Source organism: Phascolarctos cinereus, unplaced genomic scaffold (assembly GCF_003287225.1).
Source record: "Phascolarctos cinereus isolate Bilbo 61053 unplaced genomic scaffold, phaCin_HiC Scaffold_1;HRSCAF=81, whole genome shotgun sequence".
In the NCBI taxonomy this organism is placed as follows: Eukaryota; Metazoa; Chordata; class Mammalia; order Diprotodontia; family Phascolarctidae; genus Phascolarctos; species Phascolarctos cinereus.
The window spans coordinates 32,777,322-32,849,410 of record NW_027555514.1 but is presented as its reverse complement, the minus strand read 5'-3'; positions in this window follow the sequence as shown (position 1 = coordinate 32,849,410).

The window sequence follows — 72,089 nt, the reverse complement described above, 5'->3', positions numbered from 1 at the left end:
AGAGCAGAGCTGATGTACAAGGACATGCTCTTTATCATCTTTTCAGAAAGGATTTTAAATCTCCAAAAGATTGGCTACAAGTTGCGTCTTGGCCTCATTATGTCCTAATTTTGGGTTTCTTTTCGAAAGCCTATTTATCGAGGATTCTGAAATGCCTGTTACAGTACCAAGTATGGACGTCATCTGACTATAGAATAATCAAAAGAATATGGGGAACATTTGGAGTGAAATATGTGGCATGCTTTGACTTCAGGCAAATAGGAAAAGAGAAGTGGGGCAAATGGAAAAGCTCAATCTTACACATTGCATTTCTGGATGTCAGCAACATTGAAATATGTTGCACCAAGTCAAGCATGTAGTAGCAAGGGACAAAAAATAGCAGTAATGCTATATTTACTAAGAGATTCTCTAGAGGGGCCTCCATATATATATATATGTGTGTGTGTGTGTGTGTGTGTGTGTGTGTGTGTGTATGTGTATGTGTGCATGTATGTATATGTATATATACACATGTGTATGTACATGTCTATATGTATATATTCATGTGTGTATTTGTATGTATGTATATGTGTATATGTGTATGTGTTTATGTATTTGTATTTATATTGCTTTGCACACCCACTTCCTACTCTGATTATAAACATAAAAATTGTATAATTCAGTTTTAACATAAATCAAGGGAAAGGGGAAGAGGTTCCGTTCATCTAAAATTCATCTCGTACTACTCAATTGGCTGGGTCAAGCTTTTGACCCTTTGGCCCTATGGTTATGCAGAGAAGGACTCTGGGCAATGGTTTCTGGGTTGAGTCAGAAAGTTTATCTCATATTGTTGCACAAGCTAAATTTTCTTTTGGAATAATGAATATTCTAAGAGTATCACTGAGCTCCAGCAAAGCTAAGCCCTGTTCTTCTTGGCTCACCCAGTGAGAAGTTTTCCATTCTGCTCATTTGGCAGAGTACCTGCCCATGAAGCTGTTGGGTCTTATCCTGGTCAGAGTTTCAGTGGCTTAAAGTGGTCTGTATGGCATCCAGAAAGGGAAAGTTAAACATTGGCCTAGAGTCTTTGGGTAGGAGGTTAAGTCAGATTGGAGTGTGTGTCCACCAGTTGTGTCTACCAGTTGTGTGCCAGAGAGAGGGAAGCCAAAATCCATATTGTGGTGGTGAACAGATGCAGATATTTGTTCCCTTAGCTGGGATTTGGAAATCATATACCTTCAATTTAAAATACAATTCATTCATTCATTGATTCAACAAGCATAAGTTTAGTGCCAGCTACGTGCTGGGCATTGTGCTAAGCACTGAGTGTACAACGACAAAATGCAAAAGTCCTAGGCCATACGGAGTATAAATTCTGTTGGGGGATAAAGGTGTGTGTGAATGCAACACAAGGAAGGAAGGAAGGAAGGAAGGAAGGAAGGAAGGAAGGAAGGAAGGAAGGAAGGAAGGAAGGAAGGAAGATTAATTAAATGCCTACTATGTGCAGCTAGGTGTCACAGAGGTTGGAGTGCCAGGCCTAGAGTCAGGAAAATTCATCTTCCTGACTTCAAATCTGCCCTCAGACATTTGACACTAGCTGTGTGATACTGGGCAAGTCACTTAACCCCAATTGCTTTGCCAAAAAAAAAAAGAAGAAAAATATTATCTTATTTGATTATCACAAAAGCCCTGGGAAGTAGGTTCTAGTGTTGTCCCCATTTTACAATTGAGGAAACTGAGGCAAAAAGATGTTAAGTGATTTGCCTGGAGTCACATGGCTAGTAAGTGCTTGAGGATGGATTTGAACTCAGGAAGTTAGTAAAGTCAGGAAAACTTCAGGCCCAAGGCTCTCTCACCAAAGTACCTAGCATATGAGCACAGAAAAGCAAATACAAAGTTATACACAAAGGTTGTTGTGTTTGTCATTTTTGTTGTTTTCAGTTGTTACATGGGTGGAGAAGGAAGATGCTAGCAACTTGTGGAAGATGGCACTTGACCTGAGCTTTTGAAAGAAGCTAGAGATTCTTTGAGACAGATGTGTGGGTAAATGTACTCTTGGCACAAGGGACAACTTGTGTGAAGTCATGAAAGTAGTAGATGGGATGTCTACTATATACAAGGAAAAAAACAGGCAAGCCAATTTGGCTGGAACATTCAGTGCATGAAGGATAGTAATGTACAATGCAGTAATAGTAGGGATACAGAGTAAGACTGCAAAAGATCTTAAGTTACCTAACAGAGAAGTCTGCATTTTATTGCATGCTGGACTGGAAGCCTGAAAGACCTTAGATCAAATCCCACGCCAGACTATTACTAGCCATGTGAACCTGTACTTAGCTTCTCTGTCTCTCAATTTTCTCATCTGGAAAATGGGACAGGTGTACTTGGTTTCTGAGGTCTCTCTCTTCCATATTCTCCTCATCCTTTGCTCTTTTCTTGGGCAAAGGAGTGGCAGGGTCAGACAGGGTGCTTCAGGAATAGCATTCCAATGGCTTCCATCTTCAGTTTTCTTTTACATAATTTATTATGATTTTTCTATTTCTTTAGGCATGTAATTGCTTCACATCAAGCAATGTGTTCCAGCTGTCTTCTTACAACGCTGGTATTGGAATTAACTGCCATAAGCTTCTCAGATTGTTCTGTTCTCTACTTACCCAGCTTAATTTCTCCATCCCTACAGGTCTCCACAGTTTATCTCAGCAAACTACTCAGCAATCCAATGGGTCCCTGCTGCCCTTTGGCCTCATAAACAAGAAATGGGTATTACAGACAAATCGATCTTACATTGTACCTGCAAAGCTATTCTCTGCGCACACATAGAATTTTAAAATTTCATCCTGAAAGAGGGAAATAAGGATGATGGGGAAAGCAATAGAGCTAAGTGATGCCCAGGTAGAAATAAATTAAAATGGAATGTAATTGTATTAGTTATGGTCTGTTGAGATCAAACAATATAATGCTAAAGAAAATGACTTCATAGCTAGAGTGTGTCATAGATGTATAGCAGCCTTGTTGGCTATAGTAAGTGCTTTTATTTTTAATGAAATGTGCTTAGAATTTGAAGAATGAGGGCAAGGTTCAAATTCAAACTTTTCCCCTTGTTATGTCTGTGATCAGAAGTCACTTCAATTCTCTAGGACTCAGTTACCTCAAATATAAATTAGGCAAGTTGGGCTGCTGACCTTCAAAGTTTCTTTCAGTCATGTGACTGAATCTGAGTTCAAAGGATGTATTCTTTTAGTTTTCTGCCTTTGTTTGCTCGCCCTTGAGCATAGGCTCTACTGGGATCATGTCTGAGATCTTGTGTCTCCAAATTAGCTTCTTCCTAGGTAAGCTTGCATCTTCAAATGTCAAGCTGAAAATATACTGTCACTTAATGAATGATTGCTAACTGGCTGACTGATTGCCTGAAAATATGCCAGATACTGGGGAAACAAAGACATAAATAAAAGTGCTCCTACCCTCAAGGAGTTTACACTTTAGAAGGAGAAACAACACATACACATATAAGGAAATTCAAGGTATATACAAGATCAATAAAAGTAATTCACCAAAAATAAAAACAAAGGCAACTTTTGTCATCCTCAAGGAGTTTCCATGTTATCTGCCCTAGCACTTTTACCTGTCACACTTCCCTTAGTCTTCCAAGACCTCTGAGTGCCAATTTGAGGATTATTCCTTCTAGACATTTCTGGCCCCTGACACGCAGGACTCCCTGGCTTTAGATTGTGATTTCACATCCTTCCCAAATGTCTTTGCCTCTTTTTCTGTAACCTCTGTTTTCCAGCATGTTCCAGACTCAATATGTCCCAAACAACTTGATATCTCCCCATCCCCCAAAAGACCCTACTTCCCAGCTTCTTTATTTGTATGAACAGCACTAGCATCATTCCAGTCCCCCAGAGACACAATCACAGAGTTATCCTTGTGTCTTCCCTCTTCTTCATCCTCCCCAGTCACTTGTCAATTTATGTCAATTATTCTTCCACAACATTTGTTTGCATAAATTAGAGATTATCTCAGAGGGGAGGCACCAATGCTAAGGACTTGGAAATTCTTCTTGTAGATGGTGAGACTTCAGCTGAGACTTAAATGAAGCCAGGAAGCAGAGATGAGAAAGGTGTAAGGGGCAGTCAATGAAAATTCCCTGAGTCTGGAGATAGAGGTTTTGTTTTGTTTTCTAGTAAGAAAGGAGGTTAGTATCAGTAGATCTCAGAGTGTTTCAAGGGAAGGAGAGTGTAAGAAGACTTGAAAGTTATGAAGGTCTTTAAAAGGCAAATAAAAGGTTCTCTATTGATCCTGGAGAAAAGAGAGAGCCCCTTGAGTTTATTGATTAAGAAGGTGACATGGTCAGACATGTGCTTTAACAGAGGAGATGCTGGACTGATTTGGGGAGAGATTTGTGGCAGGGAGAACAAACAAAGGCTTATTGAAATGACCTAATTTTGAGGTGATATACCAGGCTATAAACCATGGTACTGTCAGTATCAGAAGAGAAGAGGAAGTATAGAAGAGTATGAGAAATGTTGCGAAGGCAGAGTTGATAGGACTTGGCTACAAATTGGATTTGGTGGAGAGAGGGCATGGGGGGTATACAGTGAGTAGTAAGGGATGAGACATAAATTGCAAGTCTAGGGGGCTAGAACAATAGTTACTGCTGGTATCCTCAGCAGTAACAGGGAATTTATGAAGTGAGGAGGGTTTTAGAGGAAAGATAGTGACTTCTGTTTTGGATATGACAAATTTAAGATATGTACAAACTCCCAGTGTGAAGAGTTCAATAAATGGTGATGTGAGTGAAGGTCAGAAGAGAAGTTAGAGTTGAATACAGAGATCTGAGAACCATCTTCTTAGAGATGATAACTGAATCTATGGAAGCTGATGAAATCACCATGCAAAATAATATAGTGACAGAATAGAAGAGGACTTAGAGCAGAGCCTTATAGGATACTCATGGTTAGTGGTCATAGCTTGGGTAAAAATCTGGCAAAAGATGCCTTATAGGTAGGCAGGTCGCCAAGATAGAGTAATGTCATAGAAAACTAGAGAGAGGAGAACATGAAGGAGAAGAGGGTGTTTGAGTATCAAAAGGTACAGAGAGATCCAGAAGGATAAGAACCGAGAAAAAGATATTAGATTTGGCAATTAAGAGATTATCAGAAATTTTGAAGACAGAATGTTCAATTTAAGAATGAGGCTTTAACCCGAATTGCAAAGAGGTAAGAGAACGAGAGGAAAAGAAGCTGAGGCACTGATTGTAGGCAATCTTCTCAAGGAAGTTAGCTAAGAAAGGGAGAAATATAAAGAGATAGCTAGCATAGATGCATGGAGGAAACAGGGACATGTTTGTAGATTTCAGGGAAGCAGCGAGTTGACAAAAAGAGATGGAAGATTAAGAAGAGAATAGTCACAATAGAGGGAGGGGGAAAACAGCTATAGAAGATGAAATGAAATAGGGTTATTTGTACATGTATAGTAGTTTGCTTTGGTAAGGAGAAAGGGTATTTCTTCATATGAAATGGGGGGGGATATCTGAATGTATATTGAGGTAGAAGGGATAAGAGAGAGCTCTTGCCAAATAGCTTTATTTTTTTTTTCAGTGAAACATGAGGAAAAGGTCTCAGTTGAGAGGTTTAGGGTAGAGAGAGTTATGGGAAGTTTGAGGAAGAATGAAAAGTTTTGGAAAGGCCCCTCTGGTGAGTTGGATAATGAATCAATCAGGAATGTATAAAAAGATTGCCTTGTGGGGAAGCTATGTGGCACAGTGGATACAGAATCAACACTGAAGCCAGGAGGACCTGAGTTCAACTCTGGCCTCATACCAAACACTTGACACTTACTAGCTGTGTGACCCTGCACAAGTCATTTAACCCCAATTGCCCCCCCAAAAAAAAGATTGCCTTGCCACAGTGAGGACCCAGTTGAGATTATCTCACATTAATTTGTAGTAGATCCATTTACCTTGGGTTTCTGATTTTTTCCAGCTTCATTCATCAACATATGTTTAAAAGCAAAGGTTGTTGGGGTAATCCAATGTTAGAGCTTGACAGGATGTTTTAAGCATGACAATTAATAAATGTTTGTTTAGCAGGCAGAATTGGACCTTAAGCCAAAAGACTTGGTTTGGCATTTCACCTCTTACACTTAATATGTATGTCACCAAGAGCAATTCATTTAATCCCTTACAGCTTCAATTCCATTTTTCTAAATTGGGGGTAAAGTACATCTGGCTGATAGCAGAGAAAACAAAACAAAACAAAACAAACAAACAGAAAAAAAAAAAAACTACAGACCCAGGACCCAAAGAAATCAGATTGAACCTGAAAAGGAATCTAAGGGGCCATGTTTTAATTTAAAATTGGAAGGAGGAAAAAATCTACCTCTCAGAGCTTTTGTCAGACTCAAATGGTATACTGTTCAGAGAGCATGTAACAATGACAGCAATGATAATAGTAATAAGCTCTTATTAGGGGAAGCTGGATGGCACAATGGATAGAGCACCGGCCCTGAAGTCGGGAGGACCTGAGTTCAAATCCAGCATCAGACCAAACACTTGACACTTACTAGCTGTGTGTGACCCTGGGCAAGTCACTTAACCTCAATTGCCTAAAATAAAATAAGCTGTTATTAATTTTGCTTTTCTTGCTATTTGTCCATTTCCCATTAAAATGAAACTGACAGCTTGGTATCTTCCCAAAAGCACCATAATGAAGCAATGATGGTAAGTTATAACCCAGTATGTGTCAAGTACTGCTGCAAGCACCTGCATTCACGGCCGTTGTCTAATGCTGGCAGAGTGTGAAGAGAGAAAGAATCACGGGCCAGGTGGGAGCAGCGAAGAACAAACTCCGTTTATTGATCTGAGGGCTCAGGCTTGTATAGTACTGCATCAGGCAATAGTAACATTATTTTCTAAGAAAAGCATAAACCTAATAAAGTGATTTCCTTATTTCCATCTACCTTGTCTGTTACTTTCTTTCCTGCATCCTGTCCCATGCCCTATCCGTTTCCTCCCTTCCTGCATCTGTTCTCAAGAGATGGAACAGGGGGGTGGTGAGCCCACATCCTGAGTTTCACAGCTGTAGGGCTTAGTACAAACTACAGGTAAGACCCAGGATAGCCTAAGCCCTCCAACTTCCCAGAGCCGGCCCTCTACAAAGTACAAAAGGCAACAGTGAATAATGGAGAGTGGGCCTGGTCTTGGCACCAACCTGTGTTCAAGTCAAGCCACTGACATTGACAGTCATTGACTAACAGCAAATCATTTAATCTTTGAGGGCTCCAATCAACTCTCAAAGACTATAAGATGCAAAAGAGGTCTAGATTCTCGTTGATGGAGCAAGTTTCCACATTGAAACTTGTTTCAGATATGAAGGCAAAAATGAATCTACCCACCATCAATGTGGTTATCATATTCTATTGAAATGATCCTATATTTCAGAGATCTTTAGTTTTTTTCTAGATAGGATTCCTTTTCTCTCCCCCTCCACCTTGAGCCTATCTGGAGATAGATGTGTTGACAGTGCTAACATAAAATAGTTGTAGACCACCTCCTGCAATTACACATAGATATAGTTATAAACATATATGCATATGCCTATATTTATGTAGTCATATACACACAGTCACACATATATATATATATATATATATATATATATATACATATATCCATGTTTACATGCACATCTGTATATGTATACATGCACATCTATATTTATATATCTATTACCATCTCTACCTCTATCTATCTCTATCTATCTATTCATAAATCTATCTATCTAGCATGTGTGTGTGTGTGTGTGTGTGTGTGTGTGTGTGTGTGTGTGTATGTGTGTGCATCCATTCCTGTTTGGCAATGAAAATAAAACAAAAGACAAATGTGAAAATCATATACTTGTCTGTTGCCTTTAGCAAGCCTTTGTGCCCCTCTGGTATATTGTCTATGTCTGTTTATTCATTCATTCATTCATTCATTCATTTATGTATTTATGTATTTACTTATTTATTTGTTTATTTGTTTATTTATTATCTAGGCATCTTAGACCTTCATGACTTTCTGGGAGTTTTAAAAACCAATTTGAAGAGTAATGTTTAGGCTGCAAATCCATTGCTATATCACACACAATATCTCTATATTCACAGAGAAGGCTACTGCAAGTTTCAGAAACTCATAGCAGTTATGAACATAGTTTTGAGCTTATCTTCAGGTTTGATGAGCAAGTCATTTAAAGTCCCAAGCTTATCAGCTTTCTAATCAATATAGACCATTCAGGTTACCAAATTTTTTCCTTCCTTCCTTGCTTTAAATTGCATTCAAATGGATTTGTTTCCTACTTTAGAACCTTCTGTTTCTGAGCTGCCTTCTGATTTTTCATCTATCTGGTAAGGATTTCTTCTAAAGGGCTGATGGCCAGGAGATGGGAGAGCTATGACCCACTGATCCTCTTACTAGAGATCTAGTGAAGCAACCCTTCTCTACCCATATAAAATCTTGTTTTCCTGGGTGGGATATCTTCCAAAGGGCTACTTCATTTTTTGTGCAATTTGGCAGCAAACTAGAACATGGAAAACTAAGAATCAACATATTTAATAATTCACATAAAATTAATGACATGGTCTGTTTTCTTATTTCATTTTTTTTAAATGCTGACAATTCAGTATCTATTAATGAAGCACTTACAGAATTGACATTTGATACTTGCCTGGGAGACAAACTAAATTTGGTAATGTAATTAAATCAAAATTAAATAGAGGAAAATGCATAATCACATTCTTATTAATATGTTAACTTTAGGGAGATTATTTGGGTATTGCAGGCATTGAGCAAGATAACTAGGGCAACTTAATTAGATTTCAAGTGAATTGCTAATCATGTTCATTTAGATTTTTATAAGAATAGTAATTACACTCCAACATGTTATAGCTACAATATAGTATTTTATTATATTACTTACCAACATTTCCTTACAAGTACATTTACAATACCAGCTTTAATGGATTAGTGAAAGTGTAAGAGTCATTTATTGCTAATAGAATCAAGATTAGGAAGTGAAATTTCAGTATTCTAAAAGTCATTCACATCATAATTTTAATGATATGACGCTTATATTTCATTGAGGTTTTTTTTGCAGTCACTTTGCTCAGCAAATTACTTTTTATATACTGATTTAAATAAATATGTGTTTTATATCCAGTTCTATGATCTTAATTTATTTACAAGAGGAAATAGGATTAACTTGTAGGTTGGCCTTGAATACTAAACATTACCTGGGTAGGAAAAAAAAAGGAATTATGGTGTTTGTTGGCCATGCCTCTGGGCTGCTGAAGGCTGAAGTGAGAATGTAGGAGGAAATACCCATATGCCCCCTAAGATAGCACAGGAGATTTAAAAGACACAAGGGCTATATAAACTTTCAGTTGATAGGCATGCCAGATTACTTTAGCCTGCTACTGTTTGGAGAAGCACAGCATGCTGCATCCTGTTATGCAGAAGAGCATAGAACTCTGACTTTTGGTTAAGAACTCATGTCAATAACTGGGCACTTGAAACTAGCAGGAAAGAAAGTAAATCATTTCTTACTGAACACAACTTGGGAAGCTAGGTGGTGCAGACCAGGCCTGGAGTCAAGCAGATGAGTTCACATTCAACCTCAGATATTTACTAACTGTGTGACCCCGGGCAAGTCACTTAACCCTATTTGCCTCAGTTTCCTTATTCTAAAATGAAGTGGAGAAGGAAATGGCAAACAATTCCAAGAAAACCCCAAATGGGGTCACACAGAGTCAGATATAAATGACCCAATTTGGTAGTTGTTGCCATTGACCTGATAATCAATCAGCAATATTTTATTAAATCCCTACAATGTGCTAGACAGCCTACTAAGCACTAGAGATACAAAGATCCAAATGAAATTATCCCTATTATCAAACAACTCATTTGTTTGGAATGATGCTCTGCTTCAGAAGTCTCTAGCCTTTTCGTGTGGTAGAATACCCTTTTTTTCTTTTCTCTCACAGCCTTGGCTATAGTGATGGTAGAGGGGAGAATAGTTCATCTCTACCAGTAGGGCTCTCCCTCCACTTCACTGAGAACTCCATCAAACTCCAGATAAGGGAATTGAACATATAATATAATCATAGATCTATTGCTGGAGGGTACTACGCATGTTTTCAAGTCTGACCTAGATTTATAGCTGAGAAACCAGGGCATAGATTTGCTAAGTGACCTATCTATCTATCTATCTATCTATCTATCTATCTATCTATCTATGTCTATATCTATATCTATCTATCTATCTGTCTATCTATCTATGTCTATATCTATATCTATATCTATTCTATCTATCTATCTATCTATCTATCTATCTATCTATATCTATGGCATATATCATAGAAGGAATTGTTTAATCTCATCTAGCTTGGTGCTATAGTTATAGGGCCTCTTTTATTGGTGAAGGATCTCTGGTCTATTATTATTCATGAAGCTTCATTCAATAAAACTTGGAACTTTTAATGCTTATCTTTTGTTAGTTTACTTTTATCTCACATACTCTAAACTTACTCTGCCAAACACGGTTCATTGCAAGCTGCATGCCCAAATGGAACCTCTATGTCCCCTAAAGGCTCTGGGGTTAATCTTGAGGACATGAGGAGAAGGAGCCTCTGTAATACTGGAGCTCATGAGCTCCCAGTGCTTCCTCTCTGGTTATCAGTTAATATCAATTAATCAGCAAGATAATTAGCTGTTTGCCAGAGAGTATTTACTAAGTTGTATAGTAAGAACAGTTGATATAAAACATTCTCCCAAAAGTCTTCTACTAATACATACAAAGTGAGCCTCCTTACATTAAAAGATCCATCCAGCCCTATATCCTTCTTACAATAGAATATCCTATCACCAATTCCAGCTGCCTTTTCCTACTGGTAAGTTTTTCCTGGGGTAATTAATTTTGGGGAAGAATCCCAGCTTTTTTTTTTTTTAACATTTATTGCCTTCCTGGTTTAATTTCCGAAATCCTACATTTCACCACCATGTCTCATCTGTAGCCTCACTCTGGAACCTCCTTCAGTGCCTGCCTTCTCTCTATCTGGAATAACTCTCCATTTAACTATGTGGTCTTCTTATGGTGGAATATTTCTTCACTATGTTGGTTCTCTTCTCCCAAGAGTGAATTCCTCTCTGGACCAACATTTTGGGGAGGAAGAGGTCATCTTCATCTGATTCCCTCCTCCCTTTCTACCTTTCATGATTTGTCTACCCTTGTGATAATTTGAGTTCCAGGAATGCAGAGGCTATCTTTCTTTTTCTTTATATTTGTATACTAATGTGTAGCATATTGTCTGGCAAATAGGAAGCAGTTAACTAATCTTGTTGCCTTGCTTACATATGGAGTCCATGAGAAAGTGGGTCAAGTTTAGAAAGCACATGCACCCAAGGGTAACTCATAGCTCCTAATTTCTGGAATTTCTTTTCCTCCTTTACAGGATACTCATTCTGCTTGGCTTCCTCTATAAAGCCCCAAAGCTGTCTCTCCTCTGTGTCTTTTGTTTGTCTTTCATTGCTGATATAGGCATTATGTCAAGCTGTTCCACTGATGTTGCTTAGACTTTGACACCAATGAGAAGTCCAAAATCCCTCAACCCTTTGTAGTTCACAAGGTCTTCCTCTGGACAATGTGAGGGAGGTGGGTGTGGGGAGAAGAGAGTAATATGACCCCGAGATCAGGATTACTACCATAAGTGTTTCTTTCTCATTAGCCTGGCTGGGAGATTTCTGCCACTTATCTGCCAAACGCTCCCAGGCTTGGATCCTGAATTGGCTTGTGGTTTTATATCAAAATCCATAGGGGGCAACCTAGTCTCCTCAATCAATGTGAATATACTTCCTATGCGCAGTCATTCCAATTTACCCAATGGCTTTTAAAGGACTTGTGAACTGATCGATTGACTTTTCACATTTAATCTAAAGTCATTGATGGATGGATTGATTCACCAGAGATGTTTAGGCCTAGTTATCATCTCTGATTGTTTCAAGTGAGTAGTCTGTGCTCTCTGTGATGATTGTGGGAAAGACACTCTTAAAATGATGAAGAAGTGTGTTATAGTGGATAGAGGATTAGAATAGAAGTTAGAAATATGCGAATTTTGATTTCACCTTTGATGCATGCTCGCTTTGTGGCCATAACAAGGGGGCCTAACTTTTCTGAGACTCAAGTAACTCTCTAATATTATCTACTAAGTTGTAGACAGGTAGGATCTGGGTTGATGGCATTAGTCCCCACAATGATGAAATTGTTATCACTGACATACACTTATTCATTCATTTAACATGTACTAATTAAGTCCCTGCTGTCTTCCAGGCTTTATGTCAAGAGAAAAATGAAACAATATTTGCCTTCAATGAGCTTATATTCCATCAACGTGTGAAGATACGGACATGTGTACAGATAATCAAATACGAAAATAGTTACAAAGTAATAGTAATAATTTTTGATGATAGAGACACTAACAAAACTCACAGATGAGGGGTGTTGTCAGGAAAGCTTTCAGAGAGTGGCACAAGCTCTTTTCAAAACACAGTCATTAGCAATTTTAGGTGATGTTGTATATTTTGATATTTTTGTTGTGACTTAATTTACGTAGAATTGTGTTTTCTCTCTAGTTTTGCAGTTAATAGTTGACAATGTGGGTTAATTCAGTGTCACAGCCTTACAGCTAGAAATGCCATCCCACCCAATTATGAAACAGATGAGGAAACTGAGACCCAGAGAGGTATATAATTCTTTCCCTGGGGTGGGTGGGGGATTTATTTCTGTTAGGGATTATAGCTTCATGGACCTTTTAAAGCTGGCTAAAGACTTTCTGCTTTGGAAAGTCCAGTAGAAAAGTCTCTGGAGAGCTATGCGTGCACGTGTGTGTGTGTGTGTGTGTGTGTGTGTGTGTGTGTGTGTGTGTGTGTGCCTGAGCAAATAGGAGTAGAGGGTCAGCTACAAAGGATATAAATTAACAGAATCTGGCAGCTGCCCATATAGTTCTAAAAAGAGAAAAGACTAAAGGTGGCAGCAGCAACTGGGTTGTAAGTCAAGGCTATTTATAAATGGCAGAACTGGAAGGTCCAAGAATAATAACAGTATTGGAGGAAAACTTCTCCAGACCAAAGTCTTAGTCAATATTAATCAATAAGCATTTATTAATTGCTTATTATGTGCCAGGCATCATAATAAACGCTAGGAATATAAAAGGCAGAACACAGTCGTGGCCATAGTGGATCTTACAAAAAGTCCAAGTCCTGAAGGACTAATGGATTTAGGGTTCAGGAATCTAGGTAATCCACAAATAACAGGATATTGAGCTAGACAGAAAATTTTGATTGGCTGTGCTCTTCATCCGCCAATGCAAACATGTTTTGTAGCTTTTTCTTGGGTAGCTGGGCCTGCCCTCCTACTTTTCCTGATCTCCTTAGTGTAGCTGCTGTCAGTTTCATTATCTTCCATGGCAACTATGCACTCTTCAAAGATACTGTCATGGCCTCACCATTTTGAAATCACACTCCCTGAAGGGCTTGAGAAAACTTAGCACAACAATTACATTATAGTGACAGGATCAGCTGAAGGGTTTGAAGTCAATGAATTGGAATGGTAATACAGTTTTAGAAACACATTTGATAAAATGTCTGAATCTCAATCCTGGTGAAAGTTAATCAAACTTGAATATTTTTAAAAGTTAATTAGAACTCAGGGATAATGGTTTCACTGACCGAAAAGTAGGAAGGAAATTAAAAAAAAAATCTTCCCTATGCAATTTTAGGTGTTTGGTAATTAGGTTGGGGTTGGGGATGATGTCTCATTTTGCCTTTGAAGCATCAATCACCAGAAAACTGCAGGAGAAAAGACACCTAGCACACTGTTGAATAAGAGTTCTTATCTAATGCAGAAATGTCTCTGGTTGATGCTGACAATTTAGTACACTCAAGCTCATTACCCATTCTCTATAATGAAGTCATTCATTGAAACTTGTAAGTGCCCCTTGGCCAAATACATTCTGAAAACTTAGTGTGGAGCCAAGAAGGGGGAAAAAAATTCTTTCATATTAATAACACTTTTGGAAACCATCCACTGAGTGCCTTCAAATATGTTTAAAATCCCACAATGGAATTTCCCAAAGAATTGTATTTTCACTTCCACTTATTTTTTAGGCTATTTCCAAAGTGGGACCATTCTTTGCTCTCCCAGGTGGATTGGTGAGTTTCCACAGCCCCATTTAGTATAAGAGCCATGTTCTTTGAACAGATTCATCAGAAAACTCTGAAATGTTTATGTCTGGAACTCTCCAGGGCCATATTTCTAATTTTCTTTTGGCCACATTCTCTTGATCTCATCAAACACCCAGAAATCACTAAGACCTTTTTTTTGATGTGTTAGCTTCTGTCAATAATACTTTCATGGTTAGACTATGTGCTGCATTCTCCACATTCACCCCTCCTCCGATGTGACTCATAAAATTTGAATACAGTCTATAATCCTGGTATTATAGAGCCAGGAGTAGTAGTGGTAGGTGCTGAGAGGAAAACAGTAGTTCATTCTGGAAGGAAATCACCCTCAAAATATTTGTTCTTTGTTCCACTGCTGAAGTTCAACTTACTCAGGAAAGGCTATGTAATTGTAACTTAATGTCATTCAGAAGATAGATAGAGTAGGAATCAGATATGGTAGATTTCATAGGACAGTTTCCAAGCAACTGCACCAAGGTTGGATAGCCTAGAACACTGATTCTTGTGATGTGGTAATATTTCATCATCTACATCCAGATACCTCCTGTAGGGTGTGTGTGTGTGTGTGTGTGTGTGTGTGTGTATTGTTCATGCAGGTTATATGTATATCCATATGGGTCTATCTAAATGCAGTTCCCAGGAAAAGATGAATAGAAGATATCTCTGGAATCTTCTTCAAGGGAGACTTGGATTTCTACCTGTAGAAGAACAGGAAATTAGAATGATAAGACTGGCCAGTTCTGGTCTTTTCAGAGAGGACACTGAATAAGAATTATTTCCACACTGGATAAGAATCATTTCTATCTTTCCTTAAACTTTGTTAGTATACGAGAAATACTTTTTAAGTTCAAGCTGCTTTTTTGGTCATTATCTTTTAATGAGCAAGGAATATTCCAACCTAAGTTTGAAGACTCATAGAAAGTCAGAGTTTGAAGTAACCTTAGAAATATATGTATTTGTTGGGAAGGAATACTAGTTCTCTTATTTTTATTGTTAATGTGGCCTTGGATACATCTCTTGACCTCTCTGGTGCTCCAAAGGCTTGACTCCCTTCCCAACAAATATTAATTAGACAAAGATAATTATACATATTAACATTGAGGACATTTGAGTCATTTAAAGGAATGCATAATTCTCCACATGCAACTCAATTCAATCGCCTCCTCAGATTACATGTCATGAATACATACATATACCTGTGTATAGATGTATGTATCTATACATATGTACATACTAATGGAACAGTGGTCTGGTGTTGCATTGAGTAAATGCTGAGTTTAAAGATAGAAAAATGTGAGTTGAGATCCTGTCTTTGATATTTAGGAGCTATACAAGCCTAGACAGTCACTTAGGCTTTCTGTGCTTCTTGCCAATTCAAAGATAAGTCAACATTTTGGTTAGTATAGGAAATTTCCCATATTGATGAATCACATAGAATGACAAACAATAGTATAGTCAGAAGGGCCTCACTGATCATCTAACCCAAACCATATGTGAAATTTGTTTCCCATTGGTAATGGTAATCCACCATTGGCATCACTCTGATTGTTAGGAAGGGGTTCCTCATGTTATACCTAAGTCTACACCTTTACAACTTTCCCTTATTACTCCTTGTTCTACCTACAACAACCAAATAGAATAAGTCTAATTCCTTTTTCATTTGAAAAACCTTCAAATTTCATTGTTGTTTAGTCACATTTCAGTTGTGTTCAACTCTCTGTGACTCCATTTGGAATTTTCTTGCAAACAATACTAGAGTGGTTTGTCATTTTCTTCTTTGGATCATTTTACCATGAGTAAACAGTGGCAAACAGGGTTAAGTGACGTCTCCTGGTTTACACAGCTAGTAAGTGTCTGAGGCAAGATTTGATCTCAGGAAGATAAGTCTTCCTGACTTCAGCCTGGCACTTTATCCATTGCTCCATCTACCAGAGTGGGCTAAACCACCCCCTAGGAGGTGCTGGAATGATCTGGGAGGGGGGGAAGTAGTAGCCTCTAGTGCAATGGGGTGGGGGGAGACATAGAATAAAAATAAGGAGGTTGGGGGAAGCATCAGGAAAGAAGAAAAAAGAACAAAAATTTAAAAAAAAATAATGTTCCTACATGTTTCATCTCTTGGGTAATAGAGTTAAAGTCATAAAGTAATAAAATAATTACATTATTTTCCAAATAAACACAAAATAAAAGAAAGAAAGAAGAGAAGGAAGGAAGGAAGAAAGAAATGAGAGAATGAAAGAACAAAAGAGGTAAGGAAGGAAGGAAGCAACAAAGGAAGGAAAGAGGGAAGAAAGGAAGAAAGGAGGAAACTGTGTTGCCAAACTGTCCAGCTGGATCTCCAGTGGGCAGCTCCTTTTACTACTCACAGAAGTTGTTGCTTGTCCTACATTCTTGTAGAGAACTATGACATCAGGGATATATGATGCCATAGCATGCAATTGAATTGGATTTAAGTGAGGGAGGGCTGTACAAAGTCACCAGCCTCACTTTCTCCTCCAGGGCCATCCAAGTCTGGTAGCAAGATATAGATTAGCACTCACTGTGTTATACTTAAGGCTGAAAGCATACTTTTAAAAAGTGGTACTTTTAAATGATACTTAAAAGGATTGAAGACCAACAATCACACAGAGAAAGTAGGGAAGAAGGACCACTGAATAGCTGAAGAAAAAACAATCTTGACACTATTTTTGAACTGGTACTATTCTGTATTTTATTTTAAGTGGCAGTCCCTTAAATAGGCATATAAAAACACATCCAAGGAAATTTTCTCTGTTGTCCCTTCTTACTGATAATTTGCATTTTTTATCTGCTCTTTACTCATTCCTTCTTGTCCTTGTTCTCCCTTTCAATACCTTTACTTGTCTGTATCTTTATCATCCGTAGCCTCTTTTAATAATTCCTTAAATATTTTATAACCACACTCAACTTCCTTTCCTTCTCTTACTAAATTCTTACCTATTCAACAATTGGCTTTTCTCAGAAGAATGAAGAAAATAGTAAACACAATCATGACCACAATGGAAATGGAAAGAACAATTACAACAATATAATAAAAACTGATTGCTGCAAAATTACGCTGATGAAATGTGGCCACAAAGAATAGAGATGAGAAGAACTCCTCCCTCAGGTACTTTGCAGAAATGGGAGTGCACTGGTATGGAACATTGTACACTTGTTTAATTTGATGGGTATTTTTGCTGACCCTTTTTTTCTTCTTTATTATTATTATAAGGTATGACTCTCTGGGAAAGGTGTGGGGGAGGAAGACATTGGGCAGCTCAAAGGATATAAAATAAGATATATGGATAACATTTATTTTTAAAATGGTTTACTTACTTTTTCTTACTTACCTTTCCTTAACAACTAACATTTATTTCTCCTAGAGTTTTTCTGCACTTTGGGTCTATTTCCTCAACTCTTTTCTGCTTTCAGATTGACTTTTACTCTTCTTTTATCTTGTCAGTCTCACCTTTTCTCTAAATTCTTTCAAGTTTTCCTTTCCCAAAGAAAATCTCTAGGCTTTTCCCACAAATCCAAAACTTCCATCTTTCTATTTTCCTTATCCTTTTTGCTTAAACCGAGGCCTTCTGTCTTTTCCTGCTGCTTCTCTCACAACCTTCTTCCACATAATCCAAATGCTTTAAAATTATGGTTCTCTTTCATATTTGTATACACATTTGATAGAATATCTCAAAGAGCAGCTGTCAAGTATACTGCAATGGACACCATATACATTTTTTCACACATCGTATTTTTTTCCATGATTAATAGTTAGCTTGATCATCTATTTAATTTCCTTTCATTGAGAAGCTTTGAAAGTATTCCAGAGCTTGGTGTAATTATACTGTTACCTGGTAATAACAGTATTTGTAAGCAGGCAACATCAATAAGACAACTTTCTTTTATTTGGGCTTTGTACCACACATTATTCAAGATGAGTACCTTACGTGAGAATATGTATATGTATACATGCACACATGCACACATACACACACATGTATTTCAACAAACTTATTACTTGGTCATATCTCTCATAGAATCTTGCATAATTTTAAAATCTGTGTTTAAAAAGGGTGTGGTGGAGCTTGCAGTGTCTGTGGAGAGAAAATCCTCACAGTTCCAAGAGAGAAAAGAGTGCTTATGGTCACTCATAGACCAGACCATAGGCCAGGAAAGGAGTAAACACCTCGCCCTTGATCATAGCACCTTGGAAGAACTGAAAATTTACAGGTCCCTAGAAGTATCTCTGAAAACAGCTGCATAAAACCCCAGAAGCTTGCGATAGTACATTCTCCACACTGGAAACAGACTCCGACCTTAACAAAGACTTTATAACTCAAGTAATTGGCCAGGATCATGAGCAAGCAGCACAAAAAGAGTAAGACTATATTATCTTACTTTGGTTACAAAGAAGATCAAAACATACAACCAGAAGAAGATAATGAAGCCAAAGCACTTACATCCAAAGCCTCCAAGAAAAATATGAATTGGTCCCAGGCCATAGAAGAGCTCAAAAAGGATTTTGAGAAGCAAGTAAGAGAAGTAAATTAAAAACTGAGAGTGATGCTAAAGGAGACCCAAACAAATACTGACGAACATAACACCTTAAAAAAATTGCTTAATCCAAATGGCAAAAGAGGTCTGAAAAGCCAATGAGGAAAAGAATGCCGTGTAAAGCAAAATTGGTCAAATAGAAAAGGAAGTCAAAAAGCTTACTGAGGAAAATACTTCCTTACAAATTAAAAGAGAGAAATTGGAAGCTAGTGACAATTTGAGAAATCAAGGTACTGTAACACTAATCCAAAAGAATGAAAAAATAGAAGAGAATATGAAATCTCTCAGTGGAAAAACAACTGACCTGGAAAATAGATCCAGGAGAGAAAACTTAAAAATTATTGGACTATCTGAAAGCTATGATCAAAAAAAGAGCCTAGACGTCATCTTTCAAGAAATTATCAAGGAAAACTGCCCTGATATTTTAGAACCAGAGGGCAAAATAGAAATTGAAAGAATCCACCAATCACCTCCTGAAAGAGATCCCCAAAGGAAAACTCCTAGGAATATTGTAGCCAAATTCCAGAATTCCCAGGTCAAGGAGAAAATATTGCAAGCAGCCAGAAAGAAACAATTCAAGTATTGTGGAAACACAACCAGGATAACACAAGATTTAGCAGCTTCTACATTAAGGGTCCAGAGGGCATGGAGTATGATATTCTGGAGGGCAAAGGAGAGAGGAGTACAACCAAGAATCACCTACCCAGCAAAACTGAGTATAATCCTTCAGGGTAAAAAATGGTCATTCAATGAAATAGGGGACTTTCAAGCATTCCTGAGGAAAAGACCAGAGCTGAATAGAAAATTTGACTTTCAAATACAAGACTCAAGTGAAACATGGAAGAGGTAAACAGGAAAGAGAAATCATAAGAGACTTATTAAGGTTGAACTGTTTACATTCCTGCAGGGAAAGAGGATATTTTTAACTCATGAGTCCTTTGTCAGTATTAGGGTAGTGGGAGGGAAAAAATTATATGTATGTATAGATAGAGGGCACAGGGTGAGCTGAAGATGAAGGGGTGATATCTGGAAAATAAAATTAAGGGGTGATAGAGGATTATACTGGGAGAAGGAGAAAGGGAGAAATAGAATGGGGTAAATTATCTCACATGAAACAGACAAGAAAAGGCTTTTACAATGGAGTGGAAAAGGGGGAAAGTGAAAGGGAATGAGTGAATCTTATTCTCATAGGATTTGGCTTAAGGAGGGAATAACATACACAATAGGGTATGGAAATCTATCTTACCCTACAGGAAAATAAGGGGGGAAGGTGACAAGAGAGCAGGGGGTTGATAGAGGGGAGGGCAGATTGGGGGAGGGGATAATCAAAAGCAAACACTTCTGAGGAAGGACAGCATCAAAAGAGAGAATAGAATAAATGGGGGGTAGGATAGGATGAAGGGAAATATACTTAGTTTTTCACAACATGACTATTATGGAAGTGTTTTGCATGATTAGACATCTATAACCTGTATTGAGATGCTTGCCTTTTCAATGAGGGTGGGTGGGGAGGGAGGAAGGGAGAAACTTTGTAACCCAAAGTTTTAGAAACACATGTTAAAAAAAATTAATATTAAAATTTTTAAAAAAAGAATTTTTGTGAGGCGAATTCGTAGGGCTGCTTTTTGTTATCCTGAGTCAAATACTTTTTTGAAGTCAACAAAAAATAGACACAGTGAGATCTTATATTCTTTTAAATTCTCAGTTATGTGATTATGAAGACGTAATCTACCTTAAAAACTCATTTGCAGAAGCCTTCCTGTTTATGCAACATTCTCTCTCTCTCTCTCTCTCCCCTCTCTCTCTCACTCATATTGTAGGTATATGTAAAGAATATAAGAATATTCTCATAAATATTTTACAGAGAAGGGAAAAGAGACATATGGAGCAACCAGTTGCCAATGTCCTTCAAGTCACTTTTAAAATTGTGCTTATTTTGGTAAAAGTACTGCCCATGTTTTTTGTTTCCTCTTGTTAGGAATCCTTCTCCTCTTTGAGATATCTTCAAAATCAGTCCACAAAGAAGAAAAGAGAAAAGACAAAGCAAGAAAGGAAAAGAAGGGAAAGGAAGGGAAAAGATGAAAAAGAAAATAAGAGAACAGAAGAGAAAAGACAATTAAGCATCAATGAAACATTAAAAAAAACACACAGAAGATATAAGAAGGTCAATTCAAAGGGCAGGAGAGGCAAGTGAGGAAGCTATGGAACCAATTTGTTGAGTTTAGTATATACTTATGCACATAATTACTGCAAGATGAGATGAGATGACCAAGTGCCCCAGAAATAATATTTCCCTGTCCTTGCAAGCAAGGACTGTCTCATTTTTTTCTTTGTATCCCCTGTACTTAGACAAGGGTGGAATTTATTCACCAACTTATTCATTTGTTTCAAGGGCAGACTATGAAGCATCTTTCCATATGTCTACAATTTCTTTGTTTCTTGTGGTTTCATTTATGCTGAAATTTCCAAAAAGCTTATAGTTAAGTCTAATAGATCATCAATTGTTGATGTCTGGACAAATTTCACATACTAAAATATCTAGAGTTAGCTTAATATTTGTAAATAATCTATAAATTCCATGATTTGTAGAACTCTCAACTTCCTTTTCCACTACTCTACTACCTACTGAGGACTGAGGAATGTTTTCTATTCTTCACCATAGCTAAAAAAGTCATCAGCTACTGTTGAACTTTAAAGTATTCTTCTCTCTACTTAGATAAGCAAATCATTACAGAATTAAGAGAGTTTTTCACCCGATGTGACATTAAGCAAGTCACAACTTCTCTTGGCCTCAGTTTCTTCTTCTTTCATATGAGGGGTTCAGACTAGTAGGCCCTTAACCTTCTTCCTAGCTCTAGACTGATGATAGTATGTTGAAAGCATTTCCAACTTGGTAGAACCAATCATCTGGCTTATCCTTTGATAATCAAGGCTTCCTGTATTTTCATAGTTGGGAAGGAAGGGAATATTTCCATATAGTAGCAATGGTATATCACATCTAACTCCTGTGGTTTGTCTCCTTTTATGCCAATTATTTGGAAAGGTTAACCAAAAGAAAGAATCTACCATGTCTCAGATCTCTAGATGAACTACAACTAGTTGATTAGAAAGTCTCTTTCCCCTCCCCAAGGCTAGTAGCTGCCTAGATGGGGATCAGGCATTGATATGTCTTTTCCGTATATTGTAAGTACCTATGAAAAATAGGGCATATTCAGAAGCCTACTTGCTTTTCTCTCAATAGTTGTTTCTACTTGCCAGGACTTGTAGAAAAGGTATGGAATAAAACCTTTTACCGATATATTCTAAATTTTAATAGAATGGGTCTTCTTGCCACAACATTCCTAAAATATTACCAAAACTAAAAACAATCTTTGAGTTCCCAAATTTTCACAGCAACATTATATGTAACTCCAAATATCTAGAACCAAACTAAATGGTTAAATTAATTGAATTTTATCAGTTTAATTTTACTAATTTCCATAGTATGGATAGATTATGACATTAACCCTAATTAAAGAAAAAGTGAATGAGAATGAATAGACAAACAATATGACTATTGGAGACATAGTGAATAAACAATTGTTACTATAATTTATATATTGAAGTTAACTGACAGTTACTTTGCAAATCTATTTGTCATTATTGATATTTGGTATTATTTTTAATAAGGGTAGGAACTCGACCTGTGATTTCATTGGTACTGGGAATTCCCAGGTGACACAACTAACTACCTCTATCTACTCAGGTCACCAACTTCTCTACTGTTCATTCTTAACAACTTTTTTTTTTTTGCTTTTAGGCAATAGGGGTTAAGTGACTTGCCCAGGGTCACACAGCTAGTAAGTGTCAAGTATTTGGTCTGAGGCTGGATTTGAACTCAGGTTCTCCTGACTTCAGGGCTGGTACTCTATCCACTGTGCCACCTAGCTGCCCCCTTAACAACTTCTTAAACTGTAGGTTGGGACCCCACGTGGGGTCATGCAAAATTTGGCAATGGTAAAAGGTTCCTGAATGTGCAACGACCAAAAATTAATTAAAAATCAAACACATAATGAATCTGAGGTGTTTCTGGCAGTGCTTGACCACGTTGCATCGGACATCTTCATTGTAACCTCGGTTCTAAATGCAAAGCATTTGCACTTTGCATTGCACATGCTCTTATACCACATAATACCAGTGAATGCTGCCAAAACACTAAAAGGAGTCATGATTAAAAATGTTTAAGAAGCCCTAGGCTAGATCACTGAAAAAGTAACTGATTTAGGCTGGATCATATAGCCAGTAAGTGTGAAAGGTGCATCTTGAGCCTAGCTTTCCTGGGATTCAAAGTTGACTCTGTACCCACCACTCCATGTTGCATTTTAGTAAAACATTTTAAATATTTTTAAAAGGAAAAAAAATACAGGGTCATCTTTGTATGTGGCTAAGATATGGCAATAGAACTTCTAAGGAAATATAGGTCTAAAATGCATTCTTTTATGGAGCATCTGATTGCTTCAAGTTTACCCATGAAAAATTACTCTTTCTAGTGGCATTCTACTAAGAATTTTGAGATAGCAGTTTTTCTTCTTTTTTTATAGGGAAATACATATTCTATTAGAAATGAAGGAACCTCTTTGGAACAGCCACTTTCCCTGGAAGCCAACTATTTTTTGTATAAATGTCAACCATAGAGGAAAGAGAAAGAGGGCCACAAATTTATTTCAGGTATGAAAGCCTGAAGGCCTGAAAATGTGTGGATAGAAGAGGATGAAAAATGCAGACTTCACTTCCTGGGTATTGAATGTCAGACAATAAAAACTCTCAGAGGTGGCAATGCTAAACTTCCCTTTCACAAAGAAGAGATTGTGAGCATAGAATGCCTCAACAAAAAAAGGGGGCCATTTTAATACAAACTATTTAGGTAATTAAAATTTTTGGTACGGAAGGGCTTTGTTATTGAGATTCACAAGTAGGATCAGATTTAACCAATGAAATGGAGTGCTGTAGGTATCCTCAAAATTCTTTGGTATTTTCTGAATTCCCACTGTCCTATAAGGGAAATATCCACATTGAACAGTATCTCAACTAGAAAGAAGCTCCCCCCCAACAAAAATGGTGCAGGGAAAATGTTTTTGATTAGTGATTGGTTGATGAAAAAAATGTTTAGTACAATGGGTGAAGAACCAACGTTTTGGACAGAAGAACCTGGTTTTAAGATCTACATCTAACTGATTAGCCCTAAGATCAAAGTCATGTTAGTGAAGTAAGGAAACTCTCTGTAAGCTACAGATGATGATTTGCTGATCGGCTTTGTTGGAAAGAGTTTGCGTACTAGGATTTCTCTATACTAATAAACTCATAAGTCTAAACAAGAAAAAGAAACGGCTTGGCAGGATACTTGATGCATGAGCTTTGCAATTAAGTCTTACACTTTGTCATTAATTGTATGCTTAATCAGAGTTGTGGGATGCATGGATGTTCAAAGATCTATACCTCTGATGTGAGGGCTGCTGAGTCCTGAGCACCTTTGGTGTCCACTTGCTACCCAACTCTTACCCATGGCTCCATGAAGCTGTATAATGCTTAGTGGCCATATCTTGATAAACTATTTTGGCAGGTGGGCTAAACCAGGTTGAGGGTAACCAATGGGCCTCAAACCCTTTGGTGGGTTAGGGTGGTGGCTATGCCATGCATGTGAAGACTTCCTTGAAAGAATAGGTGATTTGAATAATTTGTTCCAATTGGCAATGAAAGCAGCCAAAGAAAGCACTGTGGAGTGCTTAGAGCTTGGTTAAACAGCAAAGACATTAAAGTCATCTACTGCATCTTGAGGCATTGCCAGTCCACTTGACTTTTATCTGGAGATTGGACTCTGATGACTCTGGAAGAGATAATGAGGCCGATGACTTCATGCAACTCTGTTTATGTGTGGGTCAAAAGACATCAATCACAGCATTTTACTATTTTACTCTTCAAAAATGTTATTATTTCATTATTTTGCTACTCAATTATTTTACCATTGGATGATTTTACTATTCAGCTATTTTACTATTTTACCTACCTCAAAGTCCTGTGTCAATGGGCTAATAAAGTGGAGGAGGTGGGTACACTGGGAGGATAGCCATAACCCTACACACAGAGTACTTTGCATCTCTCTAAAATTCTCTTGCAATTTACTCTTGATGGAGTTAAATACTGTCTTCTTGGAGACAGACAAACTATCCTCCTGGTAAACCCTGTGGGGTTCTCATTTTTTATTTGGTAGCTTCTAAATTTCCCCATCATTTTCATCAAATCAATTTTGATATCTGTGACTATCCTGGCCTAGATGAATAAATGTGATGCTATACAGCAAAAAACCTCTGAAAGCTTCCCACTCCTTTTCTGCTCCACTATTGCCAATCATGTCTTGGCTCAGCTTTCACTCCAAGTCAGCAACAAGCTGTTCACACGTGGAGAAATACTCTGATTTGCTGACATTGACACCACTTTTATTTAATGTGAATGTTTACCTTGGAGAGGATAAGTCTATGATCAGTCCAGCACTCTGTGCCACACATTGTGATTCTCTCTTCTCCTTATAATGACATAGTCTATTAAATGTCAATGCTGCCAGAATGTATACATAAACTTTTACTGTGTTTAGATAAACAGAAGACAGTGTTGGTGATGAAGTCATGAGCTGCACAAGTCTTAAGTAGTAAGTGACCAGCTATTGCTGTTTCTGATTCCATTCCTCCCAACGACATCCTGCCATATCTGATAGTCTATGCCTACTCTGGCATTAAAGTCACTCAGAATTACAAGCTTGTCCTCTTTAGGTATATTGATAAGGAAGGTCTCTAGGTCTTCATAAAGTTTTCCTTTGACGTCATCAGGGTTTGTCATGGTGGGAGCATATGCACTGATGATAGTGGCATGGCACTTTCTTACAAGTGGCATTTGTATAATTATAAGCCTGCTATTCACTCTTTTTGGCAGGCATACAAGCTTGTTGCCTAAATTAGTTTTGATTGCAAAACCTATGTCAACTTCACGGCACTTCTCATCATGACAAATTCTCCAGAAAAAAAAATACATGTATTAAGTTCACACTGTAAACTGCTCTTCACTTTTCACACTTGTTTCACTCAAGTCTGCTACTTGGATGCAATACCTGCTGAGTTCTCTCACAACAACAGGAATTGTCTTTTAGGTGTCCTGGAATTCATGTTGGCCATAAATGTGCATACACTCCAAGTACCTACGGTGAGTAGAATCATCTTCACAAAGATTTTTGTGCACTTTTTTCAGGTGTATTTAAATTGCAGAGTGGGATCCCCACCTGCTATAGTAAGCAGGACAGGGTTGGGTGAAACAGACATTTATTTATTTGTTTATTTTTAGTTTTCAACATTCTCTTTTATAAGATTTTGAGTTCTAAATTTTTCCACCTCCCTCGCCTACCCTGTCCCCAATGTGACATAAGGTATGACATATGACCTTGGAGAGGATAAGACTATGATCAGTCCAGCACTCTGTGCCATACATTGTCATTCTCACATCCTGTCTGTCTCTTCTCCTTATAATAACATAGTCTATTAAATGTCAATGCTGCAAGAATGTATACATAAACTTTTACTGTGTTTAGATAAACAGAAGACAGTGTTGGTGGTCAAGTCATGAGCTGATATAAGGTAAACATGTACTATCATATTAAACATATTTCACATTAGTCACGTTCTGAAAGAAGAATCAGAATCAAAGGGGAAAACACAAAAAAAGAAAAAAAAAAGAGAGAGTGAGAGAAAATAGTATTCTTTGATCTGCATTCAGACTCCATAGTCTTTTATCTGGATGTGGATAGCATTTTCCATTATGAGTCTGTTGGTGTTGTCTTAGATTATTACATTGCTGAGAAGAGCTAAGTCTATCAAAGTTGGTCATCACACAATGTTGCTGTTACTATGTATAAATTTCTCCTGATTCTGCCCACTTCACTCAGCATCAGTTGATGTAAGTCTTTCCAGGTTTTTCTGAAATCCACGAAAGAGACAGTTTTAGGACCAATTTTTTAACCCCTTTGTCACCTCAGGAGGTGAGCAATGTGGTTCTTAAAAGAATTGCTCAAACATCCAGGAGACTGCTGAATCTTACTTCTGCTTCAGTCAAGTAAGAAAGTACTCTGTGTGTAGGGTTATGGCTATCGCTCCCAGTGTACCCACCTCCGCCACTTTATTAGCCCATTGACACAGGACTTTGAGGTAGGTAAAATAGTAAAATAGCTGAATAGTAAAATCATCCAATGGTAAAATAATTGAGTAGCAAAATAATGAAATAATAACATTTTTGAAGAGTAAAATAGTAAAATGCTGTGATTGATGTCTTTTGACCCACACATAAACAGAGTTGCATGAAGTCATCGGCCTCATTATCTCTTCCAGAGTCATCAGAGTCCAATCTCCAGATAAAAGTCAAGTGGACTGGCAATGCCTCAAGATGCAGTAGATGACTTTAATGTCTTTGCTGTTTAACCAAGCTCTAAGCACTCCACAGTGCTTTCTTTGGCTGCTTTCATTGCCAATTGGAACAAATTATTCAAATCACCTATTCTTTCAAGGAAGTCTTCACATGCATGGCATAGCCACCACCCTAACCCACCAAAGGGTTTGAGGCCCATTGGTTACCCTCAACCTGGTTTAGCCCACCTGCCAAAATAGTTTATCAAGACATGGCCACTAAGCATTATACAGCTTCATGGAGCCATGGGTAAGAGTTGGGTAGCAAGTGGACACCAAAGGTGCTCAAGACTCAGCAGCCCTCACATCAGAGGTATAGATCTTTGAACATCCATGCATCCCACAACTCTGATTAAGCATACAATTAATGACAAAGTATAAGACTTAATTGCAAAGCTCATGCATCAAGTATCCTGCCAAGCCGTTTCTTTTTCTTGTTTAGACTTATGAGTTTATTAGTATAGAGAAATCCTAGTACGCAAACTCTTTCCAACAAAGCCGATCAGCAAATCATCATCTGTAGCTTACAGAGAGTTTCCTTACTTCACTAACATGACTTTGATCTTAGGGCTAATCAGTTAGATGTAGATCTTAAAACCAGGTTCTTCTGTCTAAAACGTTGGTTCTTCACCCATTGTACTAAACATTTTTTTCATCAACCTATCACTAATCAATTTTTTCATTACTTTGTTGAGAAAGATTTTGCAGATCTACAAGGTAATTAGAAATTCTCTCATCAGGTTTTTTGGACTGAATATGAAATTGAAATCTGAATCATTACTGATGGTTTTGGTGAGAGGTTTGTTTTCAATAATTCCAAGAGTTCATCAAATATCTCAGTCATAAGTTAAATGCAGGCCCTGATAGACTTTATGTGGTATGTGTTTGGGATTCTGACTCAGTCTCACAGTTTTCTTGTGATCAGAGCCTTTTATCTTTGTTTCAGAATAGTGGAGTGTCTTCATGTAAAATCCCAGGACTTTGACTTCACACCAAACTCCCCAAATATTTTTAAATGTACCTGTTATTATTATTAGTGGTTTTGTGGACTGTTGGACCAAATGGTCCAAATGTCTACATTACAGCTTCAAACCTATGTTGTAGGTCTATTGAGGTTCCAGAAAAGAGGAAATATTCACTTAGTTTATGGAAGTTCTTGAGCATGTAGTTACATTTTTTTTTTAGGTATTCTAGCTTTAATAGTAATACCAGCGTAGGAATGATATGAGAATAAGTAACCACCAATGGATAAACCAATCCCTATTGGTATCTCCTTACACCTGAAGGATGAGTAAGCTTTCAACATAATTAAATGTCGCTGCTATGAAAATAACCATCGCCATCATTTGCTATCTCAACTTTGAAAACTCTCACTTTTCCTGTGGATTCATAATTACATCAATATGGATACTCTCCACCGCCATATACAACAGATTATATGTTTTTGTTGTATGTGATTCATGTCTACGTTTTTGTTTAAAGCATTGCAGGAAATTTGCCCAAAGGATTGAAGATGTTGTTCCCTCGGCTCCTTTAATATATCGATGTACACAGTATAACACCCATGCAGCAGTCAGGCTCTCAACCTTCTTCCCTCTTGCCAAATGACTGGCCAACCTCATTCTCTGTTCAAATAGATCACTGATGATCTCTTTAAACCAACTTCTCCCATTCAAATCATCAATGACATCTGAGTTGAGAAGCGGCATGACACAGTAGCTAAAGTATTGAATTTAAAGGCAGAAAAATATGTTTAAATTACACAGAGGTGCTTCTTTAACTTTGTAATTCTGGGATAGTCATTTGACTACTTCAAGTCTCAGTTTCCTTATTTTTAAGATGGAGATCTAATGTTGGAACAAAAAGACATCAGTTGGTCCAATTTAAGGAACAGAGACAATTTACTACCCATGGTTGTCTGTAATACCTAGATTATGTCTCTATGTGGCAAGGTTTGTTGTGAGGATCGAAGGATACGACGCATCTAATGTACTTTGCAAAGTTTCAAGTACCAAGATGAGCTATCATCACATTTTTTTCATTCACAATGTTAGAGCATGCTTATATCTACAATCTTTCTTTCTATTTTACTTTTTGTCAACAATTATGATTTTTTTTCTGAGATCATGACATGCCTTGCTTCACAATCAGACAGAATCACTAGATGAATATAGTTGTTGAAAAGATGAGATTTTGGTTTAAGGAGCAGTATGGAATTAGTATTAGTCTAATTATTATCATTATTTTTATTATTTACATTAGATCTCCCTATTTCACTCATGATGAAAATTCAGTAACTACTCATGGGCCTGATCCCTTTGCTAATTGTCATGGAAGTTTTGACTGGCTCCATTTTTGACTTAGGCTAGACTCCCCACCACTACCTTATGGCCCGAAGGATACCTGAACATTAGGGCTCACCATATTGGTGCCAGAATTAGTACAGACACCTGCTTGAGTTTAGCCCTCCTGCCTACGTTCAAATGATCTACCAGCCTCAGCCATCTCAGCAACAGAGACTCCAGGCTTGTACCACCACCCTTTCCTACAAGTGGGATTACTGAAAATACCTTAGTTTCCCCACAGCAATACCAACTGTTTTCTTCCTATTCAATTCCGGACACAAATGATTATCTATGTGTAGTGTTTGTTCAAGACATATAAAATATCTTGCCAACAAGGGAGGAAGAGTGCCATTGAGGGTTGAACCTGGAGTCACAGGATGGAAGTTCAAATCCCAAGTTTTCTACTTACAGTGATCTTGGACAACTTTCTGTCATTGGGCCTCATGTTCCTTATATGTAAAATGAGTCAACTGGACTCAATGACCCCTCAGGTCCCTACCATCTTCAAATCTTTGAACCCTTTCAATTTTACATGTATATATTCATAGATGCTTGCAAGAATTCAAAAGGCCTAAGAAACCCAAAGAATTAGAAAGGAATAACGTCACTGTATTTTAACACAGTACACCTTAATAGGAATATAAAACATCTACTTGGAGACTTATTGGGTCATTTTGTGTTTGACTTCTACATAACCCATTGTTTCTAATTCACTCTTGATTTCATTTTTGGCTAGGCAATGGGGTTAAGTGACTTGCCCAGGGCCACACATCTAGTAAGTGTTACGTGTCGGAGGTCATTGGAACTCAGGTCCTCCCGACTCCAGGACCAGTGCTCTATCTGCTGTGCCACCTAGCTGCCCCTAATTTACTCTTTAACATTTCCCAAGCATTTATTTTGATAAGTTTGCATCCAGTGCTTGCAGACTCAACCTGCATATTATAAAGAGCCATAAATTGGAAATTCTCCCTATTCCTTATACTTTATACCAGGAAAAAAGATGTATCTTTAGTATGATCAGGTTGAGAGTTTTTCTGCACCTGCATTGGATGGTTACTTACACATGTTAATATATTTAGCTAATTGTTGTTAAAGTGGTCAGAACTCTCCATCAGCTGCCACTCAGCTCAGATATCTAGTGGGAAAGGACCATGATGAAAAGGGAAGAGAGAAACATGGGACCAGAATATGCTGAATTTATGAAACCAGACAGAAGTCTGAATAGATGTATGTGTATATACACCCCCCACACATATACACACGCACATGCACACATATACAGACTGTTTCCAAAAATGTTAGTGAACTTATAAGCTTTGACACATATATAAACAATTATAATGTTATCTATTTATACATAAAATCTATATAATACAGAAGCACACATGTATGTGTAGATAATATGTAGCTATATATATGTATATATATATATGTATAGGTTATTGATGAGAGTTACATATACATGACATGTGTCTACCATATATTTTTATTTCTCTATCTCTATTCATCTGTCTGTCCGTCTATCAATTTCTTTATCCCAAACTGGACAAAGCCAAATCAATCATATTACCCTAGCTTCTAGGTACCTCTTATTTCCCACCTTTTATTTAGCCTTTATATAATCTCATGCTTATAATAAAGCACTGTTTTAATACTCAAGAGGAACAACTTGCAAATGTGTTGCTATAGGCAACTTAAAAAATAGAGGCAGGTGGTAAAAGTTATACTCCTGAAGACACAGCCATAGGAGGAACCCCAATGCTTCTGACTTGGCAATCATAGATCATAAGTTTTAGGGCTAGAAGAGACATTTGATAACAACTAGTTTCATTGCCTTATTTTATGAATGAAGGTACTGAGACCTGCAAAGGGGAAAATGACTTTGCCAAGTTCATATGAGTGGAAACTGCATGACTCCAAATACACATACCTGTATGCATAGGAGTAGGCAGGTACTTCTATCTTGGGATGTAAAGAGTCAGTCATTCTGGAAGTGCAGAGGTAGGAGGTCCAGGTCTGGTGCTGAGGGCATTGTTTCAAGCAGAATGCAAAATGGCTTTGGGAGAAGCCTGGCTGGCTATTTATGGAAGGGAAGGCAAAACTTGGTTTGGTGTCTGGAGTCAGTAAGTTGATATATTGGGTCAGTTTGCTCTCACTCAGTCACCACTCAACTAGGCTGTGCTCTCTTTTGAAGTCTAAACACTCCTGGAAAATGCCTAAGTCATTATAAAACCAACAAATACAGGCAGGAAGACATGGGTTCAAATTCTGTGTCTCATATAGGCTTGAGATCCTTGGCAATTTACTTGCTGCTTGGTTGGTGTGGGGAACAGAGAGCTGGACTTGGATTCAAGATGACCCAAGCACTTATTAAGTGCCTACTATATTCCAGACACTATGCTAATGGCTTTACAGCTACAATCTATTTTATTCACACCTAGAGAATGTCTTCGAACCCTGGGATCAAACGATAATATTCTTTGAAAAGCCCTTAACACAATGCCTGGCAAATAGTAGATGCTGTAAAGATGCATTTTCCATTCTTCTTTTTCTTTTCCCCCACATGGGAAGTAGATAATATTATTATACCTATTTACAGTTGAGGAAACTAGACAGAGGTGAAATGACTTAGTTAAAGTCACAAAGCTCGCAAATGTTTGAGGCTGGATTTGAACTGAGGTCTTCCTGACTCCAGGCCCAATGTTCTATCCAATGTGCCACCTAGCAGCCTCCAATGGCACTCATCATTGCACAGCCTGGAAACAGGGACAATTCCCTGAGGATTTTGACAATGTTTCTGCAGATACATGTTATTGCAGGAAGATGGTGAGCATGATAGGACTTAGGAAAGCCTATATCTCTTACTAACATCCTAGGAAAGTACCAGAATTCCACCAGCATAGACATGGACAAAGAAACCAAAGAGAATAAGTTATAAATTCCGTCATCTACTTCAGAACTTCACAAAAAGGCTGTCAGAATCCTGATGCTCTGCAGAGGGAAGACATTCTGTGATAGACGGAATGCAAAGTTAAGAAACCTCGTCTTATGGCAGGAGAGAAAACCAGAACAGCACGCAATACAAACAACACAATGTCCTATCCCCATCCAAGGCAGGAGGCAGGGCCAGTCCAGGGCCCAGAACAGGGTTATCCCAGGGCTCAGTCAACAGGAGGAAAATGCCAGATCTATGTCTGCAAAGCCTGCGGCTAATTGAGAATCAGGAAGCCCAGGCTCAACCCATCATCCCGGCAGTCAGTGCCCAACCACAGCAAAAGGCAAGGCCAGACAAATTCTGAAAAAGGCAAAGCCTAGACTTTTCCATTGATCTCAGGGTCAAGCAAGTGCTACCATGCTATCCAAAAGTATGAAAATCAAGTTGGACACAAGCTCTAACTCTCAATCCACATGCTAAGGCCAGAGATATGACCAAACAGAAAAGAAAACAAATGAAACTACACTATAAAATGGAATAGCTAATGGGAAAATTGTTTCAGAGAAATCTGGAAGAAATTAAATTGCAAGAACTGATTCGTTTGTATGCATTGATTCAGAATGAAGGGCATGGAACTAGGAGAACAATTTATACAATTTCAACAACATTGTAAAGGCAAACGATTTTGAAAGATTTAACAATCCTGTTAAATGTGATGACCACCCACAATTCCAATGAATCAATGATGATGCATGTTCTTCAACAACTGACAGAGAGGTGAGGGACTCAAGCTGAAGACTGAGACATAATTTTTGGACAGAGTCATTGTAGGAGGAATACACAATTAGAGGTAGAAAACTGAGGAGTGTTTGGACTTCAAAAATTTATTTAAGGTTTTTTTTCCTTCCAATATCTGGACAATAGCAAATATCTCTAGTGCTTAGCAGAATGTCTGACATGTAGTAAGAACTTAACGAATGTTTATTTACTGATTGGCTGGCATCAGTTTTCCAGTTCATCTTATATTTATAGACATTACCTAATACCTTACAAGGAGACAATGTGACAGAGGGGAAAGGGTGCTTGAGGAGAAACAGCTGATGCAGAGGATAGAATAAGAGACCAAGAATAAGGAATAGTTGGATTCAAATTTCAGCTCTGACACTCTGTGTGACTGTGGAAAAGGCATTTTACCTTTTGTGGACTCAGTTTCCTCACTAAAAGGAGAGAGATTAGACTAGAAAACCCTAAAATCCTTTAGAGCTCTAAAGCTATGATCCTATGGTTTAAGTCTTATAATAGAAGTCAGAAGAGCTAGATTCTCCACCATTGACTTGGCTGGAGACTTTGTGATAATGATGATATTTATTTAGATAGATCTATGATTTCAGAGATGAGTATCCCCCTCAGTGGTACAAATGACTCTTCTTGTCTATGAACTTCCATATGTACTACATAGAGAATGCATGTTCCTCTAGGTTTTTTGCCTTGTCATGGATACTGGGGCAGACAGCTCCTGCTTGGTAGAACAAGTGTTATTATCAACATTTTTTTTTTGGCTAAGGAAATAGCCTTAAGTGTTTAAATATTTTCCCTTAAGTTCACAATTACTAAATGAGTGACTCAGTACTTGAACCAAGATCTCTTGGGACCAACTCCCAAGATCTTTGGGCTATACTGTGTCGATCCCCATTTATAAATACAGTGATAGTCTTTGGTTTGCCTCTACATTAGTATCCTATACATAATATGAAGTATTTAAATTATCTATAATGTATTTAGAACATAATTACCATATCTCTGTTTTCATTGGATACTGAGCCAGTGAAGTTTTAATTTCTCTGTTTCAGTTCACTCATGTGAGGAATGAGAATTGAAAAGAAAGGACAAATACTTTCATAGCATCATATATCTTCAGTCCCTCTAACATCCTAAGATACTCAGGGCTGTCTTATATTTCAATGCTTCACAGATATGTGATATTTTTTTTTCAACATGTGTACCACGTTACAGTTTGTAACCCCTCCGTACATGACTTCAGGTGTCTTTGTAGAAAAATGCACCTCTCACTCCCCTTTTTCCAGACTGATGATAAAGTCTCTGAAATAAGTAAGGCTGGTCCTTAGATAATAGTCACCCATTCTGAACATTCTGACTTTGTATGACCTGCCTGAATAGGTTTTCCATTCATATCACCTTTCTAGAACCCAATTTAACCTTCATGTTATCATGAATAATTGGCGAAAGATACCTCTCCTCTCCTAAAAATGAACAAATTAACCCAAATTTTCCCTTGCTTTTTTTACATATCCTACCTTTCCTTATCTATCAACATATTATATCACCACAGTAGAATTTAAGCTCCTTGACGGCCAGGATGGTCTCATTTTTATATTTGTTTTCCCAGTGCCTGACACACACAGTAGGTGTTTAAAAAAATTGTTGATGATTGATTGATTACATTCTAAAGTCTCTCTTCTTTCATTGCCAAGCCCCTCAAAACTGCATTTGCTTTTTCCATTTCTTCCACACTCACTCCCTTTTCAATCTGGCTTTTAGCCCTATAACTCAAATGAAAGCAGCTGTTGATAAGATCACTAGTGATCCTCTAATCACCAAATCCATTTTTATAAACTTCTCTCTCTTATCCTTATAATTTTTGCTGGACCATTTGACACTGCTTGGGGTCACTGAGAAGTGACTTACCCTAATTCATTCAGAGAGTGTCAAAGGTGGGACTTAATTCAGATCTTCTTGACCTGAGGCCAGCTCACCATGTACTTGAATACATCACCTCTCTACTTCATATACTCCAATCAAATGGACATATTCTTCATCTTCCATTCTTCTCCTCCTTTCTCTCATCTCCTTTTATTTGCTAACATCATCTTTCCTTCTTCATTGAAATCTTTTCCTTTCTTCAGGATCAACTCTAATACCTTTTCTGAAATGAAGCCTTCCATAATCCCCTGTCCCCAATTCTCTATCTTAACAGAATTCTCTCCTTCATTGGATTTCCTACAACACTGTGCCTGGACCTCTCTTAAACATTTATCTCACACCCCTTTTATTTAATTTACTTTTTTGTTCATTGTTCTTTCTCTCCATTAAATCATAAGCTCCTTAAGAATAAGGGATGTGTTCTATTTATATTTGTATACGTGGTGATTACCATCAAGCTGTATGTATTTTTTAACAAACTTAAACATTTGTTGTTATTGAATTAAATATATTCAAAAGTATGCTGAAAAGTAAGAGCCCTAAATAAATATAACAATGTGCAATAATTTTGTATAACTGTTACATATAAATATATTATATAGGTGCACATATATATGTTGTCTTTTAGTGGTCTTGTCTCCAGATTAATAATATTAAAAAAAATAAGCCTACACTGTCTTTTAGTCAAGAAACAATCTCCTTATCATTTTTTCAGTCTGATGCCTCTGCCTTTATAAATCATAGATAAAGTTGATAAAGGGAAAGAACATAGCCCCAGGATCATTCAACAGGTTGACATCTATTTATAATTTGTTAATTTATGAGAATCAGATGTCTCTGTTACATAAATAATGATTACCTTGCATTTCATTTGCTGACATGCCATTATTTCTCTGAGGCTGGCACAGAAGGAATCAGGAGCTATTTTTCCTTCCAGTGGACAAAATTGTTGCCAACAAACTCCGTCGATTTCTTATCTTCTGTGTTCCATGAATATTGTTCTTTTAAATAACACATATAAACTGTAATCTGGGTACATATACATACATATGTGTGTATTATTATGCAATATACATATATGTGTATGTATAATACATACATATATATTCTTTGCAATGAGTTTTTGTGTATTTCAAGATTATTTTCCTTGAACTACTTTCAGATATCTGTCTCTATATTACATATACATATGCGCATATACATAGAAACATACACACATACATATACATGTACATATATATTTGAAAGTATCCCAAGTATGTCTGAAAATATATCTATATATAGATATGCCTGTCAGAGATATCTATATCATATATATATGTATATATATATATATATATATATATATATATAATCTGAAAGTATCCCAAGTATATATAAAAGTACATGTATATATATGCATACTTTCAAATATGTACCCAATGTGTATATATGTATATATGTACACAGACTTTCAGATATATATGTATATGATAACTATATCTCTAAAATATACATATCTATATAAGTATATAGAAATATATACTATTAATATATTTGATTACTTGTATTATATTACTAATATACATTAGGTATCTTATATTTTCATGTATATATGAATTATATAGTAAGAGAGAAAGAGATTGAGAGAGAGAGAGAGAGAGAGAGAGAGAGAGAGAGATAATATCTGAAAGTATCCCAAGGAAGATGATCCAAGGATACACAAAGGCTCTATGATGCATTTCTCTGTACTATTCTTGTGTGCCAAAACTCTCATTAACATGGTTGTTTCAAGTCCTTAAATCTGTCATTAGAGATGAGAACAATTGTTTAAAATTATTTGGCCCTTTGTTCCTCTAATACCTTGTTCTTTTTCAAAGTTAACTATTCAATTAGGTAAGTAGAAGAATAATCATTTGCATAAGGAAGCCAGAAGAAAGAAGGCTGAGGAGTATAATGGAAAGTATAATGTGTATACACCAACACATACATATAAAAAATATGTGTATGTCTGTATATATATATGTGTAGATAGATAGACAGACAGATAGACAGACAGATAGATAGATAGATAGATAGATAGAAAGAAAGAAAGAAAGAAAGAAAGAAAGAAAGAAAGAAAGAAAGAAAGAAAGAAAGAGATAGATAGAGAAATATAGTAAAATGGAATGAGTCCTGCCTTTGGAGTCTTGAAATCTTTGCTGATGCTTATCACCTATTTGACCTGTTGGTCAAAGTCAATTGACCTTTTGGGTCCTCAGTTTCCTCATCTTCAAAATTGCTACATGACCCTGTTCAAGGCAATTGCGTGACTTTGTCATCTCTGTTAACCACTGTGGGTTTCAATTTCATCACGCTTTAAAATGAAGGGAGGGTGCACTAAATGTCTTCCAACTCCCCTCCTCCCCTGCCAGGTCTAAATCAATGATCTTTCTCATATCCAATTTTATCTGTAGTGAAATTTAAAAAAATAACAATAGGCATATGTGCAAAATGCTCCAGATAGAAAGCACATTACCTGGTAGCTAATCAGTGGACAAGCATTTCATGACCATTTGCTAAATGCTAAGCATCATACTTGGAGTCAGAGAGACCTAGGTTGTGAATCCTATTCTAGGCACAGTTTTCTCAGTTGCATAATGAGGAACAGGATCATCTCAGAGAGCTGCTGTGAGATAGAATACTTTTTTGATATAAATTTATTTAGTTTTAGTTTTCAACATTTACTTCCACAAGATTTTCAGTTCCAAATGTTCACCCCATCTAGTCCCTCCCCCACACCAAGATGGCTTGCATTCTGAATACCCCTTTCCCTAGTCTGCGCTCTCTTCTATCTCTCTCCCCCCCTTCTCTTACCCCTTTCCCCTTCTATTTTCTTGTAGGGCAGGATAGACTTCTGTACCCCATTTCCTGTATTTCTTATTTCCCAGTTGCATGTGAAAACTTTTTTTTAAAACATGTGTTTCTAAAACTTTAGGTTCCAAATTTTCTCCCTTCCTCCCTCCCCACCCACCCTCATTGAAAAAGCAAGCAACTCAATATGGGTTATACATGTGCAGTTATACAAAACACTTCCATAGTAGACATGAGAAAAACTAACTCTATTTCCCTTAATCCTATCCTGCCCTCCCATTTATTCTATTCTTTCTTTTGATCCTGTCCCTCCTCAGAAGTGTTTGCTTCTGATTACCCCCTTTCCCAATCTGCCCTCCTCTCTATCATCCCCCTGCTCTCTTGTGCCCTTGGCCCCCTATTTTCCTTTAAGGTAAGACTGATTTCCATACCCAATTGAGTGTATATGTTATTCCCTTCTTAAGCCAAATCCTATGAGAATAAGATTCACTCATTCTCTCTTATCTTCCCCCATTTCCCATCCACTGTGAGAGACTTTTCTGTTTTTTTTTGTGAGATAATTTACCCTGTTCTACCTCTCCCTTTCTCCTTCTCCTAGTATAATCTTCTCTCATCCCTTAATTTTATTCTCCAGATATGACCCCTTAATCTTCAACTCACCCTGTGCCCTCTCTCTCTCTCTCTCTCTCTCTCTCTCTCTCTCTCTCTCTCTCTCTCCACATACATATAATTTTTCCCCCTCCAACTACCCTAATACTGACAAAGATCTCATGAGTTATAAATCTCATCTTTCCATGCAGAAATGTGAACAGTTCAACCTTAATAAGTCTCTTATGATTTCTCTTTCCTGTTTACGTCTTCATGTTCCATTTGAGTATTGTGTTTGAAAGTCAAATTTTCTATTCAGCACTGGTCTTTTCATCAAGAATGCTTGAAAGTCCTCTATTTCACTGAATGACTATTTTTTCCTGTGAAGGATTATACTAAGTTTTGCTGGGTAGGTGATTCTTGGTTGTAATCCTGTCTCCTTTGCCCTCTGGAATATTATATTCCATGCCCTGTGGTCCTTTAATGTAGAAGCTGCTGAATCTTGTGTTATCCTGATTGTGTTTTCACAATACTTGAATTGTTTCTTTCTGGCAGCTTGTAATATTTTCTCCTTGACCTGGGAACTCTGGAATTTGGCTACAATATTCCTTGGAGTTTTCCTTTGGGGATCTCAGGAGAGATTGGTGGATTCTTTCAATTTCTATTTTTCCCTCTGCTTATAAAATATCAGGGCAGTTTTCCTTGATAATTTCTTGAAAGATGATGTCTAGGCTCTTTTTTTTGATTATGGCTTTGAGATAGAATACTTGATACTTCAATATTTCTATTTCATTCAAAACAGTTTGGAAACTTTAAAGCATTCTATAAATGCTAGCTATTATTGTTATCATCATCATCATCAATTACTGCACATTTTTTATTTGTGCTATAAAATATTAGATTTGGAATAGATAACCTCCAAAGTCTTTTATGACTCTATATCCATTGAATCAAAAAGTATTTCTTTTCTTTACCCCTTATAGGATCCCTAACTTTTAAAAATTATTTTAAAATTCCTAACTTCTTTTTTTAATATATATTTTATTCATCCCCCCTCCCACTATATGTTAAAACAATCCCTAACTTCTTAATGAATCATCTTCAGCACTAACCCGTATGCTTCCTATGTTTTGGAAAATCTCTTGCTAAAGGCTCTCTCCTTCCCTCTCCTCTTCCCTTCCCAGCCTCTCCAAGCAGTGAGTCAAATGGGACTGCTGCATGCCCAGCTTCATACAAGATATAAGGTTTCCTTTTAAAGATCAGCCCTCTTTGTACAACCTTATTACATGCAGAGTTGCAAACCAGACCCCATGTACCTACAGAGCACATAAATATTTAAGACAGTGTTTTATAAACTGTAAACTTTATTATAGCCTTTGGTTCCAGAGCAGGTGAAGTCCATATATCACAGGGCCTCAGCCTCTGTGGTTATTGTTATACGTGCATGCTGCTTCACATGTGACATGTGAAAGCCCCTGGCCAATAGATTGTATTAACAATCCCCTTGGGCCCTTTCTACCCTGCAGGAGAAATACTGATTGAACAAGAAGCACGTTCCACAGATTCTCACTCATGCATGAAAGGAAACCCCAGCGTTTGCCCAGAGTCCAATATATTAGCCACCAGGAACTGGCTGACCCTTCTAGGTGAAATCCCAAGAAAGTTTCTCATCTGCTCAAGCCCTAGAGACTAGCACATAGGAAACAAGTCTTCAACAACTACAACAGGCATCTTTATACTTCTGGGGCTCAGCAAAACAATATTAACAATTTAAGGCAAATTGAGAAGTAACTGGCATTCTGGAATTCTGGGAGTAGTATCTTAAAACCTGAAGTGAAGCCAAACCCTGGCAAATCAACTGAATTTGCATAGTATGCTAAGGGTGTTAGTGGGTGTTTTGTTAAATATGGAAATAGAGTAAAGAATGACTTCAGTTGAGCTACTATAACCAAAATCACTGAGACTGAGGGAGGGAGTCATGTTGGCACCCAGGAATTTCTGTAGTTGTGGCTGAGCAGCTGAATCATAGAATCCCCATCAGAAGCAAGCTAGGAACAGCCTGGTACAATAAGCTTGGGGACAGAAATGCCATGTTCTGGTTCAACCTCTATGATGGATGACATTGAGTGTGGCATTTAAAGGGAGGGAGTGATTTGCAGTGCAAAGAACACTGGTTTAGGTATCACAGAATCTGGGTTTGAATCCTTATTCTGCCACTGACTATTTGTGTGATCTTAGTCAACTCATACAGTCTCTCTGGTTTCAGTTTTCTCATTTGTAAAAAGAGGGGATTTGATGAGTTGACTTCTAAGCTCCCTTTCATATTTAGATATTATGATCCTATTGTAATGAATTGTCAACCATTTAGAAAACACACACTATGAGCTTGGCACTGTGCTAGGTACAAAAGTCCCCACCCTGAAAAAGCTTACATTCTAATGATGGGTGAAAAAACAAACAAACAAATAACAAAACAAAACAAAACATGTACCCATATAGGCACATAAAAACACACGAAAAACAAATACAAAGCAACTTTGGAAAGGGAAGAATGAGAACTCACTAACAACTCTAGGGGACAAGGAAAGGCCTCATGAACAAGCTAGACTTGAGTTGAATCTGGAAGGAAACCAGGAATTCCATGAGACAATGAAGTTTCTTGAATCTGCAACATGGGGACAATGAAACCTCTTGTACTTTAACAATTATTTTTAAAATTAAAGCACTATGAGCTAATGATGTACAAACACTTGAATTCTTTGGAAGCTGACACAGCTCTTGCATTAAATCAGAAGATGAGGGTTGTTCTGCTACATGCAGGGTAGCTCTGGCTATAGCTCTTAAGTCACTCTATCTCCTCACTTCCGCCTTTCGTTTCCCAAAGATACAGTTCAAGGTTCACCTTCTTAGGTGGCCTCACTTGGTCCCTGCAGCTGGTAGCGCTTTCCTTCCAGAGGTCTACTTTCCACCTATTCTACACATAATTTGTACAGACACACATACACATGTATATGCATGGATATATGCATATGCATATGTATATATGTACATTTATGTATATGTATGTGTGTGTATGTATGCATGAGCATATGCATATGTATATGTATATATATATGTATATACATATATATGTATATATATATGTATATATATGTATATATGTATACATATATATATATGTATATATATATATATGTATACATATATATATATATGTTGTTTGCCCCAAACAGGGGAGGGTTGCTCTTCTGTACAGAAGAGGATCTTCTTGTCCTACGCATCCAGGGGGATACATTGCATAGACAGCTGCGTCTGGAGTCAGAAAGACCTGAATTTGAATCTAGCCTCAGGCATTTACTAGATTGTGGCCCTGGGCAAATTACTGAACTTCTGTTTTCCTCAATCACAAAATGTGGATAATAATAGCAACACACACGCACACACACACACACACACACACGCACACACACACACACACACATACACACACACACACACATACACACAGAGTTTAGTGGCCCAGGAACTCTTTATTTAAATATCATAAAAAATCTGAATACTATAATCAATGCTAGACCTAGAAAAATAGATTGTTTGCAACTAGGTGGCACAGTGGATAGAGCATTGCTCTTGGAATCAGGAAGACTCATCTCCCTGACTTCAAATCCAGCCTCAAACACTGTGTGGCCCTGGGCAAGTCACTTCACCCTGTCTGCCTCCATTCCTCATCAGTAAAATGAGCTAGAGAAGGAAATGGCAAACCGCTGCAGTATCATCGCCAAGAAACCCCTAAAATGGGCTCACAAAGAGTGGGACATGACTAAAACCATTGAACAACAAACAATGAATATGCTTAAAATACAATGTGATAAGTGAAATAATTAATGTCAAAATCTCGTGAAATTGGTATCCATTATGTAAAACAAGTGATTGTAGCAAAAGGTCGACCTATTGCAGATTAAAAGATTCCAAAAGAGATAAAACATTTAAAGATTTCTTGTATATCAATAAATTCCATTTAACTTCTGTCTCAAGTAATCTATGTATTCCTATCCAATTACAGCTCCTGGGAGTGGTACATTAGCTAGCATAAGTCTGTAATCCACACAGAAACACACTGAAAAGAGTAATGATAAAGCAAAGAGGGGAACAAAATCTACCCTGTCACATTGAGAATTTCATCAGCCAGCAAAGCCATCTTTGACATTGCAAGAGGACTTATGATGATTGATCAATACCATAGCCATCACACAAAGGGTGATTTTATGAGACAAGAAGGGACCTGTGCCCCATTTATCATTTGCTATCAGTTTCAGGTTCCAAAGGTTGTTTTCTTCACTAATGACAAGTTTGCAGAGCAGAATCAGCTATTTTGCCTGAGTTTACAATAAAAATGACATTAGAAGATGAAGGTGGGTGCAATATCCAAAAATAAAAGAAAAAGAAATGACAAGGGATGTAAGGTTGCAAGGAAATGAGTTCCTAATTCCTTCTATTTCAAGATTGCTCCAAGTATTATTATTTCCTTACTTGATAGCATGGTTAAGTGGAAAAAGAGTCTGCCTCAGAAGACAGGGCTCCTACCTACCTCTGACATATCCTGAATGTGGGACCCAGTGCTCCGGGAAACTCTCTAAGATGATCTGTGTGTAGAGAGGGTGCCCACTTGCATTAGTAGAAGGGAGTTTCCTGTATCAACGAAATGTCAGGTCCAGGGATAAAGGTTCTTATTCCATTTGCAGAAAAGGAAACAGAGTCACATTAAGGTAAGAACTGAGACTTAAACTTAAGTCTTCCAGTTTCAGATATGGTGCTTTTCAATTTTCATCACTGGGAGGAAAGGGAGGAAGGTGGCTTTTCTGAAGAGAGTCTTATTTTAGGCAGTTACATGGTACAGTGGATAGAGTGCTAGACCTGGAGTGAATAAGATTGGAGGTCAGATCTAACTTCAGACACTTACTAGCTCTGTGACCCTGGGAAAATAAAGTACTTCTCTCTGCCTCAATCAATAAATGGATATTTATTAAGTACCTACTGTGTGCCAGGCACTGTGCTAAGTCCTAGAGATACAAAAAAGGTAAAAATAAATAAATAAAACAGTCCCTGTTCCCAAGGAGTTTAAAATCAAATGAGGGAAACAGTAGGCAAATGAATATATACAGAGCAAGCTGTATACAGGATAAAAAGAAATAATTAACAGAGGCAATGCGCTGGTGTTAAGAGGGATTCCAGAAGGCTTCCTGTTGGATGTGGGATTTTAGTTGGGACTTAAAGGGAGCCGGGGAGGTCAGTAGTCAGGTGGAGGAAGGAGAACATTCCATGAATAGGGAACAGCCAGGTAGAATGCCTTGTGCTGAGAGATGGAATGTCTTGTTCATGGAACATCCGGGAAACCAATATCCCTGGATTGAAAAATACATGTTGGGGAATCAGGTATAAGAAGACTGGAAAGATGGGAGGGGTTTAGGTTATGAAGGCCATTGAATTCCAAACAAAGCACTTTGTTTTTGTTCCTGGAGGTAATAGGAAGTTAATGAACTTTGTTGAGTAAGGAGTCAGACCTCTGTTTTAAGAAAATCAGTTTAGTGGCTGGATGGAAGATGGATTTCAGTGGGGAGATATTTGAGGCAGGCAAACCCACCAGCAGATATTGCAATAATCCAGGTGTGAGGCGATGAGGGTCTTCAGTAGAGTGGGGACGGTGTCACAGGGGAGAAGGGAGGGTATTCAAGAGATGTTGCAAGGGGGAAATCTAGAGGACTTGGCAACAGCTTAGACACGAGGAGTGGAAGTGAGGAATCCGGGATGACTGCTAGGCTGCAAGCCTGGGGAACTGGAAGGATGGTTTACTCCTCTATAGTAATAGGCAAGGTACAAGTGGGGGAGGATTTAGGGAGATAGTTTATAAGTTCTCTTTTAGAAACATTGAGTTTAAGATGTCTACTGGGCATTCAGTTCAAAATGTCTTAAAGGCATTAGAAGATGTGAAATTGGAGGTCAGTGGAGAGAATGGTGCAGGAAAGGTAAATTTGGGAATCATAGCATAGAGATGGTTATTAAATCCATGGGAGCTGATGAGATCAATAAGTGAAGAAATATAGAAGGAGAAGAGAAGTGGGCCTAGGACAGAATCCTGAGAGATATGGATGGTTAGTGGTTATAATCTGGAGGAAGCAGAGAAAGAGAAAACAGATAGGAAGGAAAGAATTTGGGAGAGCAGTGTCCCAAAAACCTAAGAGAGCAGAGAATGTTAAGAAAGATAGAGTGATTGACAATGTCAAAGGATACAGAGAGGTCAAGAAGACTGAATACTGAGAATAGGCTGTTGGAATTTGCAACTAAGATATTATTAGTGACTTTGGAGAGGGTAGTTTCATTCAAATGATAATGTTGGAAGCCAGATTGAAAAATGGGGATCTGGAAAATGGGGATAATAATAGCACTTACCTTCCAGGATTGATATGAGGACCAAATAAAAATATCTGTAAAGCATGTTGCAAACATTACAGAGCTATAGAAATGCTAGCTATTCTCCATTTTTAATAATACTTCAGTGGGAAAAATGATTGTGAAATATTCTGCTTGTGGGATATTTGTATAGCTGTATTCATTCTGTACCTTTCCTAGAAGTACTTAAAGAACTAGGTTTCTCACATTTCTTGGAAGGGATTACATAAGTCTGTCGAGTAAAGGCTTGGGGTGTGTGTGTGTGTATGTGTGTGTGTGTGTGTGTGTGTGCAAGAGAGAGAGAAACAGAGAGAGAGAGAGAGAGAGAGAGAGAGAGAGAGAGAGAGAGAGAGAGAGAGAGAGAGAGAGAGAGCATCCTTTTATTCTGGGAAAGTATAGCCTTGTTCCAATACAGAAAACTGGAGGGACGGTGGGAAAATAGTCCTGACAGACCCAGACACTAGCATGATGATCAAGTAGCTGAAACTTTTCTTTGGCATTACCCCAGTTTTGCTAAAGATACCCTCAACTCTCTTCCCTTCTTTTGAGGTCCAACCTCCCTTACCCCCAGGCACTGATCTTCTGTCCCTTTTATCAGAACTGAAAGCAACAGTGAAAGCTATACCTCTCTAATAATATTCCTATTTTAATAGATCAGAAAACTCAAGAACTATAAAAATCAGTCTTTAAGTTCAATATCATAGGCATTGAGACAGATTGTGCAGGCCATGTTTTGGGCAGGATTGTCTTTATGAGAGTATTTTCAATCACAGCCCAAGGGAAGCCATCTTTCCTTGGATACTACCCAGGTGGCCCTGGGGTTCTCAAACATCTCAACATCAGGATAAGGGCAATCAGTCCTGGAGTTGCAGCCCTTCTGTTTCCTCTTAGATGTCCACACATATGAGAGTCAGTAATAAGAGCTAATATTTATACAGCACTTGTTATATGTCAGGTACCTTCCAAGTGCTTTAAAATAATTATCTCATTTGATCCTCACAACAATGGTAGGAGGTGAATATTATTATTATTATTATTATTATTATTATTATTATTATTATTATTATTCCCATTTTACAGATAAGGAAACTGAGACAAACAGAGGCTGAGTGATTTGTCCATGCTCATACAGGTAGTGTCTGAGGCATTATGTGTCTCTCTATTCCAATCCATCCTCAACTGAGCTGCCTAAACAATTTTTCTAAGGTACAAGTTTAATCTCATATGTTTTTACATACTTACATATGTAGCCTTTAGGCAAATAGGTGCCTCTTAGGACTGTCTCCCTTTTCTCTTTGCATCTGCAATGCCTAGAGCAGTGCCTGGCACATTGTAGGTGTTTACTAAATGCACCACTGATGTTATGCCAACTCACCTTAGGGCATCCTGTTATGGATGAAAACAGGTCTCGGCAATTAGGTTTGAAAAAAATATAATGAGGTGTTCAGTATAATAAAGAAAAAATATCCATCTAGAGAGACATTTCTGGAATATCAATAATTCATATGTATATAGTGCTTTAAGGTTTAGTTTAAGCTAAGCCTAATAATATTTAGGGAAACCTAAAGTCTAAATTTAGGTAACCTTAAAATCTTTTCTTGTAAAACTTTGTGAATTATGTACACACATATTTTATCCTCATTTTACAGATAAATAAAGAAACTCTAAAAGAGACTTGCCCACAGTTGTTACGTATCTGAAACTGGACATATATGTGTATATGCACATGTATGCATATATGCATGTGTGTGTATGTGTAGGTGTATATATATATATAGAGAGAGAGAGAGAGTATGTATATGTATATGTATATGTATATCTATATCTATATCTATATCTATATCTATATCTATCTATCTATCTATCTATCTATCTATATATATATATATATTTACTAAGACTTGATTCAAAGTCTAACTTTATCGTACCATGTTACCTCTCAAAACAAGAAAAAGAAAATTGGACCAGAATTTGGGGCTCTAATCTAGGCTTGTTCAGTAGTTAGTTGGGTAATCTCAAGTGAGCTATCTCCTTTGTCTGAATCTCAGTTTCTTCAACTGTAAAATGAAATAGTTGAGACTATTTAACCTCTAAAGTTCCCTCAAGCTGTAATGTTCTGTGACTCTATACTTTGAGCACTTGAGTCCTTATTCTGTCATTCAAGGATCTATAACGTCTTACTCCAGTCTACTTACTTTTTCAGCCTTATAACAATAAAAAATTTATATGGGGCAGCTGTGTGGCTCAGTGGACAAAGTACTAGTCCAGAAGTCAGGAAGACTCACCTTCCTGAGTTCAAATCTGGCCTCAGACACTAGCTGTGTGAACTTGGGCAAATTGCTTAACCTTGTTTGCCTCAGTTTCCTCATCTATAAAATAAGCTGGAGAAGGAAATGGCAAACCATTTCAGTATCTTTGTCAAGACCAGCCCCAATGAGGTCATGAAGAGTCAGACTTGGGCAAAACGATGAAATAACAACAACATCTATGTAGTGCTTACTATGTGTAAGTATGTGTATGTTTCCCTTGAGGGCAGGGAATATTTTAATTTTGGCTTTGTATCCCTAATACAGTGCTGGTCACATGACAAGAGCTTAATAAATATCTGCTGATTTAATTGATTGGAGTGGTATCTTTTCCCTCTTATTAGATTATAAGCTTAGCAAATACAAGAACTGTGCTATGGTGAATAGAGATGGGATCACCTTAGAGAGGCTTTGCAGGAAGTACCCTTGAGGCATGTAAGGAAGCATCATTGGGAGTGATGTGAATGGACTGTTAGAAACAAATGAATAAACGAGGAAACAACCAAAAATCGGGGCAATTTTGTTCAAAGTAATCAGCAATGAAGCAATGGTGTGTGTGTATATGTGTGTGTGTGTGTATTTGTCAGCACTTCAGAGAATCACAGAACCTTACAGTTGGAAGCGTCCTGAGAGGCCGGCTAATCTAATCCAGACCTAAACAAGGATCTCCTCTTCAATATTGTTGGGCCAGCCTTTATTTAGCCTTTGCTTGAAGGTTCCTTGTGAAGGCGAACCCACATCCTCTTAAGGCAGTATATCTTACTTCTGCAGTCTGACTGTTGGGAAGTGCTTGCTTGTATGGGAAGCTTGGTGGTTTGGGTTACTAAGCACAGAAGCTGTCAGATTTTTCATCTTTATACATCCTTCTTTCAGTTATTTCCCTCCACACTTGATTGAAATGGCAAATCATAGGGCTAAAGGAACTATTTCATTATAGTTCACCTGGTTTCTTTTAAATTTTGCCAAATGGAGTCACTTGCAGATGACCTAGGCTTAAAAACACAGTAGTATGATAAGATTTTAAAGAAATTTTAAGCCACGTATCAGATAGAGTTTTGACTGTACATTATCAGGATAAAAAAAAAGTTCAAAAGAAAGACTTTTAGATGAGTGAAAGCTTTTGAAGGCAATTGAATGGGTGCATTGGTAGAAAACAAATCATAGTAAACCAGTAAGGAACTTGAATTCCAGATGAGGAACAGAAATGGAGGCCAAGAACAGTGGCTCAGCAACAAAACCCAACAGATGCAGTAGAAAACAGTAACAGCAGTAATCCAATAGATATGCCCAAGGGAGAGAAGATATTCTGGCTAGAGAACAACAAAGGAAGTTCAGTGAAAATAGTCTCACTGATGGTTATCAGTGAGAAGATACTCCCAAGAAATGAGTAGCAAGATGAGATCATCAGAGGCCATTTCTTACAATCATAACTTGATATTTGCATAAATACTCATCATTCACATGTTTCCCATGTATGTATCTTCTTCATGTATGACCCTCGTGTCCCTGATGTTCTTGTCATCAGCAGGAAAGTGTATCCATAGGTCTATGGGGAATTTTTCTCATCTCTTATTTTGTTATAGTAACTGATCAAATATCTTTTGTTTTGAACTAATGTGTCCCTTGATCTAATAGTTAAAAGTAAATATATCAGGGGGCGGAGCCAAGATGGCGGAGTGAAAGCAGTGACTTGCTTCAGCTCTCCCCCAAACCCCTCAAAATACTCATAAAAAAATGGCTCTAAGCAAATTCTGAAGTAGGAGAACCCACAAAAAGACAGAATGAAACAAATTTCCAGCCCAAGACAACCTGGAGGATTGATCAGAAAGGTGTAACGCTCCGGACTGGGAGCGCAGTGCAGTGTGGCGTGGGCGCGCAGGCCGCAGCGAACCTGGAGCAGGCATCAGAGGAGTGAATCATGGGCAGCTGTGGAGGTTTCCAGACTCCTCAACCCACTAATGCCAAAGGCAACTTAGAGGGTCAGTGGAAAAAAGTCAGTTTCTGTCGGGTGATGAGAAAGGAAGGTGGGGTCTCAGCTTCATTCCCCAAGAGCATGGTCCTGGGGGGGGGCAGCTGCTTCCCGAGCTTTCGGCCCATAGACTGAGGGGGAATCCAGTGGTTGATCAGAGAGGGATTGCAGGGATCTCTTTGCCAGTGCAGAGGCAGGAATCTCTTGCTTTGCCCATGTGTGGATCTGGGTCACAGTTCTGGGTGGCGGTGCTGGGGTGAGGAGGAGTGCTGGCGTGGTGAAGCTTGTAGTGGCTGTAGAGAGGAACCCCTCCTCACAGTTACAGGACAGAAAGGAATACTTGTGGTCACAGGCCAGGAAAGGAGTAAACACTTGCCCCTTATCATACCACCTTGGAAGAACTGAAAATTTACAGGTCCCTACAAGTATCTCTGAAAACAGCTGTACAAACCCCTGAAGCTTGGGACAGTACATTCTCCACATTGGAAGCAGACTCTTACCTTAACAAAGAGTTTAAAACTCAAGTAATTGGCTGGGATCATGAGCAAGCAGCACAAAAAGAGTCAGACTATATTATCTTACTTTGGTGACAAAGAAGATCAAAATATACAACCAGAAGAAGACAACAAAGTCAAAGCTCCTACATCCAAAGCCTCCAAGAAAAATATGAATCAGTCCCAGGCCTTGGAAGAGCTCAAAAGGGATTTTGAGAAGCAAGTAAGGGAAGCAGAGGAAAAACTGGAAAGAGAAATGAGAGTGATGCAAGAAAATCATGAAAAACAAGTCAACAGCTTGCTAAAGGAGACCCAAAAAAATACTGAAGAAAATAACACCTTAAAAATAGCCTAACCCAAATGGCAAAAGAGGTCCAAAAAGCCAATGAGGAGAAAAATGCCCTAAAAAGAAAAATTGGCCAAATGGAAAAGGAAGTCCAAAAGCTTACTGAAGAAAATACTTCCTTAAAAATTAGAATAGAGCAATTGGAAGATAGTGACTTTATGAGAAATCAAGACACTGTAAAACAAATCCAAAAGAATGAAAAATTAGAAAACAATGTGAAATATCTCATTGGAAAAACAACTGACCTGGAAAATAGATCCAGGAGAGAGAATTTAAAAATTATTGGACTATCTGAAAGCCATGATCAAAAAAGAGCCTAGACATCATCTTTCAAGAAATTATCAAGGAAAACTGCCCTGATATATTAGAACCAGAGGGCAAAATAGAAATTGAAAGAATCCACAGATCTCCTCCTGAAAGAGATCCCCAAAGGAAAACTCCTAGGAATATAATGCCAAATTCCAGAGTTCCCAGGTCAAGGAGAAAATAACAAGCTGCCAGAAGGAAACAATTCAAGTACTGTGGAAACACAATCAGGATAACACAAGATTTAGCAGCTTCTACATTAAAGGACCGCAGGGCATGGAATATAATATTCAGGAGGGCAAAGGAGATAGGATTACAACCAAGAATCACCTACCCAGCAAAACTGAGTATAATCCTTCAGGGGAAAAAATGGTCATTCAGTGAAATAGAGGACTTTCAAGCATTTCTGATGAAAAGACCAGAGCTGAATAGAAAATTTGACTTTCAAATACAGGACTCAAGTGGAGCATGAAGAGGTAAACAGGAAAGAGAAATCATAAGAGACTTATTAAGATTGAACTGTTTACATTCCTGCATGGAAAGATGATATTTATAACTCATGAGACCTTTGTCAGTATTAGGGTAATTGGAGAGGGACAAATTATACATATGTATATAGATAGATAGATAGATAGATAGATAGATAGATAGATAGATAGATAGAGGGCACAGGGTGAGTTGAAGATTAAGGGGTCATATCTGGAGAATAAAATTAAGGAGAGAGGAGGATTATACTCAGAGAAGAAGAAAGGGAGAGGTAGAATGGGGTAAATTATCTCACAAAAAAAACAGAAAAGAAAAGTCTCTTACAGTGGAGGGAAGCAGGGGAAGGTGAGAGGGAATGAGTAATCTTATTCTCATAGGATTTGGCTTAAGGAGGGAATAACATACACATTCAATTGGGTATGGAAATTTGTCTTACCCTACAAAAAATAGGGGGAGAAGGGGACAAGAAGCAGGGGATGATAGAGAGGAGGGCAGATTGGAAAGGGGTAATCAGAAGTAAATACTTCTGAGGAGGACAGGGTCAAAAGAAAGAATAGAATAAATGGGAGGGCAGAATAGAATTAAGGTAAATAGAGTTAGTTTTTACAACATGTCTACTATGGAAGTGTTTTGCATAACTGCACATGTACAACCTATATTGAGTTGCTTGCTTTTCAATGAGGGTGGGTGGGGAGGGAGGAAGAAAGAAAATTTGAAACCTAAAGTTTTAAAAACATATGTTTAAAAAAAAGTTTTCACATGCTATCAGGAAATAAGAAATACAGGAAATGGGGTACAGAAGTCTACCTTGCCCTACAGGAAAATAGAAGGGGAAGGGGAGAAGGGAAGGGGGAGAGAGAAAGAAAAGAGGACAGACTAGGGGAAGGGATATTCAGAATGCATGCCATCTTGGGGTGGGGGAAGGGTGAGACAGGGTGAAAATTTGCAACTCAAACACTTGTGGAAATGAGTGTTGAAAGCTACAAATAAATAAATTTATATTAAAAAAAATAAAAAAAATTAAAAAACCCAAAAACAAAAAACCAAAACCAAAAACAACAACAACAACAACAAAAACAACAGAAATCTCACCATGATACTGTATTGCCTCTCAGCAATAGCCAAATGGCCAGGGGTTATTGAGAATCATCTGATGAAACAGGTGGGTGATCAAGCTGGCAAGTTATTCAAGAACAATGTATAGCTATTTTTAAAATGAAACTGGGTGTGTGTTTTTTTTTGTCTCCTTAGCACCAAGCTAACAGGAAAGAGACAAAAGGACCAGGGTCTAATCCCTGGGTCTAATGCTACCTCTATGACCTTGGGCGATGTCCCTACCATTTACAAGCCTCAGTTTCTTTATTTGAAAAAATGAAATTAGTAGTCTCCCTCATGGTACTTATTTGAAGAAAGTGCTTTATGGTAATGTGTTTTGTATGATTGAACATGTATAACCTATTTCAAATTGCTTACCAGCTCAGGGAAGGCTTTTGGTGATGGAGGGAAAGAGAAAGTTTGGAACTCAAATTTTTTTAAATGAATGTTAAAAATTATCTTTACATGCAACTGGGGAATAATAAAATATTAAATAAATAAATAAATATGTCAGTGGAGGCTCATGAGTTATGATTTTGAAGTAGGTGCTGACTAATAAGGTCCATTAAACCTGGAGTAGTTTTATGGGAGCTAGGTGAAAAAGGCATTGGGTACACTAATTATACAGAGCAGAAACCAGCCTCTCTGAATTTTTTGCCTATTTTTCCTTGCTCTACCCTTTAGGACCAAATAGAACAAATTGAATCACTCGTATGTGTCACAATCCTTCAAATGATGGAAGACATATTTTGTGTCTTTTAAGTCTTTTGTAGAGAGTAAGCATCCCCAGGATCATCAGTATATGTTCATTGAATTCACTTACTACTAATCTGTATTAACTAATTAGCATAAGTAGCAAAGTTGTATTTATGTAAGCTAGTCATTGGTGACATGAGAAGGTATGACTTAGTTCCTTCCAAAGCCATTATATCCATCCTCATGAGTGCTCACATACTCACACACTCCACATATACAGAGCATGTGCATTTAATGAATCAATCATTTCACTGAGGTGTGTACTTCTCCAATCACAATGTACGTAAACTTCACCCTTTGAGTTTCTTTACCATGCTTTTTCTATAAATCTTCCATAAAATATCTATGTAGCAAATCAAATACTGAATCCATCTGATTCTATTCTTTCCTAAGGCATATCTCTTCACTTTCTATACAATAATTATTTGCAATGTTTCATCAAAAGTTGTGTTAAAATCTCAAAAACTATATCCACAGTATTTCCCTCATCTAACAGTTTAATAAATTTTTTTAAAAAATGAAATGAAATTAATATGCCATGACCCATTCTTAATCACCGAAGGGAATTCCAGACTTCATGAACATGGAAGTGGTATATTTGTGAGTAATGGAAAGGTCGAGGTTATGATCATCTTTGTGTGGCTGAGGTGGAATAGGTCATGACAATGAGTAAGTTGAAGAACTTGGAAGTTAAGTTATTTGATGTTGCACTAAAATATGCATTGAAGTCCCTTAGTATGAGAACAGGATTTAGTGAGGAGAGGAAGATTGTGCACCAGGCACTGAAGTCATTGAAGAAAGAAGAGGATTGCTCTGGAGGTGAGTAGACATCTACCAGAATTTTGATGGGGTGTTAGGTTAAGTTAATCCTAAAGGCAGAGAGATCATTGAGTGATTCTGTTAGAGGATGAGTTTGCAAGTGGTAATAGGGAGCAAAGAGCATTCTAGCTTTTCTACCTTGACCTTGAGTGTCAAGGAATAACAGAAAGTACAGCTAGTACTGGAAAGGGAGGCCAGTAAGGCTTTCATCAGGAGGAAGCCAGATCTCAGTAAGAATCAGAAAAGGAAAGGAGTAGGAAAAGGAAACAATTTAACATGAAAGCAAGTTTGTTACCAATGGATCAGGAATTCCAGAAAGTGGAAGGAGTGAGTAGCAGTAGGGGACAGTGGGAAGTTGGGTTGAGAGATATGGGAATTGGGCAGTGAAGGAGAGAGAATTGGCTTTGAACAATGAATAATGACAGCCAAGGATTCAGAATCAGGGGAATGGGTAAGATATGACTGGGAGGGGTTTGTTAATCATTGAGAAATGAGTTTAGGTAGGTGGGTAACATCCCTAGGTTCTTGGGCTCAGGGTGAGTTTTGGCAGTCTAGGTGAGGGAACCGCTGAAGGGAACTGATGCAATAGCATTTTTTTTCCTTTTCCAGAAGGCAGGACATGCCAGGAGAGAGGTGATGGGAACTGGATGGAATGGACTCTTTCCATCCCCCTGTGATGAGGAAGGAGCCAACTTAGGATGGGATTTTTTTTTAAAGCATATTCATTCATCCATTTATACTCAGTAAGTAGTTATTAAGAGGTTAGTATGTGCCCGGAATTGTTCTAGGTTCTGAAGATACAGAGCTAAAATGAAACAGTTGCTGCCTTCTGGGACATTAAATTCTAATGGGGAGGGGAGAGATAACATGTAGGGAGATAAATCAATGTCTAGTAGACAAAGTAAATATACATTCATGGGAGGATCACAGATGCAGAGCTGGAATGGACTTCATTCCACAGATGAAGAAACAGGCACAAATAGGTTTAAAGACTGACCCAGACCAACCATACCACTGGTAAGTGTTATAGGCGAGATTTGTGCTCAGGTCTTTGTTATTTCCCATCCAGCACTCTATCCTTTATACAATGCTTCCTCCAAACGAATAATATGATTCTGTCTCTGTGATTAAACTGCAGTTTCTTGAATACATGGACTGAGCTTTCTAGCTGTCTAACTCAGGGGATGTGGTTCAGTACTAAGCATATGGCCTTTACAAATGCTTCTAGAAGAAATGAATGAATACAAGGCAGCGAATGAATGTGGGAGGGGGAAATTGGGAGAAGTCAAGGCAAGTTCTTTTGGTTTTCAGGTTATATACGCATCCCATTTCAGTGTGTCAGCTTGCATCTGATTTGCTCCAGGCCAATAAACTCCTTGGTGGAACCAAAATGAATTACTGTAGTGTTATCTGAAGAGATACATGTTTCCAGAGGGTGGATTTTGTTTCAGTCAAGTTTAAATTAGATTCATGCTCTTCTCAAAGGGCAATTTTAAGTCACAGACCAGGGCTCTCAGACTGATGTTGGGGTGGGAAAAGAGGCTGTATTTTAGGTGATTTCAGTTATTCCCTCACAATGTGCTAGAACTTTCCATTGTTGCTGTCTGATGTACTCAGGCATGACTTTCTAGGCTGTCTGACCATAGGTAAGTTAATACTACTACTACTACTACTACTACTACTACTACTACTACTACTACTACTACTACTACTACTACTACTACTATTACTACTACTACTACTACTACTACTACTACTAATAATAATAATAATAATAATAGTAATAAGCTAGCATATGGCACTTTAGATGCATTATCTCATTTGATCTTTATATTCCTCTGAGTTATATGCACTATTATTATCTTTCATAGTTGCAGTATGATGGACAAAGAATTTAAGCCACTTGCTTAGGGTCACAGAGCTAATAAGTATCAGGCTGGGTTTGAAATCACTATTTACTATGCTACCTAGCTACTCCTAGTGTAATTGAAGACACAAATTTGTGAGTAACTACGTATTTGACTTAGGAGTGGCCCTACATGATTGGAGCCAAGATGGTAGAGAGAAGCCAGTTGCCTGAGCTCTCCCCAGTTTCCCACAGAAATATTAAATCAAGCCTCTAAATGGATTCTAGACCAACTGAACCCACAAAAAGATGGAGTGAAACAATTTTTCCAGCCTGGGATAACTTCAAAGGACTTCAGGAAAGTTGTGTCACACTTGGGTAAAAGGGGAGCATAGGCTAGCACAGAAGGTGTCCAGGCAAGGCAGCAGGGGGCTTTTAGCCACAGCAAAGAAGGCAAATTACAAGCCCCAGAGCCCTGGCACAATAGGTACCACTAGGCCAGGCCACCCCCAGTACAGTGAGCAAATCTCAAACATTTGAGGTCCTGACGTGGAAAACTACTGATCAGGCCTCTGGCCCCCAGCATAAGAAACTTGGGCGAGTGCTTCCTGTGACCCAGGAGTAGAGCTCAACTTCAAAAGTCACAAAATAGGCTGAAAAATGAGGAAGAAGCAGAAGAGAGCCCTGACCATAGAAAACTACTATGGAGATAGGGAAGATCAAAACAGAAACTCAGAAGACGACAACATCAAAATGCCTTGGTCTCAAGCCCCAAAAAGTCTCTTGGAAGAGCTCAAAAAGGACCTTAAAAATCAAGTAAGGGAGATAAAATTAAAATTTGGGAAAGAAGTGAGAGTTATGAAGAATGATGAAAAAAGAATCAACAGCTTGGAAGAGGATGCAAAATAATTGAAGAAAATAACTCCTTTAAAAGTAGAATTGGCCAAATTGAAAAGGAGGTACAAAAACTAAAAGAAAAAAAAAGAATTATTTAAAAATTGGAATTGGTCAAGTGGAAACTAATGCCTCTATGAGATATCGAGAATCAAACAAAATCAAAAGAATGAAAAAAATAGAAGAAAAAGAGTGGCCCCACATCCCCTCCATCCTAATATGTAGTTTGTGACTGCAGCTGCTATTTGTCCTGTCTACTATTTTGTCTTTCTTTGTCTCTAGACTTTACAGACATTCTCGTGACTCAGCTTTGAAAGAGTGGCTTCATTTTCACCACCTAGGAAGCAGGCTATTTTGTCTGTCACTGCTATTTTTCAGCCATATCATTTGTCATTGTATTTCCATGTCTCCTTCAAATGTTTCTTCTACCTATTCTGTCTGTGGTGACCCCATTTCAGCTCACCACAGAGCAATTTTTCAGACATGGTGCTCTCACCATCCTTCATACACCCAGGCTCAGGAGAATTGTCAGTATGTTACTTTGCAGTTGTAACCTAGAGGCTAGAACCATGAAAGGAAGGCAGAGGAGGGGAGATAAAGCCACAGAATCATCGAATCTCAGTCAGAAGAAACCTTAGACATCATCTCTACATTTCAGTCTAACTGGCCTTCTAGGTGTTACATACAAATTACATTCCATCTACCTTGTTCATTCATTTGTACAAACTGTCTTCAAATTCTACAATGCAATCCCTGCTCACCTCTATCTATGTCTTAATACCACTCCTTAATTCCTAAGCACACTCAACTCCAATACAAAGCCTTTCCAAATTTCCACAGTTGCTGTTCCCCTGGGGTGTGTGTGTGTGTGTATGTAAATATTGAACCGTCGGCTCTTCAAAAACACAAATTGCGAGTGACAAATTTTAAATTAATTTAATTAAATTATTAAACTAATAGGAATTATTAATGTTTTCTCTATCATTCTCTTAAACCTAGATAATCATAAGAATAACAAATCAAGCCCCAATTTTTAGCATTTATAGTTTTTACCCTGAAAATTCAACGCTCAGCTTGGGAACAGGTAAGAGCCACCTCCAGCTCGTCACTAATTTTTCCTGTTTTGATATTTGCTGTATTCTTCCAGTAGAATCTAACTTAGAATAGCAATTTCATTTTTTTCTTTTTTTCTTTATTAATTTATTTTGATTTATCAACAATCACTTCCATATGCTTTTGAGTTGAAAATTTTTCTCCCCCTTCCTCCCTACCACCCTCCCCAAGATGGCACACAATCTGATATAGGCTTTACATTTACATACCCATTAAACATATTTTCACATTAAGTGAAGCTGTAAGTAAAAATTAAAACAAATAGGAGGAACCATCAGAAAGATGAAACAAAACCCAACAGAAGGTAAAAATAAGTGGTAGCAATTCAACTTCCGTAGTTCTTTCTTTGGATGTGGGCAGCATTTTCCACCCCAAAGCCTCTGGAGATGTCTTAGATCCTCGTAATGCTGAGAAGGGTTCACTTTAACAATATTAGTCGTTGCATGACATTGCTGTTGTTGTGTACAAAGTCCTCTTGGTTCTGCTCACTTCACTCAGCATCAGACCATATAAGTCTTTCCAGGTTTTTCTGAAGTCAGCCTGTTCATCATTTCTTATAGCACAATAGTACTCCATTACATTCATATACCACAACTTACTCAGCCATTCCCCAATTGATGGGCATCCTCTCAATTTCCAATTCCTTGCCACCACAAAAAGAGCTGCTATGAATTTTTTTGTACATGTGGGTCCTTTTCCAATTTGTTTGATCTCTTTGGGATATAGCCCTAGAAGTGCTATTACTGGATCAAAGGGTATGCACATATTTGTAGCCCTTTGGGCATAGTTCCAAGTTGGATCATTTCACAACTCCACCAACAATGTATTAGTGTTCCAATTTTCACACATCTTCTCCAACATTTATCATTTTCCTGTTTTGTCATGTTGGCCAATCTGATAGGTGTGATGTGGTACCTCAGAGTTGTTTTGATTTACATTTCTCTAATCAATAATGATTCAGAGCATTTTTTCATATGACTATAGATGGCTTTAATTTCTTCATCTGAGAACTGTCTGTTCATGTAGTTTGACCATTTATCAATTGGGGAATGGCTTGTGTTCTTATAAATTTGTCTTCATTCTCTATATATTTTAGAAATGAGGCCTTTATCAGAGAGACTTGTTGTAAAAATTCTTTCCCAATTTTCTACCTTCCTTCTAATCTTAGTTGCATTGGCTTTGTTTGTGTAAAAACTTTTCAATTTAATGTAATTAAAATTATCCATTTTGCTTTTCCTAATGTTCTCTGTCTCCTGTTTGGTCATGAATTCTTCTGCTCTCCATAGATCTGAAAGGTAAGCTATTCTTTGTTCTCCCAGTTTACTTATGGTATCAGTCTTTATATCTAAGTCATAAACCTATTTTGACTTTATTTTGGTAGATGGTGTGAGATTTGGGTCTATGCCTAGTCTCTGCCATACTCTCTTCCAGTTTTTCCAGCAGTTTTTTTTCAAAGAGTTGGGTTCTTTTCCAGAAGCTGAGGTCTTTGAGTTTATCGAATAATAGATTACTATAGTCATTGACTACTGTGTCTTGCATTTTTAACCTATTCCACTGATCCACCACTCTATTTCTTAGCCAGTACCAAGCATTTTTGATGATTGCTGCTTTGTAATACAATTTAATATCTGGAATTGCTAGGCCGCTTTCTCCTGCATTTGTTTTCATTAGTTCCTTTGATATTCTGGACCTTTTGTTTTTCCAAAAGAACCTTGTTATTATTTTATAACTCTATAAAGTCATTTCTTGGTAGTTTGATTGGTATGGCACTGAATAAGTAAATTAGCTTAGGTAGGATTGTCATTTTTATTATATTAGCTCGGCCTACCCATGAGCAACTAATGTTTTTCCAGTTATTTAGATCTGATTTTATTTGTGTGAAAAGTGTTTTGTAATTGTGTTCATAGGGTTCCTGGGTTTGTTTCGGGAGGTAGACTCCGAAATATTTTATAATGTCCACAGTAAGTTTAAATGGCATTTCTCTTTCTATCTCTTGCTGTTGGGCTTTGTTGGTAATATATAGACATGCTGATGATTTCTGTGGGTTTATTTTATAGCCTGCAACTTTGCTAAAGTTGTTTATTATTTCCAGTAGTTTTTTACTTGATTCTCTAGGATTCTCTAAGTACATCATCATGTCATCAGCAAAGAGTGATAACTTTGTTTCTTCTTTGCCTATTCTAATGCCTTCAATTTCTTTTTCTTCTCTTATTGCTAAAGCTAAGGTTTCCAGTACAATATTGCATAACAGTGGTGATAATGGGCATCCTTGGTTCACCCCTGATCTTATTGGAAATGCTTCTAGCCTGTCCCCATGACATATAATGCTTGCTGAAGGTTTTAGATAAATGCTATTTATTGGCAATTTCATTTTTCTCTTGGTATTCCTAGCACCAAGCAAAGTGCCTTGAATGGATGTGATGCATCATAATTGTTCATTGAATTAAATTCTGAAGTGGTTTCTGGCTCTAAATCTATGACCATATGAATTGGTCTAACTCTTACCTACAGAAGAATCATCTCCACCAAATTTTCAACTTGTGATCACCTAGCCTTCATCTGAACATATCTATTAATGGGAAATTAACTACATCTGGAGGGAAACCTATTTTATTTTCAGTGAACACTAATCACTATGGAAGTTTTTCTTACATCAGTCTAATCTCTGTCTTTTTACAATTTGTAGCCATTCTTTTCAGGTTTTACCTTCAGGGCCAAGCAGGAGACTAATCCTAATTCTGTAAGACAGGCCTTCGAATACTTGAAGCCAGCTTTCTTGTCTCCCCACGCCCCATTTTTTTTCCTCTTCTGGCTAAACATTTCTGTGTTCTATAACAGCTGAGAATTAACCAAAAGCCTTGCACTGAAAATTCAGGGGTCTCTCCTTTGGCCTCTGATCAAGGAAAAGTCAATCTAAACCTTTATGAAGATTGAAGAAGTATATAGTTTGGAAGGCTAGTTTGACTCATTGCTCCAAGGGGGAGTAATACAACTATGAGGGTATAACTGAGAAAGATCAGGAAGAGGACTGGCTCCCTGCCCTCTTCCCCCCCCCCAAGGCTAGAGGCTGAGCTTTAGCTATGTATTCAAATTGTAAGCCTGCCCTGTGAGTAATATAAAAGAGAGAAACTGGCAGTGTGTTATTTTTGGCAAGGACTCTCTGGTGCTTTCTTTAAGTGCTCCCAAGGGTGATGAGGAATCCTCTAAGAAACTAACAATAATCCAATTTATAATGACTTAAGAAAAGAAGAAGAAATTCCACAACCACTACCATCACCTCTATTTATTTGTCCAAAGTTTAGTCATTAAAGAGCATTACATTAGTTTATTGTAAGCCATTTATATAGAGTCACATCAACTTAAACTACCTTCATCCTGTAGTGTCCAGTTTGATAGCACTCCAGTTCCAATGCTTAGTGAGGGCTTGTTTGTGATGATGGAGATGGCTGTTCTTGAGGGCTCTGTTAAACTCCCAAATGCCAAACTAAAGGAATGTTCCTGCCTCAATATCTGGCTAATAAAAATTCTACCATGAAATAAGAAAAATAGCATACAATATTATTTTACAGGCCAGTACACGGTGTGTGTGTGTGTGTGTGTGTGTGTGTGTGTGTGTGGGAGGGGCATTGAATACATCTGGTTGGAAATAAATTGGGTTGGGAGAAAGAGGAAAAGGAGAAAGTACACACATATATTTATAATGCATACATTTATATGTATAGGCTAGGTTTTGAGTAAAGATTTTTCATCCATTTTGAGTCCCATGATTTTAGTGATGTTTCATTGCAGCCAAACCATGTGTTAAAGTGGTGGTGGCAGGGGAGAGGATAAGAATTTCCACGGGGGAAGAAAAACTTTAAAACCATTGGTTGAGAATCACATTAACGGAGGGCAGTAAGTTTCCCACAGCTCCCCTCACTAATGGATCATGAAGGTGATTTCAAAGAGAAGCACCATGCTATTTGAGTACACCACTCAAAATGCATCTCTCCAAGGAGTTCCTATGAGGTCCCCTCTAAGCCAAGTGCTTCCCAGAGTGAGGATGAATGGATTCCACTAATGTCATTTTTGTTGTCCCACAAAGTAAATCTTCAAGGAGTGGGGGATCATTTATTCCTCAGAATCTAGTAGATGGCTGTGCTTTTTATCTGGTGTTATAGAACAACTAACATTTATACAGTGCTTTTCGATTTCCAAAGCGTTTTTCATACATTATTTCATTATCCTTTTGAAAGCGTGGCAAAAAAAAAAAATCTTTAGGAGAATAAAGAGAAAAGTGAAAAAAACTCAAGGCTTTTATATGATTTCATTTTCACTCCTTTGCTGTGTTCTTCCCCATTCCCCGCACACATCATCTGCTATCTCGATTCATCCATATTGAGTTCTGCGTTCCAGTACAGTGAGGACCTTCATTCTCCATTAGTGAAGGTGAGATATATCATATGGCTTTAGCATACATGCTGTTTCATGTTTGTCTTTGTACTAGAAGCACTCAGCATAACACCTTGAACATAGAAGAATGTAAGCTTTTGGAGGGCAAGGCCTGTCTTGTTTTTGTATTTGTATCTCCTGAACACAGCACTGTAACTGGTGCCATGTTTTAGCTTCACAACCCATCTAGACATCTACCTTGGCCATCTTATTATTTCTTTTCTGCCCCTGACCTGCTCTTCCCCACCTGAACCAGTGGCCTCCTGATATCTGAACTTCCACACTACTGTCTTCCAGAATCCTGGCCCCAGGCCTTGGGGAAGTTATTTCATTCAGATTAACAGCTTCCATCCAAGGACCCAATGCAGTAGATTGCTGACTGACTGTGTGCAGACTATCCTACTCCATCCAATCTATCTGTTAGCTGGTTCTGGAAACCAGCTCATACTACATTCCATCTAGACATCTAACTAGCCATATCACCAAATGCCTGTCCTAGCACCCTCAATTCACTATCCTTTTCCCTAGAATAAAATACCTTATGTGGTTATTACTCACCTATTAAGTGTTCCTCTACTAAAATATAATCACTGGGAGTGCAGAAGATTGTTTTATATGCATAAGTGCATGTATACATACACATACATATGTACATACATACGTACATGTTGTTCAGTCATTTCAGTTATGTTTGACTCTTCATGACTCCATTTGGAGTTTTCTTGGCAAAGATACTACAGTGGTTTGCCATTTCCTTCTCTAGCTCATTTTACAGATGAGGAAACTGAGGCAAATAGGGTTAAATGACTTGTCCAGGGCTACAAAGCTAGTAAGTGTCTGAGGCTAGATTTGAATTCAGGAAGATGAGTCTTCCTGACTCCAGGCTAAGTGTACTAACTTGTACCTAGCTTGTCTACCTCAGAATATGAACACTGAATCACAGAATGGTCTAGCTAGACTGAATGAAGGAATGAAACACTTATTAAGTACTTCCTATGTGCAAAATGCTGGAGATACAAATAGAAAAGTAAGGCCTTCTGTGCCCTCAAGGAGCTCACTTTCTAATGGGAAGGAAACATATATGGGAAGTTTCAGCTACAAGTCAGATGGAAAAGTCTGATTGTCCTTAGGGAGCTGCAGCAAAGGTGAAGGTAATGACTGTTCTTTAATGTCATTTCCATTGATATAATACTATCACTTTGTGATATTGGACCATTTGGCAGAGCCAAGGACTTTGGTGACCGGAAAGCCCCTTTCTGAGTCTTCAGAAGCAGTGACTTCAGCAAGCACAGGAGCCTTTGCCAGGCTGTGTTTCCACTTTGATTACTTCCTAGGATGATAGCTGAGAGCAATGGACTAAAACATTTCCATTTTCAAGGCTCTTGGGTTGAAAGTCCTGAGTTATGACTTTTCAGGTTCAAGGGGAGATACTAGTTAAGATGAAGGTGGTGGTTCAACTTGTTTCCCATCTCCCCTCAAGGTACCCTATTGCTTCAGATAAGTTGCCTTGACTGCTCTCTGAATTAGCAGGTGGTTGGATGACTGGCCCCTTCTCCAGAGGAATTTGCCTCCTTTAATGATGACTGTGAGGTCTGGAACAGGAGCAGAACCTGCAGGTTTTGGGGGGCTACTTCTATGGCCAGGGTTCCTGCACGTTGGTGGTATTTGGCAAGCAGATGTTGCTGCTGATGGTGAGGAAGATAGGCCCCTTCTCAGCAATTATTTTGCCTTCTATGATGGCAGAGATTGGTGGGGCAGAAGCAGGTCCAGTGACCTGGAGGACAATGCTCTTTCCAAGGCTTTTAGTGGCTGTGTACTTGGTACGTCCATCAGAATCTGAGGAGAGATGGCTGTCAAGGTGGTTGCAGTGATTTAGCTCCCCTGGCCCATATTGCCTCCCTTTTCTCCCCAGGTCACCCCATTGTAAGGCTCATCTATTCCAAATTTATTTTACAGACGAGAAACTGAAGCTCCAAGAAAGGAAGTGACTTACTACGGTCATACTATTTACTAATAAATGGCAGAACTGGGATCCGTCCCCACATCTCTACAACGTTAGTTCAGTGGTTTGTTTTGTTTTGTTTTCCATTACATAACATCATCAAGAGTACTGCACTTTAAACGAAGGGAACTCACATTTAAATTTCACATCTGATAGTACTAATTAAATGATTCTAAGTAGTTAAATTTTCTGAGCCTCAGTTTCCTTCCATTTAAAAGAGGTAAAGTGATATTCATAGTACCTACCACACTTTGTTCTTATGAGGACCAAATGGAATATTGGATGTGATATACCTTGGCTACTTTAAAGTGTTGTATAAATATTGGTTATCATCATCATCATCATCATCATCATCATCATCATCATCATCATCATCATCATCATCATTTTGTTGCCTTTGTTCTTCACTCTCAGAAAGGACCGTGACATTAGGAAGATGGTGATCTGACTTGCAATTGACTTTGTTTTGAGTGAGGGAGGGCTGTGCAGGGTCACCAGCCTCACATTCTCCTCTAGATCCATCTGGGTTCAGTGGTCAGATATTCATCAGTCGACTGGAGATAGCTTAGGATGCAATGGGAGACACTGGTCCTTTTAAGAAAAGGTCTTTTCAGGTTCTCACTTTGAGTGAGGCAATGCCCAGTCTATGAAGAGGCCTCTTTAAGAAGTGAGTCAAGGGATGGCCTCTTCAAAAAAGCAATCAAACTGGGAAGTGAACGTCCTCAGGGTTTCTGGCTAAAAGAGAAACAGTTATGATTTATACTCACTATGAGTCAGGAAGACCCAAAAGATAACTATGAAGTGGTGCTTGGAAATCCTCTGCCCTCATACCGTATGAATGAAGAAATCCCCAGTGTCCAGTCCTTATGTGTGTGTTTGAAGTTCTTTACACTAACAGTGTATTTGAAAAACCCCAAAATTCCGATAAGCCAGGGATCAGGCCAATGCAACATGACTATTTTGTTTAGACCTTCTTTTAAATGTCAGTCATGTTCACTCGTTATAGCAAGTTGGAAAAGCACATGTCATAGCATATGCCTCCATTCAATCCCAGATCTGATACTGATGCTTTGAAGTAAAATAATTTTAATACTTATTGCTTATCAAGGATTAATGAAAACAACTGTGTGTACTTACACTTCTAAAATTTTATAAACAGATCAGCAGGGTTAATTGTGAAAACTGTTTGCATTTGAAAAACACTCAAGTGTTGCTTTTTCAAGCTGTGAAATTTTCTGTCTCCCATACATATGGCTTTCCAGATTCTACACACACACACACACACACACACACACACACACACACACACACACACACACACACACTGAGTAACACATATACTATATTTAGGGAAAAAATACAACTATTGAAATGCCTATTAATAATGTTCATGGTGAAGCATTGCTTTTTACTCAATGTAAGAGTTTACTCATTAAATTTTTACCTCTAAGAGTATCTGTATTCAAACATTTTTATGCAAAATAAGGAAAAAATGAATTGAGATATATTAGGCTAAAACAAGCATTACTGATGAGTAGATCACTTTGCCAAAAAAAGGATAAAATAAAGCCTGACAATTTCGTATTACCCAGTTTCGAACATCTCTCAAATCCCATGATTAGGGAAAATATGTCAAAGGGCCAACTTACCATAAGGTAGGAGCCACAGTCCTGGACTTGTATTCAGAAAGACCTGGGTTCCAATCTTGTCTTAGATACTTAATAACTATGTGATGCTGAGCAAGTCACTTCGTTTTGTCTTGACGGTTCCTAACATCTCTTCCAGCTCTGAATCTATGGTCTTATGTTGCCGTATAGGGTTAATAAACATAAACACACAGACCATTTCACTTTCATTTGCCTTCTAGTTTCCGACCTTAGCAATCAACTGAAGATGCTTTCTCCAAAGTTAGTGATGATTTCTTAGTTACCACATTCATTGGCCTTTTCTCAATCCTCATTCTTCTTGACCTCTCTGAAGCGTTGGACACTGTTCTCAGTCTCTCCTGCATATTCTCTTCTCTCTAGGTTTTTAGGACCCCATTTTCTCTTGGTTTTCCTCCTACCTATCTAACCAATCCTTTCTGTCTCCTTTGCTGGATCCTGTTCCAGATCATTCCCACTATCCCTAGATGTCCCTCAGGGTTCTGCACTGGGCCCCCTTCTATTGTCCTTCTATACTACTTCATTTGGTAGTATAGTCCATCCCATGGACTTAATTATGATCTCTATGCTGATGATTCTCAAATCTACCTGTCCTCTGTCCCAAAATGACTTTTAGAATCTTGGACCAATTGTCCAGTAGACACCTTAACCCCAACATATGTAAAAGAGAACTCAATATCTTTCTCCCTAAACCCTCCCCATCTCCTACTTTCCCTATTATAGTAGAGGGACACACCATATTCCTGGTCCTTCAGACTTACAACTTAGGAGTCATCTTAACTATCTCTCATCACCTCCACCCCTCCCCCCATATCCAAGCCCTTGAAAGGCCTGTAAATGTCACCTCTGCAATATCTCTTATTTCCAAGCTTGCTTCTGTCCTCTGACACTGCAAACACTCTGGAGGAGGCCCTCATCACCTCATGCCTGTACTGTTGCATTAGCCTGCTGGTGGATCTGTCTGCTTCAAATCTCTCCCCATTCCAATCCATCCTCCATACAGCCACTAAAGTGTTTTTTTCTAAAGCACATGTCTGACCATGGTATTCCACTACTCAATAAACTCCAGTGGCTCCCTATTGACTCAAGTATCAAAACCAAAATGCTCCATTTGGCATTCAAAGCCTTTCATATCCTAGCCCCCTCCTACATTTCCAATCTTCTTATACCTTATTCCCTAACATGTACTCTTCAATCCAGTGACCACATTAACCTCCTGGCTTTTCCATTCACAATACATTCCATCCCTTGGCTCTGAGCATTTTGTCTGGCTATCTCCCATGCCTAGAAAGTTCTCCCTTTTCCATTCCACCTCCTGACCTCTGACAATGCTGACATTTCACCTGCTGCCCTTTCAAGTGGCAGATATCATTCAAAATAGAAATAGTCAATGGTAGTTAACTACTATTTATCCTGTATATAGCTGCTTTGTATATTGAATTCTACATTATACTGTAAGCTTTTTGAGGGCAGGGATAGCTTTTGACATTTTTTTTCCCATCCTCTGTGCTTAGTATAATGCCTAGCACATAGTAGGTGCTTAATAAATGTTGATTGATTAATTGATTGTTTCATATAAGGGCTGTGGGAAGACAGGCACACTATATGCTTTTGAAAGGGTTGAAAACTGGTTCTACCATTCTGGAAAACAATTTGGAATTATCTAAGAAACTCAGAATTACATTTAACTTCCAATATACTCTTCACACACAAAAAAGCCTTATATAACTGGCAAGAGATCTAATGTTCATAATTAGGATATACCAATTTAATGAAAATTATTTTGTTTTCTAAATAAAGGTATGGTTTTAATTCTATGCCAACCAATTATAGAATTAGGTAAAATAATTAAAAATAGAGAACTCTGGAGAAATGAAAGGTCAAGAGTCTTAAATAAAGCAATGGATCAGAGCAGAATTGAAAGGTAGCATCAACCTGTCTTACATTGTTATATAAAGTAGTAATCATCAAACTCATTTGATGAAGGTTAAAAATAGAAAAATAGAGTATTAAAACAGTATATTAGTAATATCCTGGAACAATTTTTATTAAAATTAACAACTCAGAGTTCTAAGTAAAGGACTCCTGATTTGACAAGAACTGATAGGAAAACTTACAATAAGATGATTTTTTTGGTAGGCTGCCAATTATATTACAAGGTACGCAGTAAACTCCAAAAGCGTTTTCAATATAAATGGAAACACCATTTAAAAAAATAGAGTATACTTGACAGAAGTACCTCTATAACTAAATTAAGAGGAAAAGTCATAACCATGAATGGAAGATGATTATTTAAAAAGTAGTAGTAGTAGTAGCAGTAGTAGTAGTAGTAGTAGTAGTAGTAGTAGTAGTAATAGTAGTAGTAGTAGGAAGAGGAGGAGGAGGAAGAGGAAGAGGAAGAGGAAGAGGAAGAGGAAGAGGAGTTGTTCTTGCTTGGTCCTTTCAGTTGTGTCTGAGTTACCCCATTTGGGGATTTCTTGGCAAAGATACTGGAGTGGATTGCCATTTCCTTCTCCAGTTCATTTTACAGTTGAGACTACTGAGACAAATAAGGTTAAATCATTTGCCCAGGGTCACATAGCTAGTAAGTGTCTAAGGTCAGATTTGAACTCACAAAAATGAATAGTCCTAACTGCAGAACCAGAAATCTATCCATTGTGCCAACCAGCTGCCCACTATAAAAATTAACTAATTAATCATTTTAGTTAGACAAAATTAAAGAGTCTGTTACCCAAATGAATATTGCTGATAAAACTAATATTGAAAGTATGGAAATTGACACAAATTGGTAAGTCGAAGAGTCTTTCTCCAATAAATGCAAAATGAAAGGATACAAGCAAATACTTTTCAAAAAGTAACTGGAAATGATAAAAAACCAACTAGAAAACTGAGGTCAACCACTGATTAGAAAAATGGAAATTAAAACAACTCTGGCTTTTTATTTCACCCACTTCAAAGTGGGCACAGTAATTTTAAAATTATACAACAAATGTTGGAGGGATCATGGGAAGACAGACATTCATATACTATGATAGGTTGTCTAGCTACTATGGAAAAAACACTTTGGAATCATGCAAAAGCTACCAAACTGTTTTTATTAACCTAGTGTTCTGGGTTAACTAACTAGCTAATTAACTACCTAATTAACTATTGTGCAAATATATGTATATGTCTGTCTATATCTCTATATTTCATAGTGACACTTCAGTGATAGCAAAAAATCTTGAAAAGAAAGTAGATTACCATCAATTAGGAAATAACAGAATAAATTATGACATATGAATACTATTTAATGAGGAGTGGCATGGTGTTGTGGATAAATGACTGGTTCCATGTTAGAATTTCTCCACATTGGTAAAATATGAAATGTGAACCAGAGCCATAAAAATAACAATAATGGTACTCAACAAAATGACAGAGATGATAAAGGTAAGGATAGTCAATGCTGGAGGAGTGGTAAAACGATAGGCTTTGTAAAGAACTGTTGATGGAGCAGTCAATTGTTCTAAACATTTTGGAAAGCAATTAGGAATTATGCTAAGAAGGTGACTCAAATAACATTTTGATCCAGAGGCATGTGCCTAAAAGAAGTCAATGATTGAAAAGAAAAGTCCCATTTAACTTAAAATATTTAGGAAGGCATTTCTTGTAGTAGCGAAGACTTTGAAACAAAGGAGACACCCACTGGTTGGAGAATGAATAAACAGGTCAAGGTACATGCATAGAATGGAATATTTATTGTGCTCTAAGAAATAATGAAGTTTGAGAAGCCTTGTATGAAGAGAAATAGAAATACTAGATAGTGAAGTAAGCATAGCCAGGAAAACTATATAAAGTGTCAATAACAATGCAATAGAAAAAATGATAACAAAACATTTAAAATTGAAATTGGAAAATGTAGAGTGATGCAATAAACAGAAATCAAAAAATGATTTTGAACTGAGCTTAATGGAATATTATTGCGTCATAAGGAATACTATATCTGAAGAATTTGGAGAAACAGAGCAAGACTTATTTAAAATTATGGAGAGGAAAGTAAGGAGAATCAAAGAGGCAATTCATGTACGTGTGTCTATGTATATATGTATTTAAAAAATCTATAAACCACCAAATGAAAGGTACATCAAAACTTAGATTAATTATAATTTCTCCCTCCTTCTCTTCTCTTCTCTTCTCTTCTCTTCTCTTCTCTTCTCTCTCTTCTCTTCTCTTCTCTTCTCTTCTCTTCTCTTCTCTTCTCTTCTCTTCTCTCTCTCTCTCTCTCTCTCTCTCTCTCTCTCTCTCTCTCTCTCTCTCTCTCTCTCTCTCTCTCTCTCTCTCTTTCTCCTTCTTTTATTTCCCCCACCCCATCTGTTTCTGCTTCTGTCTTCTGAAGAACTGACAATGGAATATACCTCTTTCATCTCAAGAAACTGTGTCCAAATTACCCATAGCTATAGAGACTTAGGCAAATGCTTTGCTGAAAGCTAAGTACATCAGATCTATAACAGTCCACTGATCTACAATCACATTGCCCTGCCCCTATCCCCAAAATAAGTTGGTTTGGCTTGATTTGTTTTGGTTTTAAGTTCTACAATTATTTTTTTGATTTTCAAACTTAGTACTTTCCCCTTAGCCCTTCCTCTCATAAGTGCTCCAGAAGTGGATAGTTGTTGCACTATTGTCTGTGCTGTTTCCTGGTATGACCACTTTTGGAGTATGACATTTAGTTATAGATACCACATTTTAAAGGTCAAGCCAAGTTAACAAGCATTGATCAAGTGGTTAATCTAAGCCAGGCACTGTGCTGAATTCTGATAATCTGAATGCCAGCAGAGAGAAAGGCAGCCCCTGCCCTCAAGAAGGTAACATTCCAAAGGGGAAAAGTAATACATAAAAGGGAGCAGAATAGCTGGGAGGGTAGTGAGAAGAATGTAAGCTGTGGCAAGGTAGAGAAAGTGTGGAGAGTCAAGAGTGGAGCCTGGAGAGGAAAGGAAACATGGTTGGCCTGCACCTTTTCCTTAAAATCGAGATCCTAGTAAAAACTACCCAATAAGAGGAAGGGTTCACATGGTAGACAGTACTTTCCAATATGAGAGCTTTAGGGGGGAAGTGAATACCATTATCAGGAGGCTTCTATGACATGGGGAAAAAAAAGAGTCTACAGAGTCAGGAGTGGAGCCTGGAGGAGAATGGAGGGACATAGGCCAGTGTAGAAGCAGGCAATCAGTATGGGGAGAGAGGAGAGGAAAGAAGTGCTATCAAGGGATGACACATGGATTTTAGCCTGAATAAGGGCAGGGATGAGGTGGGGATAATCAGTTATCTCTAAGTGTTGCAAGTGTTGTATTTTGGAAGAGGCATTCGATTTGTTATTTTTCTGCTTGCTTCCAAAATGTATAGACGGGAACAATGAGGAGAAGCTACAGAGAGGTGGATTTAGGTTTTGTCATATGAAAACAAAAATAATAATAAAAAAAAACCTTCCTTACATCCATTTCCAAAAACAAAATCACTGTGTGGTGGACTGATTTCCCTTTTATTGAAAGTCTTCAAGCATGGACTGATTGATTATTTAATAGGGATAGTATAGATGGCCTTAGTGGTTAGATATGGGTGGATTGGACTAATTTGCTTCAGAGGTCACCTTCTAACTCCATATCGGATTTTGTCATTCTCTGAATCAGCTCAGTATAGAGAATCATTTAATTTTTAAGAATTTTAGCTCCTGATTGTAATCCGAATCGGTGGTAGTGTGGCTTCTTGTTTCTGCAGAATTAGAGTGTTACTTTCTTTCTTTTTTTTTTTTTTTTGGTGAGGCAATTGGGGTTAAGTGACTTGCCTAGCATCAAACAGCTAGTAAGTACCAAGTGTCAGGTCACATTTGAACTCAGGACCTATTGACTCCAAGGCGGGAGCTCTATCCGCTGTGCCACCTAGCTGCCTCGAGAATGTTACCTTCTTGAGGGCAGGGACTGTCTTTCTTCTGCTGGCATTTGGATCCTTAGACCTTAGCACCATGCCTGGCACAGATTAAGTACTTAATTAAGGCTCGTTAACTTGTCCTGATTGTGCTCCAGAAGTGGTCTTATCAGGGAACAGCAAAGAACAGTGAAATAATTATCTTCCTTTTTCTCTTAATGCAAATACAGTATCATTTTTATTAGTCTTCCAAGGCTCAGTGTTGAAATTTATTGACCTTGTACACCTGCTTCACTTATATTTCTAAGAAGGATTTGTGGGAGACCATGGATCATAAAACAAACAAAAACCACAGAAACAGGTAAATATTCTTTGTAATCGCTAAGTTAGGAAGAGGTATCAACAATCATGGAAAGAATCCTCTTTGGTCTTTTCTCTGGGTTAATTTTATTATTTCTTATCAGTAATACATAATTAATTATCAATTTTAAAATTATTTTTCTTCATAATTTAA